Genomic DNA, 72,089 nt, shown 5'->3' with positions numbered 1-72,089 from the left:
GAGATAAAGGGGAAAAGTAGAAACATCCACAGGGACTGAACTAAAAATGGGATAAAGGAGAAAGGAGAGAGTTTAAATTCCATTAAGACTCTATAAAGAGGGAGTGCAGAGTCTGAAACTCTGCAGTTCGGTAGCTGGTGGTGCTCTGGTGAGAAAGGTGAATCCTCAGGAGCAGAGTGAAGTCTGGGGGTCTTTGGGACACACTGGAAGAGGTTATTCCCCTGTTAGGAGAGGCAGTGTGGCACCCTCACAAGCAAAGATGCCAGTGGACCCCAGAGAACAACCACATTTACTGGTGCTGGAACAAGGTCATTAAGGGTGAAGCCTGGTGCCAGATGAGTGTTGTGATTTCCCATAATCCCTGAAATGCTGCTGCTACACGATTGCCTGAACTTTTTCTGAGGTAGGCTGGTATTCAGCCACAGTCTCTGGGCATCAGCAGCAGCATGGTCCCAGAAACATTCCTGGGTGTGGTCGTCACCTGGCCATTGCTCAGTGACACACTCCCACAGAAGGTCTGAGTGGATAAAAGCCCTGGTCCCTCAAAAGTGAGGGGTTGAAAAACACAACTGCATTTGAGACAAATCTCAGGAGGGAAGTGTCATTTGGCAACCTGATGGCTTGGTCATGGACAGTGTGAAAGTGGGGAGAGGACAGAAGCCAGAAACAAAAGATGGGTGCTCGATTACTGGTACAGGAGAGCACGGAGTTCAAATACCACAGACTGGGTGGCTGGGTGACACCATTTTAACCCCTCCCACGCATGCACATACACACCTACAAGTGCCACAACAATCCACCCCAGTAAGCTAAGCAGTGTCATCTAGTGGAGAACAGAGCCATTACACTAAGCCCACCCAACTGGGCCAACCTCGCTCTTCAGGAACACGAGTCTCTCCACCTGCTTAGTACACGGACTACAAAATACTTCAGGGTTGGACTTCTAGGGGAAAACAACGTAATTTCAATCGTATTTCAGTCTGTTCGCTGTCCATCTACTCAATTTTCTTTTATTTTTTAGTTTTAATTTCTTTTCTTGCTCTTGAATACAGAAAGAGAAAAAATGTATTTTTATTTTCAATTTTTATTAAAAATATTTTTCTTTAATTTTTCTACTATATTTTACTTTTTTGTAGATTTTTCAAATTCTATTTCACTTCCATGTCATTTTATTCTATTTCATTGTATACATTTCTTTCAAATTTTCAAACATTTTCCTTTTCCCCCCTTTTTTCTCTAATCTGTCAAACTCCTTTCAACACCCAGACCACAACACACCTAGGATATAGCATCATTTATTTGATTTTGTTTGTGTGTGTGTGTTAATTTCTTAATTTTTTTTTTACTTTATTAATTCTTTTTCTTCCTTCAAAATAATAAAACAAAGGAATTCACTCTAAAAGAAAGAGCAGGAAGAAACAACAGCCAGGGACTTAATCAACATATACAAGCAAGATATCTGAAACAGATTTAGAATCACAAAATAAGAATACTAGCTGGGGCCAAAAATAGTTTAGAATCCCTTTCTGTAGAGATAAAAGAAGTTAAATCTAGTCAGGATGAAATAAAAATTGCTATAACTGAGCTGCAATCTCGAATGGATGCCATGGCAGAAGGATGGATGAGGCAGAGCAGTGAATTAGCGTTACAGAGGACAAACTTATGGAGAATAATGAAGCAGAAAAAAAAAGAGGGAGACTAAGGCAAAAGAGGATGATTTAAGAATTAGAGAAATCAGTGAATTACTAAAAAGGAACAACATCAGAATCATAGGGGGCCCAGAAGAGGAAGAGAAAGAAAAAGAGGTAGAAGGGTTATGTGAGCAAATCATAGCAAAAAACTCGCCTGAGCTGGGGAAAGACAGACATCAAAATCCAGGAAGCAGAGAGGACTCCCATTAGATGCAACAAAAACCGACCATAAACAAGGCATATCAGAGTCATATTCACAAAATATTCAGGCAAGGGGAGAATCATGAAAGGAGCAAGGGGAAAAAAAAAGTCCCTAACCTACAAGAGAAGACAGGTCAGGTTTGCAGCAGACCTATCCACAGAAACTTGGCAGGCCAGAAATGAGTGCCAAGATATATTCAATGTGCTGAATCAGAAAAATATTCAGCCAAGAATTCTGTATCTAGCAAGGCTGTCATTCAAAGTAGAAGGAGAGATTAAGTTTCCCAGATAAACAAAAATTAAAGAAGTTCCTGACCACTAAATGAGCCCTGCAAAAATGCTGACAGGAGAAAAGTTGAAAAGAAAAAAAAAAGAAAAGACCAAAAGCAAAAAAGACTAGAAAGGACCAGAGAACACCATCAGAAACTCCAGCTCTACAAGAAACATAATGTCAATAAATTCATATCTTTCAGTACTCACTCTAAATGTCAATGGACTTAATGTTCCATTCAAATGACATAGGGTAACAGAATAGACAAGAAAACAAGATCCATCTATATGCTATTTGCAAGAGACCTCTTTAGACCTAAAGACACCTTCAGATTGAAAATAAGGGGATAGAGAACCATCTATCATGCAATTGGTCGACAAAAGAAAGCGGAAGTTGCCATACTTATATCAAACAATCTAGACTTCAACATAAAGACTGTAACAAGAGATGAATAAGGGCATTATATCATAATCAAGGGGTCTATCCACCAAGAAGACCTAACAATTGTAAACATTTATGCGCCAAATGTGGAAGTACCCAAATATATAAATCAATTAATCACAAAACATAAGGAAACCCATTGATAATAATACCATAATAATAGGGGATTTCAACACCCCACTTACAACAATGGACAGATCATCTAAACATAAAATCAACAAGGAAACAATGGCTTTGAATGACACACCAGACCGGATGTACTTAACATATATATTCAGAACATGTCATCCAAAAGCAGTAGAATATACATTCTTCTCCAATACACATGGAACATTCTCCAGAATAGATCACATTCTGGGACAGAAATCATCCCTCACCAAGTACAAAAAGATCGAGATCATACCATGCATATTTTCAGACCACAATGCTATGGAACTCAAAATCAACCACAAGAAAAAGTTTGGAGGGGCGCCTGGATTGCTCAGTTGGTTAGGGGACTGACTACAGATCAGGTCATGATCTCACAGTTTGTGAGTTTGAGCCCCGTGTTGGGCTCTGTGCTGACAGCTCAGAGCCTGGAGCCTGCTTCAGATTCTGGGTCTTCTCCTCTCTCAACCCCTCCCATGCTCATTTTCTGTGTCTCTCTGTCTCTCAATAATAAACATTAAAAAAATTTTTTTAGGGGCTCCTGGGTGGCTTGGTCGGTTAAGCGTCCGACTTCGGCTCAGGTCACGATCTCATGATCCGTGAGTTTGAGCCCCGCGTCGGGCTCAGTGCTGACAGCTCAGAGCCTGAAGTCTGTTTCAGATTCTGTGTCTCCCTTTCTCTCTGCCCCTCCCCTGTTCATGCTCTGTCTCTCTCTGTCTCAAGAATAAATAAACGTTAAAAATTTTTTTTAATTTTTTTTAAAGTAAAAGTTTGGAAAGGTAACAAATACTTGTAGACTAAAGAACATCCTACTAAAGAATGAATGGGCTAACCAAGAAGTTAAAGAGGAAATTAAAAAGGACATGGAAATGAAATGATGACACCACAGCCCAAAACCTCTAGGATGCAGCAAAGGCGGTCATAAGAGGAAAGGATATAGCAATACAGGCCTTCCTTTTTTTTATTACTCTTTTTAACATTTATTATTACTAAAAGAAAGAGAGACACAGAGCATGAGCAGGGGAGGGGTAGACAGAGGGGGAGATACAGAATCTGAAGCAGGCTCCAGGCTCTGAGCCATCCGCACAGAGCCCAATGCGGGTCTCAAACTCACAAACTGTGAGATCATGACCTGAGCCAAAGTCAGTCGCCCAACCAACTGAGCCACCCAGGCCCCACACACTCCAGGCATTCCTGAAGAAGAAACATAGGTCTCAGATACAAAACCTAACCTTACGCCTTAAAGAGCTGGAAAAATAACAGCAAATGAAACCCAAAACCAGCAGAAGACAGGAAATAATAAAGATTAGAGCAGAAATCAATGCTATCGAAATCAAAATGAAATAAAAAAAAAAGCAGAAGAGATCAATGAAACCAGAACCTGGTTCTTTGAAGGAATTAACAAAATTGATAAACCACTAGTCAGTTTGATCAAAAAGAAAAAGGAAAGGACCCAAATAAATAAAATCAAGAATGAAAGAGGAGAGATCACAACCAACACAGCAGAAATACAAATAATAAGAGGATATTATGAGCAATTATATGCCAATAAAATGAGCAATCTGGAAGAAATGGACAAATTCCGAGAAACATATAAACTATCAAAACTGAAACAGGATGAAATAAAAAACTGAACAGACCCATAACTAGCAAATAAATCGAATTAGTAATCAAAAATCTCCCAAACAACAGGAGTCCAGGGCTGGATCGCTTTCCAAAGTAATTCTAACAAACATTTATGGAAGAGTTAACACCTATTCTCTTGAAGCTGTTTCAAAAAATAGAAATGGAAGGAAAACTTCCAAACTCTTTCTATGAAGCCAGCATTACCTTGATTCCAAAACCACACAGAGACCGCACAAAAAAGGAGAACTATAGACCATTTTCCCTGAGGAAAATGGATGCAAAAATCCTCAACAAGATATTAGCCAACCGGCTCCAACGATATATTAAAAAATTATTCACCATGACTGAGTGGGATTTATACCAGGGAGGCAGGGCTGTTTCAATATCTGCAAAACAATCAATGTGATTCATCACGTCAATAAAACAAAGGACAAGAACCACATGATCCTCTCAACGTTTTTTGTTTTTTTGTTTTTTTTTTTTTATTTTTGGGACAGAGAGAGACAGAGCATGAAAGGGGGAGGGGCAGAGAGAGAGGGAGACACAGAATCGGAAACAGGCTCCAGGCTCTGAGCCATCCGCCCAGAGCCCGACGCGGGGCTCGAACTCACAGACCGCGAGATCGTGACCTGGCTGAAGTCGGACGCTTAACCGACTGCGCCACCCAGGCGCCCCCCACATGATCCTCTCAATAGATGCAGAGAAAGCATTTGACAAAATACAGCATCCTTTCTTGATAAAAACACTCAAGAAAGTAGGGATAGAAGGAGCATACCTTGAGATCATGAAAGCCATATATGAAAGACCCGATGCCAATATCATCCTCAATGGGGAAAAACTGAGAGCTTTACCCCTAAGGTCAGGAACAAGACAGGGATGTCTACTCTCACCACTGTTATTCAACATAGTATTGGAAGTCTTAGCCTCTGCAATCAGACAATACAAAGAAATAAAAGGCATCCAAATTGGCCAGGTCAAACTTTCACTCTTCCCAGATGACATGATACTCTATATGGAAAACCCGAAAGATTCCACCAAAAAACTGCTAGATCTGATCCATGAATTCAGCAAAGTGGCAGGATATAAAATCAATGCACAGAAGTCAGTTGCATTCCTATTCATCAGCAATGAAGCAACAGAAAGAGAAATCAAGAAATCGATCCCATTTACAATAGCTTCAAAACCCATAAAATACCTAGGAATAAATCTAACCAAAAAGGTGAAAAAGCTATACACTGAAAAGTATAGAAAGCTTACAAAAGAAATTGAAGAAGACACAAAAATTGGAAAAATATTCCATGCTCCAAGATAGGAAGAAGAAATATTGTTAAAATGTAAGTACTACCCAAATAAGTCTACATATTCAATGCAATACCTATCAAAATAACACCAGCATTCTTTTCAGAGCTAGAACAAACAATCCTAAAATTTGTATGGAACCAGAAAAGACCCCAAATAGCCAAAGCCATCTTGAAAAAGAAACCAAAGCAGGAAGTATCGCAATCCCAGACCTCAAGCTGTATTACAAAGGTGTAATCATCAAGACAGTATGGTACTGGGACAAAAACAGACACTGAGATCAATGGAACAGAATAGAGAACCCAGAAATGGACCCACATACGTGTGGCCAACTAATCTTTGACAAAGCAGGAAAGAATATCCAATGGAATAAAGACTGTCTCTTCAGAACGTGGTGCTGAGAAAAGCGGAAAGTGAAATGCAGAAAAATGAACCTGGACCACTTTCTTACACCATACACAAAAATAAACTCAAAATGGATGAAAGACTTAAATGTAAGACAGGAAGCCAACAAAATCCTCAAGGAGAAAACAGGCAAATACCTCTTTGACCATGGCCGCAGCAACTTCTCACTCAACACATCTCCAGAGGCAAGGGAAATGAAAGCAAAAATGAATATTGGGACCTCATCAAAATTAAAAGCTTCTGCAGTGAAGGAAATAATCAGCAAAACTAAAAGGCAACTGGTGGAATGGGAGAAGATATTTGCCAATGATGTATCAGATAAAGGGTTAGTATCCAAAATCTATCAAGGACTTATCAAACTCAACACCCAAAACAAACAAATTTCCAGTGAAGAAATGGGAAAAAGACATGAATAGACACTTCCCCAAAGAAGACATCCAGATAGGCAACCGACACATGAAAACATGCTCAACATCACTCATCATCAGGGAAATACAAATCAAAACCACAATGAGATACCACCTCACACCTGTAACAATGGCTAATATTAAAAATAGGCAACAACAGATGTTGGTGAGGATGTGGAAAGAGAGTATCTCTTTTGCACTGACGGTGGGAATGTAAACTGGTGTAGCCACTCTGGGAAATATTATGGAGATTCTTCAGAAAATTAAAAACAGAACTACTCTATGACCCATCAATTGTACTACTAGGTATTTATCCAAGGGATACAGGTGTCCTGTTTCAAAGAGACACATGCACCCTAATGTTTACAGCAACACTATCTACAATAGCCAAAGTATGGAAAGAGCCCAAATGTCCATCAAAGAATGAATGCATAAAGAAGATATGGTGTGTGTGTGTGTGTGTGTGTGTGTGTGTGTGTGTGCGTGTGTGTGTGTGTGTATGATTACTCAGTAATAGAAAAGAATGAAACCTTGCCATTTGCAACTACATGGATGGAGCTGGAAGGTATTATGCTAAGCGAAATTAGTCAGAGAAAGACAAATATCATAGGACTTCACTCATATGAGGACTTTAACATACAAAACAGATGAACATAAGCGAAGCGAAGCAAAAAATAACATAAAAACAGGGGGGATGGGACAAAACATAAGAGACTCTTAAATATGGAGAACAAACAGAGGGTTACTGGAGGGGTTGTGGGAGGGGGGACAGGCTAAATGGGTAAGGGATATTACGGAATCTAATACTGAAATCACTGTTGCACTATATGCTAACTTGGATGTAAATTAAAAAAAAAAATTATTTGGATTTGAGAGTGCACTAGCAGGGGAGGGGCAGAGAGAAGGGGGCCAGAGAGATGGGGCCAGAGGACTCAAAGCAGCTTGTGCACTGACAGGAGTGAGCCCGATGTGGGGCTCAAACTCACAAACCATGAAATCATGACCTGAGCCGAAGTCGATCGCTCAACCAACTGAGACACCCAGGCATGCACATAAGTGACTCTTTCAATAGAGCAAACTGAGGGTTGCTGGAGGGATAATGGGTGTGGGCATGGGCAAAATGGGTGATGGGCATTAAGGAGGGCACTTGTTGGGATGAGCACTAATGAGGGATGAGTCACTAAGTTCTACTCCTGAGGCCATTACTACACTAGATGTTTGGAATTAAATATTTAAAAAATTAAAAGTACAAAAAATGAGCCAATAGAGAAGTGTACAGTAGTGATAAGCAAGCAGTTCAAAGAGCAAATGCAAGTGTCCAACCATCACATGAAAAGGCATTCAACCTACTTAGCTATCAGAAAACACAAATTTAAATGAAATAACATTTCTACCTATTAAATTGCTAAACCCTGAAATACAGTAGTCTCGTGCATGGCTGGTCGTCAATTGCTAGAACCACACTGGAGATCATGTCAGCAGTAATGTTGTGTGCCCACCTAGGATGGAGTCATTCTATTTTTCAGGGTCTCCCCTGGAAGGACATTTGCCTGCATCAGCCAGAAAGCCTGAAACACACTGTTCATCGCATCATGTATAAAAGTGAGTTAGAGGACAACCCAAATGTCCAGGGCTGGGTGAATGGCTGGATAAACCTTGGTGTATCTGTACCATTATCCACAGCACAGCAGTTGCAAAGAAGGAAATTAAGCATACTGGTATACTGGTATACCTTAGATATAAGTGTTGAAAGAAATTTAACAATACATTCAGGATGGTACTGTTGACAACAGGATCCTGTGGATTTTTGCCCACACAAAGATGTCTGGAAAGCCACACACTTAACCAGGAAAAGAGAAAGGAAACATGGGAGGTCTGGATGGTGGCTAGTGGTCAGAGAGGACTTTGGTTCCAAGAGAACTTTAGAACATCCAGGTTGTAAAGAATGTAGTTGTCAAAAAGGATTCAAAACTCACACTTGCTCAGGAGGTTTAAGATCTTGACAGGGATCTTCAGAAATATATGCTGTTCTACTAGGAATTTATCCAAAGGATACAGGAGTGCTGATTCACAGGGACACAGGTACCCCAATGTTTATAGCAGTGCTGTCAACAACAGCCACAATTATGGAAAAAGCCCAAATGTCCATCAACTGATGAAGTGGATAAAGAAGATATGTTTTATACATACAATGGAATACTACTCGACAAAAATGAAATCTTGCCATTTGCAACAATGTGGATGGACCTGGAAGGTATTATGCTAAGTGAAATAAGTAGTCAGAGAAAGACAGAGATCACATGTTTTTACTCCTACGTGGAATTTGAGAAACCTAACAGAAGACCATGCGGGAAGGAAAGGGCAAAAAGTTTCCAACAGAGGGGGAGGCAAACCAAAAGACACTCTTAAGTACAGAGAACAAACTGGGCTTTATGGGAGGAGTGGGGGAGAGGAGAAAGTGGGCCATGAGCATTGAGGATGGCACTTGTTGGGATGAACACGGGGTGTTGTATGTAAGCACTGAATCATGGGAATCTACTCCTGAAGCCAAGAGCACACTGTATACACTGTTAGCTAACTTGACAATAAATTATATTTAAAAAAAAAAAAGTATCTGCTTGTGCCCTAGAAGAATGGGCAAGGGATGGGAGCAGGGAAGTGGACTTGGAGATGTGGGAGGTTGGGTCTGTTTAAGTCCAGTAAAGCAAGGTCAGGAGTAAAACATGCTTCTTTTTCAAGGTCATGATCTAAGAAAGTGTCATTTCTTCTTGTCCCCAGTGACACAGCAGGTGTCTGGTTACAAAAATCAGAATCCCATATTCAAGTCCCACTTCTAAACAGGTGATCTCTGGGTGAGCCATTTATATCGCCGAGTCTATCATTACTATATACATTAGGAAGGTCATTCCCCACCACCCTGTCTCCTTTATGGTCACTTTGAGTCAGACACAACATGAGCAGAAGTTCCCTGAAAGCTATAAAGAACAACACAGAGAACAGTTGACTCCCTCCCAAACACACACCAGGATAATGTATATACCCACTGAGTAATTAAAGACATAGTTAAAATAGTTTTCTCCCTAAAATTTCCCAGGAGTTCAATACCTCACACCATTTTCTAAAAGAAAGCACAGATGAAATAATCAAGCACTAAACATGAAACAATAAAAAGATACAAATCCAAACAGTATCTTCTTTACATCAAGTAATAGAGGCAAAATAAGGCCAACAACAAACCTCAAAAGCAACAGACAGCATATTTAGTACAGAAAGGACTTCCACACACCAATGTGAGAAACAAATTCTCTAACAGAAAAAGAGTTGCCAGAATTCTAAGCCAATAAAGTCCAAAAATATAGAAAGTGAAAAATCAAGAAAAGAACAAATTAGATACTTTTTTTAACCTACCAAAGTCAAAATACCAGTAATACTTAATACTGCCCCAAAATCAAGCAAGACGGATGCCTACAGTAATGCCATCCCCGGAGACACCTGCCATCCAGATATGGGATTTAACACTTTCCAGGAACCATGTTAAAAGCAAAAATAACCAAGTAAAATTTTAATATCTTTAACCCAATATACCAAAAGTGTTATTTTAACTCACTATGAAATTAAGATTTTTATGTCCCCACCTCCTTTTTTTTTTCTTTTTGAAAAAGTACTCCTTCTTTGAAATTTAGTACTTCAGACTTACAGCATCTCTCAATCCAGATGCTAAACTTTTGATGGAAAGGTTTTGTGTTTCCTATGATTTTCTGTAGAAAAAGATTCACATACCCATTTTGTCCCAAATATATTTAAGTCTTCCAGTAACTAGATTGAGTGTCAGGTTTTAAAATTAATTCTAGATTAATCAAAATTCAAACTATTCCTCAGTCCCACTAGCCACATTTCAAGTGCCTGAAAACGAGGCATGCTGGTGGGTACCTTACTAGAGGACATCGCTCTGTAGAAAATCTGTCCAACTAGCTTCCTGTCCTGGCAGTAGGAAAAGGCGGCTCTTCATTCAGCCTCCTGAAATGCTACACAGGGAATCCGATCACCATAAATAATGCAAGACTTCCCCCTCCTGCCCTCCCACAGAGGTACCTTCCACTCCGTGAACAGATCCATCCCATCGTCCTTTTCTGTTCCTGCAGGGACAGTTTTCCAGGGGTCCCCCAGTCCAGTCCTTAGTTGGTGGGCACATCTTCAGTTCTCATGCTATAAACAGGAAATAATGATGGCAATAGGAAGGATAAGAATACAAACTGATAGGTTCCATCTACTGAGCGGTCCATGGTACAAAATCCTTTCTATTCATCATCAATCCGCACCCCTCCAGTTTACAGACAGGAAACTGACCCAGGAAAGCAACATGTACAGGTCATGCTGGAAAAACCTCAGTACTAGTGGAGCCACCTGCTGTTGCAACCAGAGCTAATGGTTCCCAAACCCTTCCCAGGCTGTTCCCTGTTCAGCATTCAAGCTCTCTCCCCCAGTCACCAACAGGGGCTCCCAGCTCTCCATGCAGGATCAGGGACACCGGGATGCCCTCTGGGGCACTACTTTTTTCCAGAATAGCATTAGGCCCAAATAAAGAAGAAAACCACCACGTGAGAACCTACTAGGTGTTAGGCACAGTGAAGCCCTCTGCACAGACAATGCTCACAGCAACCTCTGAACTAGGGATGGTCATTTCTACCATTTTACAGAGAAGAGACTTGTCCAAGGGCAAGAAGCAAGCAGGAGGGCCAGGATTTCAGTGTGGTACATGTGTCCCATGTTCTCCCCAGGTGACTGGTGCTGTGTGCATGCAAGACTACCGGGGGGGGGGGGGGCACGGAGTTCCCTATACCTCAGTCCACACCTCTGACATGATCACATACTGATCTCAGTGGTGTGCGGTCACAGGCGAGTAAGACCTATACTTTGTCAAATGAAAGCATTCACATTAGTTTTCAGTGTATTCTACAAGCAATGAGCCATTTTGAAGGCCAGCATGTCGGGGGTGGGTTATTGGGCACCCACTGTGCACCAGCTGTCTGCAAAGCATTCACATGGATTTCACATCTGAGTCTCTTAACAGGTCTGCAGACTGGGTAACACCACCCACAGCCCACAGAAAACTAAGGTACAAAAGGTGAAGAGACCCATCTGAGATGACAAAGTAAATGGCAGTCAGGGTACAGAACCACCGCCCAAAGTGGGAGGGGCTTTCTCCAGGCAAACATCATTTTCCAGCCACCTATGGGTCTAGCACTGACGACGCACACAGGACCCAGAAAAGAATAGGGCAAACATGATGCATGGTCCCAGGGGGTTCAGGCCACCAGGTGGGGACTGTTTCAATGTCTTTTATGGATGCCAGATTTCCATGATCACCTCCCTCCCCCATGATTTACCCAGCCCCTCCAGATTCAGGTGGCTGGGGCATACACAGTTGTTTCAGCCTATAAGCCCTCGGTGGCAGTGAGGGGGTCCTCTCTAGGCAGAAGCACTCAGGAGTTGGGCACAACACAAACTCTCCTTGGAAGTCAGGTACTGACTGGTGGAACCATCCTGGATCACAAGCCACCAGATGGAGGACAAGCGAGCCTCCCCATGTGGTGTGAGGGCTAGGCTTTTTTATGCCAACCACAGAGATGAGAGGGAGTTGCTGCAACAAAGCCAAACACATGCTGATGAACATGGTGAGATAGGATCAAGAACTACACAAAGTTGCATCATAATTTACATGAGAAACAAGAGCAGTGAGATTTTAATAGACTGATTTGGTCTTGCCAGAGAAGGCAAGGGTCGGTAATGGAAAGATGGAGTGGAGATCAGACAGACGAGGATGATGGCAGGTCCTGTTTGTTAATGTGCCAGGCATGCTTTACGATCATCTGAGCAAAAGCCAGGCTCACAAAGCCTGAAGTTTGGGGAGTGGGAGACTGGGAGGTTGGCCCTGGGTGTGTGGTTCATCAGGCACCGGTCACAGTCCACTTTCATGGATTTCACACAATGGAACAAGGGGAGCTAGTGGAGATGGGACCTTAAGGAAGGCCTCTCCAGAGAGGTAACAGCAGAGGGTGGAGGGTCAGCCAGAGAAGAACGTTCCAGGGGATACCTTGTGGCTTTGTGACCCAACAAGGGGCAAACAGGAGTGATTGGGGGTGAAAATAAAGTCAGATGCAGGCTCAGGATGCTACTGTAAGTCTCTGAAGAGTCCTGAGCAAATGCTCTGATAGGCTCTCTGGTGGGAGGGCTGCTTAGCCAAAGGCAATAGGACCCCCCACCGTGGGACATCTGACAATGGCCAGAAATGCTACCAGCTTCTATGAGGCTAGGGCTGCTGCCCCAGGTCCTGTGATGCACAGGACAGCCCCATAGCAGAGGACAACACAGCCCCAAGCATGGTCAGGGCTTGCTAGAGACTGGAGTGCAGAAACAAAGCAGAAGGAGCCCAGTTAGGCTGCTGAGTAATTCAGACAAAGTGGTGGCTTGGACAGGGTGGCAAGAATTGAATTTCTGATGCTCTTAGAAGGAATGGCCAACAGGATTTCTTCAGGAGAATTCCTGAAGTGGAATGAGAGAGGGAGAAGTCAAAGACAACATCAAGGCTTGTCATCAGAGCCATGAAAGAGGCATTTATATGGAAAACATGTTAGTTGAGCACCTAGTAGGTGCCAGAGAAACAGGCATTAAAAAACCCCTTCCCTCATTGACACTTACCATTGAGCGGGAAGGAAGCTGGCAGCTAAGCCAATACACAGTAATTTCCAGTAGCATTAATCCCTCTTACCACGATCTGATAGACTTTACCAAGCATACTTGGGGAGTTTCTCTGAGGAGCTACCATCTGAATACCCATCAGCCAGGATATCTGGGGTAAAGACAGGCCAGGAAGGGGGTACAGTGGGTGCAAATGCCCAGAGACACAAGCGTGCACATGTTTGCAGTGCTACAGGAAGAACAACGTGTCTGGACCAAGGGAGTGGGAAGAAGCAGGCACTGGACAGGTAGGAAGAGGTGCAGAATCCACAGGTCCTCCAGCTACGTCAGATTTCATTTTCAGCACAACTGGCTGTCATTTGAAAATTTAGCCAGAACCGCATTAACTCGCTACTTCAAGGAGCTCAAGCAGTGAGTGAAGATCGCTGGAAGGCTAAGGGAACCTCCAGGAGATGGTAGACAGGGCAAAGCGGCCGCGCTAAGCAAAGGCAAGATGTTTCCACTAAGAATAAAGTGCAAGGAAAGTGGTTCCTGATCCCATAAGATTTATCTGGAGACGAGGGTCATGTGTGGAGCTGTGATGAAGCAGAATACGACTACAGTAGCCTCCCATTATCCGTGGGGATATGTCCAGAGTCCCCAGGTGGGTGCCTGAAACCACAGATAGTACAAAGACTATAGACACCATGTTTGTTCCTATACATGCATATGTAAAGTTTGATTGATAAATTAGAGATAACAATCTCTATTAATAACTAATGGATTTAATAACAATTTAATTTGATAATTTAATACTATGTTTTTTCCTATACAAGCATACCTATGCTAAAGTTGGATTTATAAATTAAGCATGGTGAGAAATGAACAATAATCATTTCTAATAATAACTAACAATCTAACGATAAGAGTAGCTAACAATCAAATAGGACAATTAAAACAAGATACGGTGATACAAGTTCTGGGAATGTGATCTCCTTCTCAGAACTTCTTGTATCAGACTCACTTTCCGCTTGTCAGGATGTGAGATGATAAAATGCCCACAGCAGGATCTGACGGGAGGTGAGCATTGTGACATAATGAGGCTCCTACTGACCTCCTGAGGGTTCATCAGGAGGGTCACTGGTTTCCTAAGGAAGAGGAGCCACAGGGACGTGCACAGGAGGCCTGCTGCCTCATCTCCAAACCACTGTCCAGCAGGGAATCAACACCCTGACAGAGTTCCCTTCCCACCCAGTCTTCCTCGCACTTGCCAACACCAACAAGGAAAAGGGATTCTGATTAAGATAGCGTCTATAGTGAACATGCTTCTGGTGTCCTGAGCAGGTGGAGAATGGAGTCAGAAGGGGGAAAGAGTAGCCAGATGGACAGCTTCCCTGCCCCTCCAACACTAACAAGAACACAGGAAGGGTGCAAAGTATCAACAGAAAAAGGTGGGGGCCGGCCAGGATCACCCAGGTTCTGAGCCCAGGGGCTCCAGGTCAAGGCCGCAAGACTGGCCTCACTCCCAGCACGTTGGGCACTCTCCTGAGGGACAGCACACTGAGTATTAAGCTCGACTTCTGCTTCCATGTCCCAGAAATGTTCTCTTCCTTCTTTGTCATGTTGGTTCCTTTCCAACTTTTCCACAAAAAAAAAAAAAAAAAAAAAAAAATGACCCTAGAAGAACAGTGACTGTATACTTGTAGGCAGGGAAAATCATCTGAAGCCCTCCTCCGCCTTCTGTCTTAAAATGTAGGAAAGTTTGTTCACTTCTTACTAGATCTGTATTGCTTTTATCTAAGAGCCTTTCCCAAACTTTAGATGAAATGAATGCCTCCAGAAGGTGTGCAGGTGTAACTGTTAGCACCACCTACCCCTCAGGGTATCTATTATCTCCTTTGAGAAGTCTGAGATCAGTGAGCTCCTCATTCGACACCCTTGCCACTTTAAATAACACACAGAGACCCCAAACTGATGTTTCAGTCCCAATAGGAAAATCTAGGATAGAAGTACATGACACCACACATCCACGATGGATGCATACTTAAGTAGTTACGTGAATAAAATTACAAGTGACAGAGGTTATCACTGGAGAGGGAAGGCAAAGGGGTGAAAGGGGTGGAAGGTCTTCAGCTACACCTGTATATGCATGCAGGAGGGGCAATTTGAAATTAATATGGCAAAATAGCAGTTAAACCTAGAAGCTGAGTTACACAAGTGGCATTATTTCACAAAATCAGCAAAAGCTACCAATATAAAGGCTCCTGGACCACATCATCCCTGCCCCAGGATGGCTTGCTGTTAAAACTTTCATCAGCCTAACAATGAGTTTTGCAGAGTGGAGTTCGGACTCTGAATCTAGCCTATATGGTTTGAAATATTGAGTCCACTATTCAATGGATGCATTATTTTTAACAAGTTGTTCAATACCACAGTACCCTTCTTGCCCCAGCAGTAAAATGGGGATGATACTATAACCTACCCTATAACATTATGAGGATTGAATAGCTTGATACTTGTGAGGTGCTTGCAAAGGAAGATAGCTATTCTAATAGAGATACTCTAAGACAAAGAAGCCACTTGATCTTAATTGGACGTATGTCCAAAGACTTTGCTAATTCACAAACACTATGATAGCATATTTATTTGCCCCATAAAATGAAACTAGCTCCCTTTATATTCCCTTTGATTGAATACTAGCAGATGGAATTTGTTTCAGGCATATTTTTGAGCAAGGATGTATATACCCATGTATTCATGTATAAACCTATTTTGTTATCAAGTTCAGATGACAATAGTTCAGCCAGTGAGGGCCTACTGAGTTACCCAAATATTATGGGTTTCTGAGTTTGATACTGAGTTGTAAGGATAGTTTAAAATTTAATTGAAAAAAAATATATATCTGATTCCTGAGCTCTAAACTGCAATGGGTATATGAATATGCAGACATACATATGTCGATCCATTTTTCAAATCAACCTGTCAGTTCCTATGCAGGGAATAAGCTTCTATTCATAGAAACCAATGACGCTGTCCCAAGCAGTATATGGTGTAATGCAAATAATGATTTTGGACTCAGCAAAACACGGCTGTGAAGCAACAGCACTGTGGTCCAGCCCAGCCCAGGATTTAACAATCGCCAGGACCAAACACTGGGCTTCAGTGGCAGGGAATGGAGTAATCTGTGTAAGCAGCAGCTGAATCCCTTACACCACCTGCATAAGGGGATTGCCCCTTTCTCACATAAAGTCTCAGAAAATACATCTCCGATGTCCCCTACACCAGCATATGCTACAAAACAAGAGGTGGAGGAAATGGGAAACCAGGGAGTCTAACAGAGGGAGAGGCAAGGGATGCCTTGGGGGGACAGTAAGAGGAGATTCCAGGAACACCAGCTGGGCACCAGCTACAGAAGGCACAAGTCCTGGCCGGACAAAACAGACTGCTCCAGACACGGTGTCTTCCAGAAAATGGATGAAGTGGACAGCACAGATATGTGTGAACATGCATCTCATAGAGTTTTGGGCAGCATTAGCAAGAAGTGCCTACAAACCTATGCAAACAAAGTCAATTGTCAAGGAAAGAAAACTGCTGTCTAGGTCAAGAATAGCCATCGCTCCGCGGGCACAGCTTTACATCTTAATAATGTAAAAGTTCTGAACCAGTCAACAATGTAAGAACTGAATCACAATGTGATTATGCTAGGAAGAGGAGGCAGGAAGGGAATATATAATGGACTGGAAACAGAACAAGCTTTTGAAACTAGAAATTAAAAGAATGCCCATGATTGCAAAATCAAGTAAAACAGAAGCATGTTATTCGAAAATATGGTAATGGATAACAAAAAGAGCTTGCTCTGGGGGATAGGAAATGCAAGAATGAGGTCAAGGGGTGGTATTTCTCACTCAGAAAAATGAGCCTATAGATCCTTTAGACTCTGTAAACCATGTGTAACTTTGAGAAACAGAAAAACAAAACATGAAATCTAGCGCAGTGCCTGGCTCATAAAAATTCACTGACTTTATTTGCTTTATTATCATGACAAGACAGATGACAGGTTTTCATATCACTATTACATTCATGCTAAGGGACAACAAGGTTTCCTATTTTATATGTTACTTGATCATTTAAAAACACATTATTTACTCTGCTTGGAGTATTTTGGCATGCTTCATAAAATAAAAAATTACAAAACACTCCAATTGTGTTGTTTACTAAGAAAAGTACCTAATTTTATGCAATTTACAATTATTAATTTTAGTAACAAAAATAATAAAATCCTTTCACTTCTTGATATCCCACAATAATAAGACTTTAACTCCCCAAGATATGCACTACAGCTGTGTAACAGATTGTGTCATCGATGTGATGGTCTTGGCATCTTATATATTATGTTACCACTTTAAGTGCTAATTTAGTGAAGGAAAACAGGCAAAGACGATTAACAAGTGGTTCAGAAGAAGGAATAAAAACAGCCAATAACAACACCGATGTATCAATCTCATCTGCAATAAAAGAGATACAAATTTAAAAACAACACATCATTTTTCACTTATATTCGCAAAGATTAAATTAAAAAAAAAAGGGAAGAATATGTACAGTTGACCAGGAAGAACATAGGTAGAGGGCGTACGGATGGTCGCACATGTAACACTAGCTGGAAGTGGAAACCGCATGGCCTTTTCTTCTCAAAGCTCTAGAACTGTTTAATCTTTGTGAACCACTTCTAGAAATGCTCTTAAGGATGAGAATAAGCATGTTTCTCAACATGTGGCCATGAGGACACTCACTGCATCAGTGTTCATAGTAAACAGTGCACACGGTCACAATGTCCAGCATGGGAAGGGGTGCACATGATGCGGACCTGTGATGGCAGGTGGCCGGGCGCCCTCGATGCCATGTCCCTACCCTCGTCAGGCTGCCTACCATGGGTCTACTCCTCACAGAGGCTGTTAATGTCAGGGGTCTGATCTGAGTCAACAGAAGCTGTGGGAAACATTGTGGGGTCTGTTGGGAAGTTCTCTTCACGGATGACAACGAGACATTTCCTGCCTTTTAGACCCAATCCTATGAAGATGTGAGGCTCACGTTATGGTAGCAGCTCTTTAGATGAGGGAGAGGAGCCACAGGCAGAACCGATAACCTGAGGCTGAGGTGCCAAGTCAGATGACAAATTCCCCGGTGTTATTTGGACATTGTTACGTCTGGTCAGGAATTCAGCACCAGTTAAGCCACGGATGCAGACTAATGAACAGGAGATGTAGAGTTAAGCCAATAAAAAAATTACAGGGGTGGAGCCAAGATGGCGGAACAGCATGGAAGTTTTTTGTGTGTCTCCCGTCCATGAAATATAGCCAGGCCAACACTAAACCATCCTACACACCCAGAAAACCGACTGGAGGATTAACACAACAATCTGCACAACCTGAACCACAGAATTCAGCAGGTACGTGGCACGGAGAAGTGAACTTGGGGAGCGAGAAGGTGCAGGAAGGGAGGTGCTTTTGCAAGTAGAGAGAGGACAGAGACTGGGGGAGGGGGGAGAATACAGGAAAAGCACCCCTCCCCAAAAGCAGCTGGAGAGAAAGTCGAAAGTTGGAAACAGCTGCAGGGACTAACCTAAAAAGGGAGAAAGGAGAGAGTTTAAATTCCATTAAGACTGCAAACAAGGAGAACGCAGTCTGCAACTCTGCAGTTCGATACCTGCTGGTGGTCTGGTGGGAAGGGTGAATCCCCAGGAACAGAGTGGGGTCCGGAAGGATCTTGAGCCACACGGTGAAAGCGGTTCCACTGCTGGAAGGACATTTGGTAGAGACTGTTGAAGCCACCTGGTCCCAGCAGACCCCAGAAAACAGCCACATTCGCTGGTGCTGGAACAAGGTCGTTACAGGTGAAGCCTGGTTTCAGATGTGTGATGTGATGTGATCTTCCATAATCCCTGAAATGCTGTTGCTATATTATCTTCCGAACTTTTTCTGTGGCGGGCTGGCACCTGGCCGTAGTCTCAGGGCACCGGCAGCAGCACGGTCCAGCAAGCGTTCCTGGGTGGCAGCCATATTCGGCCATAGCTTATTCGGCCATTGTTCAGTGAGGCTGTTCCACAGAGGGGCGGAACAGGTCCACGCCGCAGTCTTCAGAAGTAGGGGGCCAGGGAAAATAGCCGCATCTGAGACAAAACTCGGGAGAGAGGTACTGCCTGGGGCCTGGTCATGGAGAGTGAAAAAGCGGGGAGTGGACGAAAGCTGAAGACAGAGGACAGGTGCACGATTGCTGATCCGGGAGGACAGGGTAGCTGGGGGGGCTTATTTTCACCGCTCCTGCGCATGCGCATATGTACCTACAACCACTGCAACAATCCACCCCAGTAGGCTAGCAGCGCCATCTAGTGGAGAGCAGAGCTGTTACACTGAGCTCTGCCCAACTGGGCCAACTTTGCTCTTCAAGAACACAAGTCTCACTGCCGGCTTAGTTTATGGACTATAAAGCGCTATGTCGGCTGACTTCTATGGGAAAACAAAGTAAGTTCAGTCCTACTTCAATCTGTTAGCAGGTCCATCTATTCAGTTTTCTTTCTTTTTTTTTTTCTCTTTTACATTTCTTTTTCTGGAATACAGATAGAGAAAAAATTCATTTTTACTTTCAATTTTTATTAAAAGTATTTTTCTTTATTTTTTATTACTATATTATTCACTTTTGTGTAAATTTTTTCAAATTCTATTTTACTTCCATCATTTTATTTTGGTCTACTTGAGTGTATTCACGTTTTCAAATTTTCATACGATTTCCTTTTTTTCTTCTTTTCTCTTTTTCTTTTTTTCTCTTTGTTGTTTCTTTTCTTTTGCTTTAATGCAGAAAGAGAAAATTGATTTTTACCTTCAATTTCCATTAAAAATATTTTTCTTTAAATTTTTTACTATATTTCTCGCTTTTATATAATTTTTTTCAAATTCTATTTTACTTCCATATTATTTTAATCTAATACAGTGTATTTAGTTTTTCAAATTTTCAAATGATTTCCTTTTCTCATTTTTTCTTTTTTCTTTTTTCTCTTTTTCATTTCTTTTCTTTTTCTTGAATATAGAAAAAGAAAAAATTCATTTTTATTTTTAATTTTTAATAAAAATATTTTTCTTTAGCTTTTTCTACTATATTCTTTACTTCTGTGTATATTTTTTCAAATTCTAGTTTACATCCATCATCTCATTTTAGTCTACTTCAGTGTATTCATTTTTTCAAATTCTCAAATAATTTACTTTTTTTTTTCTTTTTCCACCACTTTTTTTCTCTTATCTGTCAAATCACCTTCAACACACACACCAAAACACACCTAGGATCTAGCATCATTTATTAAATTTGTGTGTGTGTGTGTGTTTAATTTTTTAATCTTAATATTTTTTTAATTTTAATTTTTTTTAATTTCAATTTTTCTACCTCGTTACTTCCTTTTCTCCCTAATGATGATGAATGAAGGAATTCACCCCCAAAAAAAAGAACACAAAGAAATGACAGCCAGGGATTTAACCAACACACATACAAGCAAGATGTCTGAACCAGAATTTAGAATCACGATAATACAAATACTAGCTAGAGTCAAAAATAGATCAGAATCCCTTTCTGCAGAGATAAAAGAAGTAAAAAATAGCAAGAATGAAATTAAAAATGCTATAACTGAGCTGCAATCACAGATGGATGCAGCGGCAGCAAGGATGGATGAGGCAGAACAGAGAATCAGTGATATAGAGGGCAAACTTATAGAGAATAATGAAGCAGAATAAAAGAGGGAGATTAAGGCAAAAAAGCATCATTTAAGAATTAGAGAAATCAGTGACTCATTAAAAAGGACAAACATCAGAATCATCAGGGTCCCAGAAGAGGAAGAGAGAGAGATAGGGGTAAAAGGGTTCTGTGAGCAAATCATAGCAGAAAACTTTCCTAACCTGGGGAAAGACACAGACATCAAAATCAAGGAAGCACAGAGGACCCCCATTAAATTCAACAAAAACTGACCATCAACAAGGCATATCATAGTCAAATTCACAAAATATTCAGACAAGGAGAGAATCATGAAAGCAGCAAGAGAAAAAAAGTCCCTAACCTACAAGAGAAGACAGATCAGGTTTGCAGCAAACCTATCCACAGAAACTTGGCAGGCCAGAAAGGAGTGGTGGGATATATTCAGTGTGCTGAATCATAAAAATATGCAGCCAAGAATTCTTTATCCAGCAAGGATGTCATTCAAAATAGAAGGAGAGATAAAAAGTTTCCCAAACAAAAATTAAAGGAGTTTGTGACCAGTAAGCCATCCCTGCAAGAAATTTTAAGGGGGACTCTGTGAGGGGAGAGAAGATTAAAAAATATATATAGATAGAGAAATACATACATACATACATACATACATACATACATTCTAAAAGCAACAAAGATTAGAAAAGACCAGAGAACACCCCCAGAAACTCCAACTCTACAAGCATCATAATGGCAATAAATTCGTATCTTTCAGTACTCACTCTAAACATCATTGGACTCAATACTCCAATCAAAAGACATAGGGTAACAAAATGGGTAAGAAAACAAGATCCGTCTATATGCTGTTTACAAGAGACCCACTTTAGACCTAAAGACACCTTCCGATTGAAAATAAGGGGATGGAGAACCACCTATCATGCTAAGGTCAACAAAAGAAAGCTGGAGTAGCCATACTTATATCAGACAATCTAGACTTTAAAATAAAGACTGTATCAAGAGATGCAGAAGGGCATTATATCATAATCAAGGGGTCTATCCACCAAGAAGACCTAACAATTGTAAACATTCATGTTCCAAATGTGATAGCACCCAAATATATAAATCAGTTAATCATAAACATAAACTCATCGATAGTAATACCATCATAGTAGGAGACTTCAACACCCCACTCACAACAATGGACAGATCATGTAATCAAATACTCAACAAGAAAACAATGGCTTTGAATGACACACTGGACCAGATGGACTCAACAGATATATCAGAACAATTCATCCTAAAGCAGCAGAATATACATTCTTCTCCAGTGCACATGGAACGTTCTCCAGAATAGACCATATACTGGGACACAAATCAGCCCTAAGTAAGTACAAAAAGATCAAGATCATACCATGCATATTTTCAGACTACAACGCTATGAAACTCAAAATCAACCACAAGAAAAAATTTGGAAAGGTAACAAATACTAGGAGACTGAAAAACATCCTACTAAAGAATGAATGGAAGTCAATGAAAATGATAACACCACAACCCAAAACATCTGGGATGCAGCAAAGGCAGTCATAAGAGGAAAGTATATAGCAATCCAGGCCTTCCTAAACAAAGAATAAAGATCTCACATACACAGCCTAACTTTACACCTTAAGGAGCTGGAAAAAGAACAGCAAATAAAACCCAAAACCAGAAGAAGGCAGGAAATAATAAAGATTAGAGCAGAAATTAATGCCATTGAAACCAAAACAAAAAACAAACAAAACAAAACAAAACAAAAAAAACAGAACAGATCAATGAAACCAGAAGCTGGTTCTTTGAAGGAACTAACAAAATTGATAGACCACTAGCCAGTCTGATCAAAAAGAAAAAGGAAAGGACCCAAATAAATAAAATCAAGAATGAAAGAGGAGAGATCACAACCAACACAGCAGAAATAAAAACAATAATAAGAGAATATTGTAAGCAATTATATGCCAATAAAATGGGCAATCTGGAAGAAATGGACAAATTCCTAGAAATATATATACTACCAAAACTGAAACAGGAAGAAATAGAAAATTTGAACAGACCCATAATCATAAGGAAATTGAATTAGTAATCAAAAATCTGCCAAAAACCAAGAGTCCAGGGCCAGATGGCTTTCCAGGGGAGTTCTACCAAACATTTATGGAAGAGTTAACACCCATTCTCTTGAAGCTGTTCCAAAAAATAGAAATGGAAGGAAACTTCCACACTCTTTCTATGAAGCCAGCATTACTTTGATTCCAAAACCACCCAGAGACCCCAAGAAAAAGGAGAACTATAGACCAATTTCCCTGATGAACATGGATGCAAAAATCCTCAACAAGATATTAGCCAACCAGCTCCAACAATACATTAAAAAATTATTCACCACGACCAAGTGGGATTTATACCTGGGATGCAGGGCTGGTTCAATATCCGCAAAATAATTAACGTGATTCATCACATCAATAAAAGAAAGGACAAGAACCATATGATCCTCTCAATAGATGCAGAGAAAGCATTTGACAAAATACAGCATCCTTTCTTGATAAAAACCCTCAAGAAAGTAGGGATAGAAGGAGCACACCTGGAGATCATAAAAGCCATAAATGAATGACCCAACATTAATATCATCCCCAATGTGGAAAAACTGAGAGCTTTCCCCCTAAGGTCAGGAATAAGACAGGGATGTCCATCCACACCCACCACTGTTATTCAACATAATACTGGAAGTCTTAGCCTCTGCAATCAGATAATACAAAGAAATAAAAGGCATCCAAATCAGCCAGGAGGTCAAACTTTTACTTCTCTCAGATGACATGATATTCTATATGGAAAACCCTAAAGATTCCACCAAAAAACTGCTAGAATTGATTCATGAATTCAGCAAAGTTGCAGGATATAAAATCAATGCACAGAAATCAGTTGCATTAGGCGGCCCCCCTGCCCCCACATCGCCGATGAAGGGGGCATGTGGTATACTCCCATGTCGCCAATGAAGGGGTGCAGGACAATGATGAGGGGTATAGGCGACTCACCCCAAGTCGCTGATGAAAGGGGTCAGGTGGTTCCCACCACGTAGCTGATGAAGGTACTGCCAAGCTTCCTGAGAGATGGTTGAGTTTTCAGTGTGATCTGACCCTCTGTTTTCAAGTGGTTAACTTGACAATGCTTTACTTCAAATGACCCTGAGAACTAGGAACTTCTTGCAAGTGTTTTTCACATGGGAAAATGGAAGCATTTTTTTCCTCAAAGTTTCCTTCTCCCAGGTGAAGAGATGTTGGCTAATTTTACAAAAAAATCAGTAGCACAGCTGGGCTTGAAATACAGAGGTCTTGACTCAATGTTTTATACATAATTTGCCACTATTCTCTCTCTCTCTCTTTCTCTCTCTCTCTCTCTCTCTCTCTCTGGGGCGATATATGTAATAACTTTAGTCAGAGGCTGGAAAAGTGAATATTTTGTCTGCATATTTAGCAAGATTGATGATTACTGCAATCACATATCTTTCAGAAGCAGTTAAGCTGTTTGTCAGAAGTGACTTATTGTTTTGACTAGTTTTATTAATAACACCAATCATCTCACTTGATCCATTGGTGTCTACAGGCTTAGCCGTAAAGATAGGGTATCTCACGTTATGATTTTGGTCATGTTAAATGATGGAATTTGGCATATCATGTACTACTATGTGAAATAATTTTGTGGAGAACATGGAGGTCCCTGTGGTGTGATTTAGATGAGAAGTGGTTTCTGCCCCCAGTTTGTCTCTCACTGATAAGCCTATTTACCACAATTCCACTATTACTGGTCAGACCATATTTTATAATGTAGGGAAGCTCCTTTTTTATCATCCTCTACCTTAGGACCAGGGATCGAGTTTTTGAGGAAATGGAGGTATGACTCCTTCTGAGCACCACCTGAGATAAGAGCACTAAAGGTATTTAAAATTTTGATGAGAAAAGGAAGTAGATTATGCAATGATGATTACTGGAGACCTGTTTAGGAAGTTTACATGATGTTGGTAGCGATTGAGCCTATCAGAATGCAGCTGAAGATATTAGATGCCCAGGGTGTAAGGAAGGGGTGAGCCAGAGGAGGACAAAGAGTTGAGAGAGGAGTGGAAACATGTGTCCAAGGCAAGACTTTATTCCTGATTTTGCCTATGTCTTTCTTTGTCTATACAGGTTTGGTGTCAAGATTTTTAAATGTGTCCTCAAGAAGTCGACAATTTGAATCCATGTGATTCTTTAATTGTGTGTTGACGTTAAAAAAAATTCTTACTGGAAACACTTTCTAAGGGGAGAGATGCTCTGTTTGCAAAAGAGGACTTGTAACATCTCTAACTTTGGTTCTTTTTCAGTCAAATGGTGACAATAACACCAGCCTGACTATTTCCTTGGAGGCCCCTGTGACTGGTGGAAGATCCGCTGGCACGGCACGCGTTACGAAACGTGAACTGTAAAGTGTACAACCAGATCCAAAGTCTTAAGTGTAATGTGCAGTGTAGGTTGGAGGCTTTGCGCCTGGACTCTGGAGCAGATTACCTACTCTTCAGTACGGGTTTTGCCTCTTTTTACCTGTGTGACATAGGCAGCTTCAATTTTGTGTGTCTCAGTTCTCTTATCTGTAAAATAATAACACCCATGTCTATGTCATGCTGTTGATGTGACGAACAAGGGAGTTAGTGTGCAGGGAGCTTACAGCAGTGCCTCTCATAGAGGGAGTGTCATACTAGCTGTTATGTTGTATGTATGTGTCCCAGCATTGCTGACATAAGTGCCCGGGACTGAGTTGTATGGAAATTTTAAACATCCTTTATTTATGCCTCAAGCAATATAGCGCTTTGTTTATGTAAGAAATTCACTTTAATTATCAGCCATTAGTGACAGTTAATAAATGGAACTGTGTTGAACTTGGCAGTTACGTATGAACACCTCCCAGAAGCTTACTTCTCTTGATATTTGAATAAAGAATGTGTTCTCATTAATGTGGACTTACTCAGTTAAGATAAGGTTTATAGAGTGTTATTGGTCTTGATCATCATGTTTATACCTTAAACTACAGGTATGCAACCCATGACTGCACATTAGAAGCAACTGGATCTCCCAGACCATTTGAGTTGGAAAATTTGGAGGTGGAACTCAGGCATTGGTATTTTTAGAGTTCCCCAAGGTGATTTTATTTATTTATTTTTTTTAACGTTTATTTATTTTTGAGACAGAGAGAGACAGAGCATGAACGGGGGAGGGTCAGAGAGAGGGAGACACAGAATCTGAAACAGGCTCCAGGCTCCGAGCTGTCAGCACAGAGCCCGACGCGGGGCTCGAACTCACGGACCGCGAGATCATGACCTGAGCCGAAGTCGGCCGCTTAACCGACTGAGCCACCCATGCGCCCCCCCCCCAAGGTGATTTTAATGTACAGACAGAATAGAAAACCACTGGCCTAGAGAGTTAGTAATTAAGTGTATATCTCTATCATTTAATTGCTGACATTGATATGTAATTTCCTCATATTTAAGTAAATAAAATGACATGGCTATTTACAGACATTTCTTTAAAGGGCGGCCTAGGGTTTCCATTAATTCTGTAGCCTATGGGTGTGTGCCATAAAGCAGAAATGAGAAGCTTGTTTTAAAATTATCAAGGTCACCTGGGTGGCTCAGGTGGTTAAGTGTCCTACTTCGGCTCAGGTCGTGGTCTCACGATTTGTGAGTTTGAGCCCCCTGTCAGACTCGGTGCTGACAGCTCAGAGCCTAGAACCAGCTTCCTATTCTGTCTATGCCTCTCTCTGCCCCTGCCCCACTCATGCTCTGTCTCTGTCTCTGTCTCTCTCTCTCAAAAATAAATAAACATTAAAAAACTAAAATTAGCTATGAAGTTTTGTTTGTTTTTGGAAGGATGAAGTGCTGTCAATATTAGCAAACAATATATAAATCCCAGAATGTTAAAGATGAGAGGGACCCTCAAGGCATCTCGTAGAAAGAGGGGTACACTTTGAAGCCAGTCCTGGCTTTTAGTGGCTTATTCACTTCCTACCTTTGTGATCTTGGGTTCTTTACTGAACCAATCTGAGCCTCAACTTCTTGATCTGTTAAATCAAGGTGAGCATGTGCTTTATATGATGACGAGTGTGTTTCATGGGCACACACACGCATGTCTTGCTTCCCTGCCTCCTACCTTGATCCCATCTGGTGCAGATGTCCATGGCAGCGACTGTGTTGCAGCCTCTGCAGGGCCAGCTTCTGGGAAATGCTTCCTCCCACTCCTCGGGGACCACTTCTCTGGCTCTGTTGGGACTGTTTCATGGCTGAATGTTTGGATCCCATGACCTTAAGTGAGCATAACATTTAGTGTGCAAGGGTCAGTACTGCTGGCGAAGCAGAGTGAAGCTTTTCATGAGACAGGAGATGAAGGAGATCTTGTGGCTATGTGATGGCAGCCATTGAGTACCTTCTGTCTGCCCCAGATGATCTGTGTGCAGGACCCAGATGGCTGCCTTGTGTCTCCAGCTCTATGTTCTTAGCCATTGCCTCTTGGGGTTGAACAGGAACAATGAGAGGCTACTATCTCTATCTTAGCTTGGGGTAAGCAGAGAAGAATCATAGACCTCTTTGATTGTTGTTGTTGTTGTTGTTTTTTTTATGATAGGAATACTGGATTTCATCTTTTTCCCCACCCTTGTCTCTCAGATCCTTCAGCATTTGGCTATAAAATGATTAGGCCAACTGGTTCTCCTGTTGCCCATTCTTTGTGTCCTAGGAAGGAGATTCATGGTTTCTTATTCTTTGTAAATCTTAAGGCCTCAGGTCTTGATCTCAACTATGGGGCTTCAGTGTCCTTCCCACTTGTAAGCCTGCTTTCTAGGACTATCCTCAATCTTAATTTTCAGAATTCTGCTTCTATAACCATCTCTGGACTGATATGAAGTTTTCATTGGAAATGAAACTGCCATTTTTCTGTTGTTTACTTTGTCTACTGGAATCAGCACCCTCTTATGATTAACAGTAGTAGGAGCTGTATTGAATTTTTAGATGGTAAGGATCTCAAAACATCACACTTGTGGGCTGGGTGGTGTGACAAATCTTGTGCCCCTCCACTAGATTATGAGACTATTGAGGATAGAAGCCATGTTTTACAGCCGAGTATCATTGTAACTATCATTTATTATGTATCTACTGTGCACTGAAGACTTTGCTTTATTTCAATTAATCTCCATAAAAATAATGTACACATGAGGAATCTTAGAGAGCTTAAGTAAACTGCCCAAGGTCATGTGGCTTTTGAGTGGATTTTTTAACTCACTTTGATATTAAACCCTTTGTTCTAAAATTGTCTAAATTCCTTCTGAAAGGAAGGAGCAGATACAGGTAAGAAGAATGGGATCTTGGCCTGTAGAAAGTTGGATGACCTCTTGAGTCAGGGACAGGTATGGAGGTATATTCTTAGAGGAGGAGAGAAGGTCTGCATATCTTCAAAGCCCCTGTTTTTCCCATTAATATACTGACCGGCATTGCTGACATACGTGGACTAAGAATGGACCCTATGACTCTCAAGGCAGAAGTCACCCCCGTGGACGGCTTTGGCCCACACGTGGCTTTTTTATTCAGGTCAAGAGAGACCCCGAGATTACGTGAAGACATCTCTCACCGATAAGAGCCATTGGGTGAGCAATCAGGCAAACTCTGAAGAGGACTCTGTGAATCCATGGTGATGAGATGTTCTGTGCTGAAGTCATCCTTTACTTGCTGACGATGAGAAGATAGTCTCCAATCACCCTCTGTGCTTGCAGTTTAGACCATGAGAATGTGCCCACCAGCTCTGGCAAGCGACAGGAAGTATATAAATGCTTTCTGGCATTGGAGCTCTGTTGGATATTCCCAGAGAACGTTTCCCTTTTAATGTAGTTGGAAACTATAAATTTAACTCCTGCTGGGGGGGAAAAAAAGTAATGGTTTCACAAAAGAAAAAAGTCAGCTCTTTAAAAGGCTTAACTCCTCAGGGCGCCTGGGTGGCTTGGTCGGTTAAGCGTCTGACTTCGGCTCAGGTCACCATCTCACGGTCGGTGGGTTTGAGCCCCGCGTTGGGCTCTGTGCTGACAGTTCAGAGCCTGGAGCCTGTTTCAGATTCTGTGTCTCCCTCTCTCTGTGACCCTCCCCCGTTCATCCTCTGTCTCTCTCTGTCTCAAAAATAAATAAACGTTAAAAAAAATTAAAAAAAAAAAAAAAGGCTTAACCCCTCTCACAAACATGTGCTTTTTAATGACTGGGAAAATCCTGGTGCAGGGAAAAAAATGTCCTTTTATACAAATGAGGTCATTCTGGTCTTAACTGGCCCTATGCACTCTAGTTCCTGCGTTCTGTTCCACGTTTTGTGACCAGAGGTTATTGGAAGGGTAATCCCTGTGTGCATAGTCACTGCTTTTAGGGCATGTTGCCAAAGAGAAAGTTATCTTAGCTCACAAGCTTCCCAGCCAGTGCAAGAGGCCCAGCTCCCAGGGGTACCCGGCCAGTGACTGATAATGACTTGGTTTAGCTTGGCCGTGGGTTGAGTTTTTAAAGCACACTTTTCTTGTGCACTGGGATTTTTGTGTCTGCTGCTTCTTTAGATTTCTCAACAGCTCCATTGCTTCTCGATTCAGGAGTGATTTTTCTTGCTTGGGCACATTCTATCTACTGTGCTTTGATTCTGTGCTGAAGAGAAGAAACATCCATGCCAGCATGAGGCCTCCTGTTCATCTTCTTCACCCGGTGTAAATGAAAAACAGCTGTTGAAGGCATTTGCCCTGTACCCATTTCCTTGCACACTTGGAGGCTGATTCCTCCAAAAATTAATTTCTGATTTGGTTCTTACCCCAATTTCTTAATAAATTCTATGTTCAGGGATCTTCGTGGCTACCTGGGTCAGAAACCTGAAGCCCAGGCTTTGTTGCCTAAATAAGTCTAAGAAAAATTTGTTGACCTGGGAGTAAGAAACTATCTTCAGCTCTCCCGGAGAGGCAAGGATTATACAATTCGGCTGGGAACTAGTTATGTATTTGCCGCAGACCCCATTTTGTTGCCCAGAGTACCTGTGGCCCCTCTTGGAGGCCTCAGCATCCTTGCTTGAAAACTCTCAAGTCCTTGAGGAGGTGAGGCTTGATCTGGGCATGGCCCTTGTTTCTTGAGTCCACCTCCCCTCCACTGCCCTCAAGGCCTCGGTTTGTTGTAGACAACCACAATAAATGTTGAGTATTGTAATGAACCTAAGGGCTGGTGCAAAAGAATTGGAAAAAATATGGCTAGGAAATGCTATCACCTTTGAAATGCTGGGAAATTCGGGGTAATTGCTGAGTACCTCATATTACTTCCTGTGGAGAAAATACATGGCAAAATGCATAATGGGTTAATATTACAAAGTGAAAACTCGTAGAAGATAAATCAGAAGCCCCATATCTGCCTCTGATGCTCAGAAGGGGAAAGGCACTGATTTGCTGATAATATATTTTTATTTTTCTTCTTCTTCTCCAGCCTCAGACGATACAGCAGACTCTCCAGAGGACATTGCAGTATTATGAGCACCAAGTTATTGGGTAAGTAAAATAGATTTTGGTCATTATTTGGGGAAAATTAAAGATAATTACTCAAACACAGCTGTTGGGCATGCACTTTCCTGCCACCCAAGTCACTCTTCTTTACAGTGGCGGTGGGGCCACTCCTTGGGACCCCTGGACTGACGTCCTTTGGTTTATTTTTGTTTAATCCTTTTAAATGAAATTCCCTTTTGGTATTGTCTTTCCTTTTTAACTTTTCTTCTTCTTGTGTTCTTTCCATCTTCTCCTCCACTGAATCTCCTAATTGTGCCTTCGTAATACAGTCAGGTTGAATGGTACCAACCTGAGAGGCTTTAAATGGGATTTTAGAATCCTTTAGGAAAGTCGACTCCGAGTCATTATAAGCCTAATAGAGTTCAGGGAGAGGTATTGGTTTAGAGTTCCACATTCCACATTGTTCTTTAATCTTTCTTTCCTTGACATCATTTGGATACGGGGTAATATAAGAAGACAAAATCAAGGAACAGGAACTCAAGGCCTCACCAACGCATAGAAGTTTAAAGTTACTTTAATCTGTTTTATAAGGGAGGATGACGATGGTAACAGCTAATTGAAGATTAGATGCTATGAATAAATGAGATAATTTCAGTGGGAGTATTCTGTAAATAGAAAGCTCCAGATAAGTGTACGGTTTACTTACAACTGCCTATGGCAGAAAGCAGTTGGAAATGCAGAAGGCTAAATTCACCTTCTGATGCAGTCTAGCTTAAAACGGAGGAGTTAAACTCATTGACATGAAAGACAGTGCATATTTATAATTCACATAGTTAATGTTGTCTCTGAGCTGCCATCATTTATTTGTATAAGATTGTGAGCACTTTTGAGGAGCTAACATTCAAATCCTAGTACCTTTTGAAAGGTCATCAAGCATCATTTAACATTTGGGGCCAATAGTCATTGCCCTGGGGATCGAGACTATATTTGTGGCTAGTAGGATGCACTGTGATTATTTTTTTAAACCAAAACAGAAGAAAAGAAGATTTAGTGGAAACATAATCTCGGTACCTAGTACAATGCCATATGTTTTAAGTGCTGGATAATTATGTTAATTGTCATTTCAGCGGGAATTGCTTTGAAACCTTGTCACATGAGTACTCAAAAGTGTGGTACTAGGAGAAACATATTATTTAAACTCGTGAGATGGCTTTTAGTTTGAGGCCATTAGTGACTTTAAATGGTTTACCCTAATGGAGGCAAATGATGTCAAATTAATCTCTCCCCACATATTCTAAAATAAAACTTAATCACTCTCATTGGATTTGCTGCTTCCAAAGTATGGTATTTGGATCAAATTAGTCAATATACTTGGCACAGTTCCTTGTATGTGGTGAGCACTACAACCTGTTTGCTCTTGTGTTTAGTGTCATTATTATTTTTTGAATTGTATTCAAAAAAAATTTTTTTTAATTTTTGAGAGAGAGAGAGAGAGAGAGAGAGAGAGAGAGAGAGTGAGCAGGGGAGGGGCAGACAGAGAGGGAGACATAGAACCCAAAGCAGGCTCCAGACTCTGAGCAGTCAGCACAGAGCCTGATGCAGCCTCAAACCCATGAACCGTGAGATGATGACCTGAGCCAAAGTCAGTCACCTAACCGACCAAGCCACCCAGGAGCCCCCTGTTTTTAATATTTTAAAGAAAATACCAGTAACCAAAGACAAATCATTTTGTGGAATTGCAAATGCCCTCTTTTGAAATGAAATGGTAACTGATGAAAGGCTCATTTGTGAACTGAACTTACGTCTTCAGGGCACATTGGAGAGGGAATCTTGTAACTGTGATCAGAGTGGTTACCTAGACTATGTTACCATAATCAGGAGAAAATTCTTTTTTCCATTAGTAAGAGGGAGTTCTCTTATCTCAACCACTGCCTCACCTCTCTTGTTCCCTCTGTCCATGTAGACATAGCCTGTGTTTATTCTTGGTTTCCAAATAGTCTTTGGTAGTTCTGTTTCTTAGAGACAGTGTAAGGAAAACCATGCATGTGTCTCTGATAAAGAGGCATCCTGATGTCCAGTTGTCTCCAAAGAGACCCGTTAACACATTTTCACCTGAGTGGGGGCTGCCTTCTGAGGACTTGGAAGTACCAGTGCCCGCTGCCTTTATTCGTGGGCACGCGAAAAGAGAGGAGATGTTGGTGGCAGTATTGTGACATTGGCCTTTCTTGACTTTGTCTTCCCTCTTCTCTTGGCCCCAGTGTCCCCACCCATCTCTCTTTCTTCCTATTTCTCTTTAATAGTGAAAAAGGAGAGCATCTATTATGACTAACATTTGAATTCACTATTCACACCTGTCTGTTGTACTTCTTTCAAAGACACAATTAAAGGCTTTTTATCTCTAACTGAAAAGGAGTGTGTTTCTTCTAGTTAAAGGGATTTCAGGCAATTGGTAAAAATTGCTGAGTATTAGTTTACATGTTTCCGGCAGAGGGTGAGGTTGGGAGAGCGATGGTTTTCCAAATCTCTGAAATAGGGCTTTGCCCAAGGTTTTTCTTGAAGTAATTCAGCTTTAAGGAGCCTTGAGTTGGGAGGATGAATCCGGATGAATGGTAAGCCCGGGACGAATAATAAGCTAGCCCTCCTGGGGTTTCTTTTTTTCAAAATTGTAATTGCAGTGCAGTTAACATACAGTGTTATGTTAGCTTCAGGTGTAGAATATGGTTATTCTTCACTTCCATACATCACCCTGTGCTCATCACAAGTGCACCCTTCACCTGTTTCATTCATCCCCCACCCCCCTCCCCTTGGGGGACCACCAGTGTGTCAGTGTATTCTCTGTAGTCAAGAGTCTATTTCTTGGTTTGTCTCTTTTGTTTTTCCTTTTGCTCATTTGTTTAGTTTCTTAAATCCCACATATGAGTGACATGATACAGTATCTGTCTTTCTCTGACTGATTTCACTTAGCATAACTTTCTAGCTCCATCCATGTCCAGAGGGTCCCAGCCCTTCTGTTGTGAATTTCTTAAGTCCCCTCTAACCACTGGCCTCCCAGCCTCCCTTTCTTGTCCTTTAAAACTGCCCTTGGATGGAACTGGAGAGTGTGATGCTAAGTGAAATAAGCCATACAGAGAAAGACAGATACCATATGGTTTCACTCTTATGTGGATCCTGAGAAACTTAACAGAAACCCATGGGGGAGGGGAAGGAAAAAAAAAAAAAAAGAGGTTAGAGTGGGAGAGAGCCAAAGCATAAGAGACTCTTAAAAACTGAGAACAAACTGAGGGTTGATGGGGCGTGGGAGGGAGGGGTGGGTGGGGGATGGGTATTGAGGAGGGCACCTTTTGGGATGAGCACTGGGTGTTGTATGGAAACCAATTTGACAATAAATTTCATATATTGGAAAAAAAAAAAAGAGTATCATAGCTAACCAAATACTGTTTTATGGATAGAAGCGCTAAGCAGGCCTTCTCAAATAGGAGAGAACTTGAGCAGTACATCACCAACTAACTTCTGTTAAGGAAAAAAACAAACTACATGTTGAAATTTAATTGTTGAAATAATTCAACAAATCATGTAATGAGTTCTTACAGAGAACTCAGAGTGGCAGAAACCTTTATCCAGAAGATTATTAGTGACTCTGCTTAAATCTAGAACTTCTGTAAGAAAACGTGTGCAACAAGTGATAGCCATAAATCACGTACGTTCTGTTTCCAAAAATAAGGAAGTTATCAGAGCAGAAGTGAGAACTTGGAGATTTCCAAGTCTTTTAATCTGTGGATCAGGTAATGTCTAAAATTAAAATACATAACTGAAAAGTAATAATTGGAACCAGCAACAACAAACTTGTGAGCACAAGAACAGGTTAAAATGAAAATAATATAGTATTAAGGTATAAATTATTTGTACTGTATTTTCTAAAGTTTTTGCAATAAGCTTGTGAGACTTTCACGATTGGAATAAAAACAAAAAAGATTTAAAAAAAAATTAAAAAAAATAAAACTGCCCTTGGACCTGCTTTATTTATCAGAACTTCAGGACTGCCTGCTGGTCCTTAATGAATTCTTACAAGTAGTTCACAGAAACTCTCTGAGGCTTTTTTAGTCTCCGAGATGGAGACATGAATGCAGGGAGCAGCTGTTGAAAGGCTCACACAGATGGAGGACGGAAGGGAGGAGCTCGCGAGCCTCTGTCGGGGAGACAGCCTCTCTGTGCCCCAGGAACTTTATCTTTAAACATTTGTTCTAGTCCTCAGCTTGTTCATTCTCTGGTTCACGCAGTTATTCAGAGACCGTTCAGGCTGCAGAAAGGAGGGCTCAAGTTATTCATGCCATGTGGAAAAGCCTCTGCATCCCCACTGTTGCCGTGGCGGCTTCTGGCCTGGACACTTACTCTTGTGCCTCAACGTTGTGTCCACCACAGAAAGGTGACTAATCAGATTAGATTATGTCCCTTTCTCATTTCAGCCCAATGGTTCTCACTTGTTAACGTGCATCAGAATCACCTGCGGGCTTGTTAAAACACAGAGAGGTGGACCTCACCTGCAGGACTCTGACCCCGTGTGTCCCATGCACTCTCGGAGCATTTCTAATGAGTTTCCAGATAATTCTGCTTACGCTGCTGGGCCAGCTATTAAACTGTGAAATCCTTGCTTTACACCATTTAATGGCTTCGTGTGATAGAGTAAAATCTGAACTTTGCCTGTGATCTGGGCTCTGCTTACCTCTCTGACTCCATCTTCTTCCACTCCCCCTTGTCACTCCCCGCCCTCCCTGCCAGGCGTCTGTGGGCTTCTCAACTCCTACTTAGCCTCAGGACCTTTGCACATACCATCCCACTTTCCTGAAATGGCCTGTCCCCAGATGGGTGCGTGGATTACTTTTTTTTTTTCTTTTTTAATGTTTAGGTCTCTTTTTAAACATCGTTATCTTCAGAAAAACACGCCATGGCCACCCAATCTAGAGAAGCCCTCCATCCCCCCCTTACATCTCCAACCCATATATTTTGTATTCTATTCCTCTCTGGTATTCCTTTTCATAGAATTTATAATAGCCGATGTTATCTTGTTTATTTATCTAAATTACTTTCTTTTCTATTAATCCCATGCCTCTATAATTTCTTGGTACATAGGAGGGACTAACATGTTTTTGGGGGGTCATTGGGAAGTGTGAATAAATGAAAAAGTTGCTCTCTGGAGGTATATACATAGAAGTATGTGTCTAGTGGATAAAAGAGTAGATTATGCTTGGAAGGGGGCTTAAAATGAGGGGTAGAAATAATCTCCAGGGTTGATTACAGTTGTAGTTTCCAAGAGCCTTTCCTGCATAGCATAAATTTTACTGATTTATTTTCTTAGTTTCTCCTTTATGCTTAATGTTCTACCACTGTGTGTCAGTCTTACTTTGTCGTAAGTTTCTTATTTTTAAATTTTTTTATATAAACTCTGCACAAGCACACTCACCTGTCCATACAGCACAGTCTTCTTCCCTCAATATGAGGAAAAGGGGCACTGAGTGTACATCTTTGTGTTAGTCTTTCTGTAACTCCAGCTTCTAGGGGCTGGACTCACTTCTTGGACAGTGTGGTGGAAGGAACAATCAGAGCCAGAGGGGGTAAGTAGGGGATAGGCCGGCATCACTGTCAGAATTGAAAGGCACCCCAGATTGAGGAAAGTCTGCTTTATGATGACTTTCTCCCTCTGATGTCATTGTTGCCATTATGTTGTGTCCCTCCTGGTCTCTGAGCAGAGGGATGAGAAAATGCTTTAGGAGGAGACCTACCACATACCAGGTTTACTAGATTTAAAGTCTGATTCTGCCTTTGAATGCTTTAGGGCACATTATGTAACAAAAACGGGCCTCAGTTTTCTCATTTTTAAAGTGGTAATAACATACTGATGTCCAGAGTGCCACCCCCAGCCTCTCTCCTCACGTTTGTGCTTCATGACTCCCCCTGGTCTGTAACTTCACCAAAGTGGATTACCATGACAGTGCTGACAAGGCAGAGATTTCTTTTTTTTTATTTTTTTAAATTTACACTCAAATTAGTTAGCATATAGTGCAACAATGATTTCAGGAGTAGATTCCTTAGTGCCCCTTACCCATTTAGCCCATCCCCCCTCCCACAACCCCTCCAGTAACCCTGTTTTTCCTCCATATTTATGAGTCTCTTCTGTTTTGTCCCCTTCCCTGGTTTTATATTATTTTTGTTTCCCTTTCCTTATATTCATCTGTTTTGTCTCTTAAAGTCTTCATATGAGTGAAACCGTATGATTTTTGTCTTTCTCTGACTAATTTCACTTAGCATAATACCCTCCAGTTCCATCCACTTAGTTGAAAATGGCAAGATTTATGCTTTTTGATTTCTGAGTACTACTCCATTGTGTATATATACCACATCTTCTTTATCCATTCACCCATCAATGGACATTTGGGCTCTTTCCATACTTTGGCTATTGTTAATAGTGCTGCTATAAACATGGGGGGTGCATATGTCCTTTCGAAACAGCACACCTCTATCCTGTGGATAAATGCCTAGTAGTGCAACTGCTGGGTCATAGGGTAGTTCTATTTTTAGTTTTTTGAGGAACCTCCATACTGTCTTCCAGAGTGGCTGCACCAGCTTCCATTCCCATCAACAATGCAAAAGAGATCCCATTTCTCCACATCCTCGCCAACATGTTTTTGCCTGAGTTGTTAGTGTTAGCCATTCTGACAGGTGTGAGGTGGTATCTGAGTGTGGTTTTGATTTGTATTTCCCTGATGATGAGTGATGTTGAGCGTTTTTTCATGTGTCAATTGGCTATCTGGATGTTTTCTTTGGAGAAGTGTCCATTCATGTCTTTTGCCCATTTGTTCTCTGGAATATTTGTTTTTTTGGCTGTTGAGTTTGATAAGTTCTTTATAGATTTTGGATACTAACCCTTTATCTGATATGTCATTTGCAAATATCATCTCCCATTCTGTCGGTTGCCTTTTAGTTTTGCTGATTGTTTCCTTCGCTGTGTTGTAGACTTTTATTTTGATGAGGTCCCAGTAGTTCATTTTTGCATTTGTTTCCCTTGCCTCCAGAGATGTGTTGAGTAAGAAGTTGCATGGGCAAGATCAGAGAGGATTTTGCTTGCTTTCTCCTCGAGGATTTTGATGGCTTCCTGTCTTACATTTAGGTCTTTCATCCATTTTGAGTTTATTTTTGTGTATGTTGTAAGAAAGTGATCAGGTTCATTCTTCTGCATGTTGCTATCCACTTTTCCCAGCACCACTTGCTGAAGAGACTATCTTTATTCCATTGGATATTCTTTCCTGCTTTGTCAAAGATTAGTTGGCCATACGTTTTTGGTTCAATTTGGGTTCACTATTCTGTTCCATTGATCTGAGTGTCTGTTCTTATGCCAGTACCATACTATCTTGGTGATTACAGCTTTGCAGTATAGCTTGATGTCTGGGATTGTGATGCCTCCTGCTTTGGTTTTGTTTTTTAAGATTGCTTTGGCTCTTCCGGGTCTTTTCTGGTTCCATACAAATTTTAGGATTATTTGTTCTAGCTCTATGAAGAATGCTGGTGTTACTTTGATAGGGATTGCATTGAATATGTAGATTGTTTTGGATAGTACCAACATTTTTTTTCTGTGATAAACTATTTTTCTACCTCAGTTGCTTAAAGGGGGAGAAAAATAAAACATCATTAGGGAGAAGCACAGATAAACTATTTACAGAGATGAAGAAAATTCACAATGGCTGTAACGTCTGCAAGGCAAGAATACTAGGACAAGTTCACCAAAGCAAAGCAATTCATAGCAAAACAAAATACAGGGTGGGGGAGGGGGAGTCATACAGATATGCTTAAAAAAAATAGCACTCATGAAAAAGCCTGCAGGAAAATCAAAGGAGGCTAACCAATTATTACATCAAGCATCTTTAATGAGATGAGCAAAACTACACAGGTTGGTTCTCAAGGACAGTGACATTCAAACAGATGGATCTGCTCACATAAAAAAATATCCAGTGGAAACATGTGGGTCATTTCTCACAAACTATGCGCATAAACAAAGGGACGACTCTTGAAGGTCCTGCTGTGCTGTACTTCAATCTAAGAGAGTGGGGGTATTTTATTTCAAGTGCAGAAATGGAGGGGATCAGAATCATGGGAAAAGCAAGCCCTTCCGGGGAGGTGACCATCAGGGGTGCCAATCAGATCAGAAGAGACCCTCTGTTCTGTCCCCTCCTATGTCAGTGGGCCAAGGGGCCGTGATGCCAACAGGGAATTTAAGGCCAGGGTGGGCAGGGAGGTGAGAATGGGGGTTCTGGGGAAGGAGGGGCCCGGCATGGATCTGTGCCCACAGTGCCCGAGACACAGCAGTGCCCAGGTGACTCCGCTGTCCCTTCTCAAAGACAGATGTACATAAGTTATTGGCAATAGCCACGGATGGACTGGCCCCCAAAGACAAAAACAACCAGATAATGCTGGTTTTTGAGATACAGTTTTTCTTCCAGATTCAGTTCAATTAGTATTTACAGGAATAGGGTGTGTGTGTGTGTGTGTGTGTGTGTGTGTGTGTGTGTGTGTGTGTTCACTTTTGGTAATGTCCACTACAGGACATAGGTGCTCCAAGTCACATATCCTCAACCCCCGTGAGCCATCAGCACTAAAAGCCCACCCCATGGAATACCCCAAGAAGCTTATTTGGTCAATATTCAAAGTAATTTTATGCCTGTTTCCTGGACTCCCCTGAGGAGGCTCTACAAAGTTTGTAAGAAGTTTCCCTCTGGTCCTGTTACATTCCAGGTGAGGGTGGGAGGTTGGGGTAAGTAGGAAGAATGTTCACGCTGGGTACAAGAAGCAAAATGCCAGGAGACTGCACAAGAAAAAAAAATTTCTTTTTAAACTGACTGAAGCAATGAGGACATGAGTCTTTTCTGAGAATTAAAAAAGAGTAAAAAAACATTGGTTCAAATGGGCAGCTAGGACACTCTCAGCAGGCATGGACAGTGGCGGGGCTGGCCCCGACCGGGACTGTGTCCTCTGTCTAGTAATGGTAGCAAACCCCACTTTGTTATGCCTCTCTTAAGATCTAGTTGATAAAAATTATGTGAAATTTATGTGAATCTTGTGAAATCGGCAAATAGTCTGGGAACTGATAGTCATAGCTAGGAGCAAATACAGGGTAGCCACAGCCATAGATAGTCACAAAGTTGGGGTAGCCTAGCATTCCCATGCCAAGCATGAATGCGTCCATGGTGTAAGGCAGTCCCTGGGCCTGGCCTCTTGTCCCCGGTGGGAACATAACTTCCCTAGGCTGAGCTTTCTTACTTTCCACCATTTTATTATTGATTTCATGGAAATGAATCCCACAGACTTTTTCCACATCTTCATTCTCAAACGTAACAAAGCCAAACCCTCTGAGCCTTTTGGTCATCTTATCAAACATCAGCATTGCATCCTCCATCTTGCCAAACTGCTCAAAGTACTGTTTTACGTCCTCCACCACCATGTTCGCAGATAATCCGCCTACGAATATCTTCTTTGTTCTTGTGACCATCTTGGGTTGTGCCCCACGAGGAAATGCAACTTTGGGGTCGATCATCTTGGAATCGAACTCATGGTGGGGCTGACTTAATACTTCATCTACACTTGCTGGGTCTGCGAACGTGACGAAACCGGACTCGGGAGCATTTCCTAGTGGGATCTCTAATGACCATACGTTCTCTAATTTCTCCAAATTTGCTAAAATAGTCTCTAAGGCTATCTGGTGACGTCTGCCAGCTCAGTCAATCGATAAACATGTCACCGGGGTCGTGCTGGGAGTTGTGGGCACTGCCGGAGGTGCCTTGGCTCCCATTTGCCTCCATAGTTGAGCCCCCCCCCCCCCCCCCCCACCCCCCACCCCCAAAAAACCGAGCCCCACAGGGATCGGAGCAGAGCCGCAGCTGGCTACCAGCGCGAGATCTCCCGCTCCCTCCTCCCCCTCCTCCTCCTCCTCCCTTCTTTGGGCTCCTCCCAATCTCTCAGCCAGTGGCGGAGCACAGGAAGCCACACACGTGGGCTCCACTGAGCTCAGCCTGGCTGCTCCACATACCCCCCCCCCATCCCCACCTCTCCCCCTCCTCCTCCTCACCCCCATCTGGGTAGTATCAACACTTTAACAATATTTGTTCTTCCTATCCAGGAGCATGGAATATTTTTCCATTTTTTTGTGTGTCTTCTTCAATTTCTTTCATAAGCTTTATACAGTTTTCAGTGTATAGATTTTTCACCTCTTTGGTTAGATTTATTCCTAGATATTTTATGCTTTTTGGTGCAACTGTAAATGGGATCAATTCCTTGATTTCTCTTTCTGTGCCTTCATTGTTGGTGAATAGGACTGCAACCGATTTCTGTGCATTGCTTTTATATCCTGAAACTTTGCTGAATTCATGAACCAATTCTCGCAGTTTTTTGGTGGAATCTTTTGGGTTTTCCATATAGAGTATCATGTCATCTGCGAAGAGTGAAAGTTTGTCCTCCTCCTGGCCGATTTGGATGCCTTTTATTTCTTTGTGTTGTCTGATTGCAGAGGCTAAGACTTCCAATACTATGTTGAATAACAGTGGCGAGAGTGGACATCCCTGTCTTGTTCCTGATCTTAGGGGGAAAGCTCTCAGTTTTTCCCCATCGAGGATGATATTAGCGTTGGGTCGTTCATATAAGGCTTTTATGATCTCCAGGTGTGCTCCTTCTAACCCTACTTTCTTGAGGGTTTTTAATCAAGAAAGGATGCTGTATTTTGACAAATACAAAATTTCTTTCTCTGCATCTATTGAGAGGATCATATGGTTTTTGTCCTTTCTTTTATTGATGTGATGAATCACGTTAATTATTTTGCGGATATTGAACCAGCCCTGCATCCCAGATATAAATCCCACTTGGGTGTGGTGAATAATTTTTTTAATGTATTGTTGGATCCGGTTGGCTACTAATCTTGTTGGGAATTTTTGCATCCATGTTCATCAGGGAAATTGGTCTATAGTTTTCCTTTTTTGTGGCATCCCTGTCTGGTTTTGGAATCAAAGTAATGTTGGCTTCATAGAAAGAGTTTGGAAGTTTTCCTTCCATTTCTAGTTTTTGGAACAGTTTCAAGAGAATAGGTGGTAAGTCTTCCTTAAATGTTGGGTAGAATGCCCCTGGAAAGCTATCTGGCCCTGGACTCTTGGTTTTTGGCAGATTTTTGATTACTAACTCAATTTCCTTACTGGTTATGGGTCTGTTCAAATTTTCTATTTCTTCCTGTTTCAGTTTTGATAGTGTATATGTTTCTAGGAATTTGTCCATTTCTTCCAGATTACCCATTTTATTGGCATATAATTGCTCATAATATTCTCATATTATTGTTTTTATTTCTGTTGTGTTGGTTGTGATTTTGCCTCTTTCATTCGTGATTTTATTTGGGTCCTTTCCTTTTTCTTCTTGATCAAACTGGCTATTGGTTTATCAATTTTGTTAATTCTTTCAAAGAACCACCTTATGGTTTCATTGATCTGTTCTACTGGTTTTTTTTTTTTTTTTTTTTTTTTTTTTGGTTTTGAGAGCATTAATTTCTGCTCTAATCTTTATTATTTCCTGTCTTCTGCTGGTTTTGGGTTTAATTTGCTGTTCTTTTTCCAAGTCTTTAAGGTGTATGGTTAGGTTATGTATGTGAGATCTTTCTTCCTTCTTTAGGAAGGCGTGGATTGCTATATACTTTCCTCTTAAGACTGCCTTTGCTGCATCCCAGAAGTTTTGAGTTGTGGTGTTATCATTTTCATTGACTTCTGTACACTTTTTAATTTCCTCTTTAACTGCTTGGTTAGCCCATTCATTCCTTAGTAGGATGTTCTTCAGTCTCCAAGTATTTGTTACCTTTCCAAATTTTTTCTTGTGGTTGATTTCGAGCTTCATAGCGTTGTGATCTGAAAATATGCATGGTATGATCTCAATCTTTCTGTACTTACTTAGGGCTGATTTGTGTCTCGGTATATGGTCTATTCTGGAGAACGTTCCATGTGCACTGGAGAAGAATGTATATTCTGCTGCTTTAGGATGAATTGTTCTGATATATCTGTTAAGTCCATCTGGTCCAGTGTGTCATTCAAAGCCATTGTTTTCTTGTTGATTTTTTGATTAGATGATCTGTCCATTGCTGTGAGTGGGGTGTTGAAGTCTCCTACTATGATGGTATTACTATTGATGAGTTTCTTTATGTTTGTGATTAATTGATTTATATATTTGGGTGCTATCACATTTGGAACATGAATGTTTACAATTGTTAGGTCTTCTTGGTGGATAGACCCCTTGATTATGATATAATGCCCTTCTGCATCTCTTGATACAGTCTTTATTTTAAAGTCTAGATTGTCTGATATAAGTATGGCTACTCCAGATTTCTTTTGTTGACCATTAGCATGATAGATGGTTCTCCATCCCCTTATTTTCAATCGGAAGGTGTCTTTAGGTCTAAAGTGGGTCTCTTGTGAACAGCATATAGATGGATCTTGTTTTCTTATCCATTCTGTTACCCTATGTCTTTTGATTGGAGCATTGAGTCCATTGATGTTTAGGGTGAGCACTGAAAGATATGAATTTATTGCCATTATGACGCTTGTAAAGTTGGAGTTTCTGGTGGTATTCTCTGGTCTTTTCTAATCTTTATTGCTTTTAATATATATATATATATATATATATATATATATATATATATATACATATATATATATAATTTTTTTTAATCTTCTCTCCCCTCACAGAGTCCCCCTTAAAATTTCTTTTAGGACTGGTTTACTGGCCACAAAATCCTTTAATTTTTGTTTGGGAAACTTTTTATCTCTCCTTCTATTTTGAATGACATCCTTGCTGGATAAAGAATTCTTGACTGCATATTTTTTCTGATTCAGCACACTGAATATATTCTGCCCCTCCTTTCTGGCCTGCCAAGTTTCTGTGGATAGTTCTGCTGCAAACCTGATCTGTCTTTCCTTGTAGGTTAGGGACTGTTTTTCCCTTGCTGCTTTCATGATTCTCTCCTTGTCTGAGTATTTTGTGAATTTGACTATGATATGCCTTGTCGATGGTCAGTTTTTGTTGAATCTAATGTGGTCCTCTGTGATTCCTGGATTTTGATATCTGTGTCTTTCCCCAGGTTAGCAAAGTTTTCTGCTATGATTTGCTCACAGAACCCTTCTACCCCTATCTCTCTCTCTTCGTCTCTTCGTCTTCTGGGACCCCAATGATTCTGATGTTCCTTTTTAATGACTCACTGATTTCTCTAATTCTTAAATCATGCTTTTTTGACTTATTCTCCCTCTTTTTTTCTGCTTCATTATTCTCTATAAGTTTGCCCTCTATATCATTGATTCTCTGTTCTGCCTCATTCATCCTTACCGCCACGGCATCCATCCGTGATTTCAGCCCAGTTTTAGCATTTTTAATATCATTCTTGCTATTTTTTACTTCTTTTATCTCTGCAGAAAGGGATTCTAATCTATTTTTTACTCCAGCTAGTATTCTTATTATCGTGATTCTAAATTCTGGCTCAGACATCTTGCTTGTATGTGTGTTGGTCAAATCCCTGGCTGTCGTTTCTTCGTGTTATTTCTTTTGGGGAAATTCCTTCATTTTGTTATTTTGAAGGGAGAAAAGGAATTAATGAGGTAGAAACATTAAAAGTTTAAAAATAAATTAAAAAATATTAAAATTAAAAAAATTTAACACACACACACACACAAATTGAATAAATGATGCAAGATCCTAGGTGTGTTTTGGTCTGTGTGTTGAAAGTGGTTTGACAGATTAGATTTAAAAAAGGGGTGGAAAAAGAAAAAAAAAGGAAATTTTTTGAGAATTTGAAAAAATGAATACACTGAAGTGGACTAAAATAAGATGATGGAGGTACACTAGAATTTGAAAAAATATACACAGAAGTAAAGAATATAGTAGAAAAAAACTAAAGAAAAATATTTTTATTAAAAATTAAAAATAAATGTAAAATTTTTCATTTTCTGTTTAAGAAAAAAGAAGAGAAAATAAAAAGAGGAAAAAGATAAAGAAAAAAAGGAAAAAAGAAATCATGAAAATTTGAAAAAATACACTGTATTAGACTAAAATAAAATTATGGAAATAAAATAGAATTAGAAAAAAATTTACATAAAAGCAAAAAATATAGTAATGAAAATTAAATAAGAATATTTTAATAGAAATTGAAAATAAAAATGAAGTATTCCTCTTTGTCCATTCAAGAAAAAGAAAAGAATTGAAAAAGAGAAAAAAAGAAAAAGAAAGAAAAAAAAGGAAATTGTTTAAAATTTTTAAAAGGTGAATACACTGAATTAAACTAAAATAAAATTATGGAAGTAAAGTAGAATTTGAAAAAATTTACACAAAAGTAAAAAATATAATAAAAATTAAAGATACTTTTAATAAAAATTGAAAGTAAAAATGAATTATTTCTCTTTCTCTATTCAAGAAAAAGTAAAGGATTGTAAAAGAGAAAAAGGAAAAAGAAATAAAATTGAATAGATGAACCTGCTAACAGATTGAAGTAGGACTGAAATTGCTTCATTTTCTCCTAAAAGTCAGTCTATGTAAGTCTTTATAGTCCATAAATTAAGCTAGCGGTGAGACTTGTTTCTTGAAGAGCAAGGTTGGCCCAGTTGGACAGGGCTCAGTGTAATGGCTCAGTTCTCTGCTAGATGGTGTTGCTAGCCTACTGAGGTGGATTGTTGTGGAGCTTGTAGGTGGGCATGCGCAGAAGCAGTGAAAATGGTGCTACCCAGCTACCCAGTCTGTTCTCCAGGATCAGCAGTTGTGCACGCATCCTCTGTCTTCAGCTTTTGCCCACTCCCTGCTTTTTCACTCTCTGTACCAGACCCCAGGCAGTACCTCTCTCCCAAGTTTTGTCTCAGATGTGGCTGTTTTCTCTGGCCTCTTATTTCTGAAGGACTGCATCTTTGACCCATTCCAGCCCTCTGTGGGAGGGTCTCACTGAGCAATGGCCGAATGAATAGTGGCCAAATATCGGCAACACCCAGAAACGCCCGCTGAACCCTATTGTTGCCTGTGCCCCAAGACTGCGGCCAGCTGCCACCTGGCCCCAGAAAATGTTTGGGAGATAGTGTAGCAGCAGTGTTTCAGGGATGACGGAAAATCACAACACACATCTGGCATCAGGCTTTACCCTTAATGACCTTGCCCCAGCACCAGCGAATGTGGCCACCTTCTGGGGTCTGTTGGGACCAGGTGGCTTCAACAGTCTCTACCAAATGTTCTTCCAGCAGTGGAACCGCTTTTCCCCAAGTGGCCCAAGAACCTCCTGGACCCCACTCTGTTCCTGGGGATTCGCCCTTCCCACCAGAGCACTGCCAGGTATCGAGGTGCAGAGCTGCAGCCTTTGTGCTCCCCTTGTTTACAGTCTTAATGGAATTTAAACACTCTCCTTTCTCCTTTCTCCCTGTTTAGTTTAGTCCCTGCGACTGTTTCCAATTTTCCACTTTCTCTCCAGCTAATTTTGGGGAGGGGTACTTTTCCTGTATTCTCCCCCTTCCCCAGTTTCCATCCTCTCTCTGTCCACAAAAGTGGTTTCCTACCTTTCAGGGCTTCTCGCTCCCCAAGTTCAGCTCTCCGCACCACATACCTGCTGAATTCTGTGGTTCAGGTTGTGCAGATTGTTGTGTTAATCCTCCAATCAGTTTTCTAGTTGTGTAGGATGGTTTAGTGTTGGTCTGGCTGTATTTCATGGACAGGAGACACACAAAAAACTTCCATGCTGTTCCGCCATCTTGGCTCTTCCCCTGAATATAGATTTTCTAACTATAAAGAGACATGGTTCTTTTTACCAGGTCACATTTTTTTGTTTCTAAAAATACCAATTTTAGCACATCTCCTGTTTAAAAGAACCATCTCTGTTTCTTTCTTAGTAAAGAAAAGATAAGGAAAGGAAAGAAGACAACTTGGTGTGTGTGTGTGTGTGTGTTTGTGTGTGCATGTATTGCCATAAACTACTGTATGTGTGTATATGTATATATATATATATATACACATATATGCATACTGTATTATATACATATAGTACCCTCATATACATACATACATGTATACATACATACATATATACACATATATATGTACACATATTTACATACTGTATTATATACATATAGTACCCTCTTATGCATATACACACACACACACATATACATACATACATACATACATACATACATACATACATACATAACTTTGGCCAACTCCTTGAACTAAAAGACATTTTACAAATTACTTTGGCTAATGATGATTCTGGCTATAAATGTATTTTCTTATGAAGATAGAAAACAAATAAGGGTCTAGAGAACAAGGGTTTTGAACTGATAAAAATGGGAGTAACCTAACTTGTCCTTCTATTACAGCACATTTCATGGTGTGCTTCTGAATCGTCTCCAGGTCTTTCTCTCCACCTTGACTGTGGGTATCTAGTGGTTAGGTGCTATATTAGTCCTTTGTAACCACACCAATAAGGCAGGGGGCCTGGAAGGGTAGGTATTGTTTGAAAGAAGTATTGTTTGAAAGACAAAGGCTGAGGAACTGTTCCAGAGGAAGGAAAGCTAAAGATACAAGACAAATGCAGTGAATAATCCTGTATTGGATCCTGTGCTAGGAAGGAGCCATGAAGAACATTACTGGGCCAATAAACGGAATTGGAATATGGAGTGTGGATTAGATAATATTGTACCAAAGTTAAATTTCCTCATCTTCAAAACTGTACTGTGGTTTTGTAAGGGAACATCCTTGTTCGTAGGAAATATGCACTGATGTATTTAGGGAAGGACCTTTACCACTTAATTCTCAAATTGTGTGTGTGTGTGTGTGTGTGTGTGTGTGTGTGTGTGACAGAGAGAGAGAGAATGAGAATAAAACAGAAGGGATAAATTTCTAACAAATTGATGAATCTTTATAAAAGAAAATGGGAGTTTTTGGTACTATTGGTACTATTTGGTACTATTTCTACTATTCCTACTTTGGTACTATTTGCTACTATCCTCTAAGTTTGAAATTATATCAAAATCAAATAGTTCTAAAAGCTATTGAATAAAATGATAATTAAGATAGGTAAGCCCAAAAGGACTTTGTATTTCTACTTGGTGGTAGCCCCAATTAAGAAAAAAATCCAAACCTAAACTAAAACACATGAATAAGAGCTTGTAGTCTATTTTTATATTTAAGTGTGTTTTTCCCCCAACGTCACTCATGAAAGCACCAAATTTTATACATGTAATGAGTGTCCAGAGTAGAGCCCATCTATGAGGTGTATTTCCTCCAGTTCTGTGGTCTTGCTTATTAATCTGTTGCAGTGCTAAGGACCTTGAAGATGAAATTAGAATAGTGTCTGAACATAATCCCACTCCATTTATCTAATACTGCAGGGAACTGGTCTCAGAGCAGGTGATTCATGCCTCTAGTGATAGGAAGGGTGCCTGGGTGGCTCAGTTGGTTAAGTGACCAACTTCAGGTCAGGTCATGATGTTATAGTTCGGTTCATAGGTTCAAGCCCCACATTGGGCTCTGTGCTGACAGCTCAGAGCCTGGAGCCTGCTTCAGATACTGTGTCTCCCTCTCTCTCTGCCCCTTGCCCACTCGTGCTCTGTCTCGGTCTCAAAAATAAACATTGAAAAAACATAACAAATAAATACCCACGGTAAATGACTTTTCACAGTCTGTCATCAGTGATTAGATACTATTGCAATGTGCTATTAAAGTGTTTCTGTGTTTAGGTGCTTTCTGCCTCTGTCTACAGCAGCATGTACAGTTAGTTAAACAGAATCTTCACCTTAAGCAGGACATCATGCTAAGTAGCTGTTTAGTGTTTCAACTGAGCTAATAGTTTAGAGTGAACTATTTAAAGGTGATTAAAACCCCTGTGACAATTACCACACATAGTTAAAATGACCATGGCTCACTTGTTGCAATTCATAGTGGGTCAGAGCATCTGGCACATGCTTGATACTCATTTTCTTTCTTGTTGGACAGATGGAATACTTTTCAAGAACTATATCCATTTTTTAAAGTTTATTTTATTTTAGATACAGAGACAGAAACAGAGTATGAGTGGGGGAGGGGGAGAGAGAGGGAGACACAGAATCCAAAGCAGACTGACAAAGTTGTGCTGACAGCTCAGAGCCTGGCACGGGGCTCAAACTCACGAACTGTGAGACCATGACCTGAGCTGAAGTCAGATGCTTAATCGACTGAGCCACCCAGGTACCCTAAGAACCATATCCATTTTAAATGCATCTCTGTGTAATTCTTTAAAGCCCTAATTGTTGTATAGAAATAATGGGATTTAAGTGAATTATACTCAAATTTCAAACTTGTATAGGATCAGAAGCCAACATACAAGGCAGATAAATGTCATTTCATGTCTCCCTACGTATTCTTAACCACCACCCTCCAATCTGACGTCCACACATGCATTTTCATGCTGTGACATACTTGACAATCTTGATCCTTAGGGGGCACAATTTTTAATAAAATGGTCGGCTGAATCTAGTTACTGATGGGAGGCAGAAATTTAAGTAACAGCGGTATTCACAAACCGGTATGGCTGCTTCCACTTTAGTATGCAAGAAAAATAGGGATTTGGGGGATAGAGTATATCTTACCACAAACAGGCTTGCCTGCTCTTGGTTTCATTCTTGTCTTATTTATCTATGTATTTGGATCATTCTCATAAGTTAAACAGGGATGTTAGTAAGTTTCACTGTTGGCTCAGTTCTCCTGGCAACAGAATTGTAGTTTATTGGCTCACTGTTTTAAAAGAAGATCCCCCACTTTGCAAGGTTTGCACTTGCAACAAGGTGGCCATGGTCACAAAGCTTAAAAAAAAAAAAAAAAAAAAAAAAAAAAAAAAACAGTGTATCTCTTTGCCTTCTAGGGCACCAGGCCAACCATTTCATTGTCACTGGGATAGAAAAAGCAAACTCTGTTGACCATTGACATCCTTCTGGAAGCTAGAAAGGAAATAGCAATCAATATTCTGGCAAGTCCTGGGAATGGACTGAGGAGAGAAAAGCCATGGGGTTTTTTTGGTTTGTTTGTTTTTTTGTTTTTGTTTTTGTTTTTTCTTTCATTTATGACTTTCTCTACACCACACTAAATAAGTGCTTTGGAAAGAATGGTTTTTTTTTTTTTTAATTTACACCCAAATTAGTTAGCATATAGTGAAACAGTGATTTCAAGAGTAGATTCCTTAATGCCCCTTACCCATTTAGCCCATCCCCCCTCCCACAACCCCTCCAGTAAGCCTCAGTTTGTTCTACATATTTACGAGTCTCTTCTGTTTTGTCCCCTTCCCTGGTTTTATATTATGTTTGTTTCCTTTCCCTTGTGTTCATCTGTTTTGTCTCTTAAAGTCCTCATATGAGTGAAATCATATGATTTTTGTCTTTCTCTGACTGAGTAATTTCACATAGCATAATATGGTCCAGTTCCATCCATGTAGTTGCAAATGGCAAGATTTCAAGCTTTTTGATTGCCGAGTAATACTCCATCGTATATATATATACCACATCTTCTTTATCCATTGATCCATCAATGGACATTTGGGCTCTTTCCATACTTTGGCTATTGTGGATAGTGCTGCTATAAACATGGGGGTGCATGTGTCCCTTCAAAACAGCACACCTGTATCCCATAGATAAATGCCTAGTAGTGCAATTACTGGGTCGTAGGGTAGTTCTATTTTTAGTTTTTTGAGGAACCTCCATACTGTTTTCCAGAGTGGCTGCACAAGCTTGAATTCCCAGGCATCTTTTGTTGACTGAAAGTTCAAGATCTTACAGCTCTGTAATATCTTCTTCCTGTCAAGTACTAGATTTGGTTGACCTTTGGATAATGCTTTTTTGTTTGCTTTCAAATATTAACAAAGATTTCTCATAGAACCTTTAGTTTTCTTTAGGAGTTAAGGAGTAATAGGGCAGGGATAAACGTTTATAGGAAAATGAAGAGCTCTGAATACAGACATTTTTGTTTTATATCTCCTTTGGGTCAAGTGGCCCCTAAACTGACCTATTAAGCTATCTATAGGAAGAAATTAAGCCTTTGGTCTGTTTTCTTCCTTTTGTACCTTCTATGTCCCATTGTTTTTCTTCTATCCCCTCAAAAACAGGTAGTGTCCCCTTCTTTGTCCTCCTATGCTCTCTTGTGATAACCCCAGGGAGGGTCTGAGTGATAGGACATGAGTTGGATAGTAGGGCATGCTCACAAGGTACTGATGAGGTCAGACTAATTTGAGAAACGATTCTTGTTGGGACATTTTAAGAGACAAGAACAGGAGATGATTCTTAGGTTATGTCTCCAGGATCTGCCAGCGCATCTCAGAGGTAGATTGTGCTCAGCTTACTGTCTTCATTCCTCATCTGCCCCGAATTTAAAGATGGGGGTTTTCACTAAAATCCAGTCTTTGGCATTCTTTTGCATGAATTTGTTGTATGTGTCCTATTGTGATAATGACAAACTTGGCTTACTGGGTTTTGGTTGACAAAGTGCTTTTATTAGCAATTATTTTATTCCTCCTTAAATTCTCTTCGTTGGTCCCTCTGCTAAGTTGTGCATAAAAGAGGATCTAACACGTACCCATGTGGGCTCTCCCTGTTACCACCACCATCACTTTTGCTTTGGAATGGGAATAATTTAAGAACTTAAAGCCACAGACTTATTAGTATCCAGTCCATATTTTCTGCATTATCTACATTTCTATATTAATGAGCCCCCTCATGTTTCAGTTAAAATTTAAAGCAACCTAAATATTCATTTATTCATTCACACATCTACTGAACAAATATTTATTGTACACTGGGTACCTTGTGTAGGCTCTGATTTACTCAGCCAAGTATAATGGAATGCTATATAAGTTCATTATAGAGCATTCTGTTATCTTTTTCTCTTTGGGCTTCTGAAGCATTCTGTTTGGAGCCTTGGGTCAAAGACACTATAATGTAGAACATAATCTGCCCCGATTCCTTAGTGTATCTTCCTATTAAACTTAGGTGTGCCATATTACAACTTATAAGGCTTTAGTATCAGTAATCTGAAACCTTTCCATCCTCTTGGTAATGGCCCACACCTTAGATTATTGTGAAGAAATAATTCAAAACAAGAAGAAGAAACTTTATTTTTTTTTTTTTTAATTTTTTAACGTTTATTTATTTTTGAGACAGAGAGACAGAGCATGAACGGGGGAGGGTCAGAGAGAGAGGGAGACACAGAATCCGAAACAGGCTCCAGGCTCTGAGCGGTCAGCACAGAGCCTGACGCGGGGCTTGAACTCACGGACCGCGAGATCACGACCTGAGCCGAAGTCGGACGCTTAACCGACTGAGCCACCCAGGCGCCCCAAGAAGAAGAAACTTTAAATAATGGCTCGATGGCGTTTATTGAATGCTCTTTATAATGACAAAATATTGGCAACAACCAACCGTCTTACTGTGAGGAAATGGTCAATTAAAATATGATCTGCTTCCGAGGACATTAAGCAGCTGTTGCAATGAGAACAGTGTGGCAAGATGACACTGTGGCATGGGAGAATGTTTATGATGTTGTGATAGCCTGATTTCCCCAGGAAACAGACTCAGATGAAGATTTGTGCTCAGGAACCCTTAGTTAGGACCGATGACACACCAGGCAAACCCCTGTAGATATCAAGTCCTGAGAATAACGCTTTGTGGCTCGCAGCTCCACCCTCCATTCATCCCTTTTTCTGGAAGTTAGGTAGCATGTGTTTACAGCTTTATAGTTTCACCAGACTACTTCCTTGTGAGGATGTGAAGAAAGGAGAGGGGCCAGGGTTCATGTGCTGTCACAGGAAAGGACTCTGCTCAGCTTTTCACAGTTGCCCTCCATGGAGACCAGGAAGACTCATCTTTGCATTACAGCTCATGTCTTTGGATACAGGTTGCCCTGGGGAAGGGACGCTGGGTCAGTCAGCCTTATTTAGCTCAAGGCAGTTTCTAGAGCAAGACTCTGCTGAGCACCGACAGCTACAAATACCCCCGCCTCTGCTAGAGAGAAACAATTACACAAAAAGAAAAATAGGCAAAAACCAAGTGTTTTTGTGTCCACTGTGAATCCAGCTTTGTAAAATATGTGTATGGGTATGCACAAAAACTGAAAGGGGACAGAGAAAAAAATGAACACAGCTATGTCACAAAAGCAAAAGAAATAATAAGGGCATAACCCTTTCCCCAAAGAAACCGTGAATCCAAAGAGATTATTGGTTCCTTTACAATAACAGAGGAGCTCAAATGTAGACGGTATCCCCTCCTGATTTAAAAAGCTGGCCATTTTTGTTAATTCTTGTGTGTCTGAGGCTTGCCCTTGTGTTCTATTTGTGGAATATGTCCAGATGTGGTGTGACAAATGTAGCTCAGAGTTCCTGTCAGGTTCCCGTGGAAATGGTAACACACATGAACAGTCTCTGTTCATCTGTTCATACAGTGGCCTTACCCATGTTGGAGAAGACATAGAGGATATTCATTCAGTCCATGCGTGTGCCATCGGTACTGTTTTTCCATAGTCCTCACTTGCTTCCCTACCTGGCCTAGCATCTTCCATATGTATGATCTAAAGGGAATGGAGTATGAAAAGTGTGGATGGGGTCAGGGCAAATAAATAGGACACTGAAAAACAGTTTGAAGTCTATACTCTAGTGAGGATGAGTAAATACAGACATCTATTTTCCCACGTTAGAGCACATATACACACAGGGCTGAAACCTGGAGTCAAAGCATCTCACGTCAGCTCCTCTTATCTGAAATAGACCTCTTTTATCTCTGCCGCTTTCTTGTTGCCTTCCTCCTGGTAACTTACAGTGTCCTTCGAAATCACACCTGTTCTGTATCTTTTTTCTCGTGTACTCTTGCCTTTCACATCCATTTAAGATCATTCTTTTGAGCTGCCTTTAATGGATTTTGAATTAGTTCTTTGAAAACAAGATGAGAAGACAAAGGAGAGCCTGTGAGCTATTTTCAGGCACTTTAACAGATTTTTGTGGGGAAAACAGAGGGTATAATAGACCCAGTGAGCCAAAGTGATAGGAATAGATTGTTTCTCTGTGGAAGAAGGAAGGAACTATGTGATCACTAGAAATATTATCGGGAGAGCATGCTTCAGGAGTTCCTCATCATGGGTGGTGTAGAAGTAGATGAAGGATGACTATTTATGAGGAATACTATATTTTTTTAGTATGTACTATATTTATTTATTTTGAGACAGAGCACAAGCTGGGGAGGAACAGAGAGAGGGAGAGAGAGAATCCCAAGCAGGCTCCACACTGTCAGCGCAGAGCCTGATGCAGGGCTCAAACCCATGAACCATGAGATCATGACTTGAGCTGAAATCAATAGTTGGATGCTCAATTGACTGAGCTACCCAGGCACCCTGAGGACTACTGTGTTTTGATGGAGGTTAGATGGGTTAGTGCAGTTCCAGGGCATCTAATGACTTCATGTCACTGATCTTGTGTGAAACAGTGTAGCTACAAATTATTTTGTAAATAAACCTGTACATAGTTCCATGCTGTTGTCCTCCAGAAGTACAAAAGTACTAGGATTGCTTCTTCATGCATCCTGTAAAAGCTGCCATATGCTACTGTAATAGCCACATCATGGACGTATGATGTGATAATTTCTGTCACACTTAAAGTCTGATATTTGGCTAAGGAAACTCATAGGTTTAGCCTTTGGCTAACTTTTACCTATATCATTTGGAAAGTGGTAAAAAATTTTCAGATTCTCCTCAATTTTATTTCTTTACTGTAACACAACTTTCATTCCAAAACCTAATCGTTTCTGTACAAATTGGTCAGACACGTAGCTCCCAAGACTGGGTTGCAGCAGTTCAGGAGGGTGACTCACACAGCTGAACAATTGTAGAGGCGTAGCAATCAAAGAGGCATTAGCAGTGATTAATGTCTCCGAGTAAGCCCTCTGAGGATCTGTCCTTGTGGAAATGAAACTCTCCTGCCATCGCTACAGTGGCCTCCAATTTGAGCAGGGACAGTCATCATCAACGGAAGCCAGAGTCCATGCATATTTGCACTGTGATTCCCTCTCCAACCTTCTTAGCCACCAGGTGAAAGATTGGGAGAAGTACAGGCATGAGAAATGATGAGAGAAGCTCTCTGTGGGAAGATGCCAAAGCCTGTGAGCCATTGCCCTATTTATGCAATGCAAAAATGCAGGTTTTTGGGTATAGAGCTGAGGTAGGTGCTTGGCCAGCTCCTCTTTGTAATGAGCTTGTGTGTGTGTGTGTGTGTGTGTGTGTGTGAGAGAGAGAGAGAGAGAGAGAGAGAGAGAGAGAGAGAGAGAGAGAGAACATTAGAGTGTGTGTGTGCATGCCCTTATCAAATCTGGCTGGAACTTGTTTACATCTGAAGATTCAGGATTTTCTACAATTTAGGGGAAGTTCTTTTGGTTTATATTTCTTCCTCCATTGTTTTTTTTCTTCTCATTCTAGATCACACTGTTTTTAGAGGTTGTACTTTTCATTAATTGTCCTACTAAATCTGTTTTAGAGTCAACAGAGGAATCCAGACAAATATATATAATACAAGGGAATATCTGGTATTTTACAAGAATGGCACACAGATAGGCTTTGCTGTTTGAAAGGAAAGAGAAACAACTGATAATATTGGAGTGTAATTTTATGATGCTCTTTTTTTAAAACTTAGATTAATCTCTTAATTTACATATTAAAAATTTCCAATCATACAACATTCGACACCCAGTCTCTATTTCATCATTTCCATAGGATGCTCTGCTTTTTAGATGTGGTTTCTTGGTGAAAAATGTATCGCAGACTGTAAATGTGGCCCAGATTATAAGAAGAATCTGGCTTCACCTCCATTATGCCATATTTCTATCAAAATTTATATCCTATGCATATTTTAAAGTATATCTTAGCATATTCTCCAATTTAAAAACTTTAAACTTAACCATCACAAATGTCCCTGAAGCACTTAATATGCTTTTGATAATACCTACTCCTTTGGGTATTCAGTAATTAATCTTAAATATATTAGAGAGTTCCCTGTTGTTAGCAAATTCTTTGTTAGCTCAAAGATGTTAAAACCCTATTTAAAAAAAAAAATCTGAATGTATACTCTGTTTTCTTTAACTATATCATAAAATTTGAAACAATTAATTTTGGTTCACTTATATTTAAAAGTAAATATATGACATAGTTGTGTTCCTTTTGGAGAGGGGCAGAGATGCCACAAATGCAGTAAAAGGAGAATGATTTGCTTCTAAAATAGTAGAAACTCATTGTTTAACTCTTCACAGATTAAGGCCAAGATTGATAAGGATCTTTCTTTTCACTATTATACCTATACTGTTACTTACTTAACTCCAGAATATCCTGAAACTACAGAGGTTTTATATCACCCCAACAGAGATTCAAATGAAACTGCATTGATAGATCAGATTGAAAACAGTTTTCTTTAAAATTACAATTCAGGCAATGGCATTTCTTTTTTTTCTCATGAATATAATTTATTGTCAACTTGGCTTCCATACAGCACCAGTGTTCCTCCCAACAAGTGCCCTCCTCAATGCCCGTCACCCATTTCCCCCTCTCCCCTGCGCCCCATCCACCCTTAGTTTGTTCTCTGTATTTAATAGTCTCTTGTGGTTTGACTCCCTCCCTCTCTGTTTGTATCCATTTTTCCCCCTTCCCTTCCCCCACGGTCTTCTGTTCAATTTCTCAAGATCCACATATGAGTGAAAACCTATGATATCTGTCATTCTCTGACTGATTTATTTCCCTCAGCATAATACCTTCCACTCCCAGTGGCATTTCTTTTGAGCCTTTCTCCTTTGTTATTATTTAGACATATGCATATAGTATTTACCGGTAAGTCTCCCTGGGAGGCTGAGACCAACTTCAGTCATTTCTTTATAGATTGGCAAGACACTAGAATAATATTTTTATTAAAGTGTCATCTGGCTTTCAAACTAGCTCACAAAAACCTTAGGGTCTTCCTGATAAAAGTATTGTTTCTGGACAAATACTATATGCTGTCACTTCTATGTGGAATCTAAAAAATGCCAAATTCACAGAATGGCGATTCCCAGGGTCTGGGAGGTGGGGGATTGGGGAGATGTTAGTCAAAGGGTACAAACTTCCAGTTAGAAGATGAATATGTTCTTGGGATCTATTGCACAGCTTTGTGAGCATTGTTAACAATTATGTATTATATGCTTGGGTGTTGTTCAGAGAGTAGATTTTAAATGTTCTCACTACCAAAAAGAAAAAAAATTATATATATATATATATATATATATATATACACAAAATTATGTGGCATATTGAAAGTGTTAGCTAACACTATGAGAGTAATTGTTTTGCAATATATAAATGCATCAAAAGAACACTTTGTACACCTTAAAGTTATACAATATTATATATCATTTATAGCGGAGGAAGGAAAGCTGAAAAAATGGTTTCTCTAAGAGGATGATTATCTCCTTAAAATATTGGAATGTCTTTACAATATGGACTTGAGATATAGTTGTGCTTGAGTTACATTACTGAAATGTGAATTTGATGGAGCCTAAATAATTAAAAGATAATTATGGGGCATCTGCAGCTCACAGAAGTGAGTAGCTGGTAGGTATTCACCTCCTCAGTTGATATTTGGTCCACATAAGGATACACTTGCTGCTTTGGTGTTTTCCTGTGTTAGTGGAGACCCGTGCCCTTCCTGGGTGACAAGGATGGTCTCTGGATCTAAAAAACACTAATTGTACTCTTTTATTGATACATCTTCCCCTAGAGGATCCAGGACCCCAAATGTACAATGCTATGTATTTGGTGCTACCTCTCTCTAATTACTTGGTTCTCAATGAAGGTAATATTTCCTTTTCCAAGTATAGTGGTCAGATTTGTTACAGTTTTATAAAGGAAGTAATTTTAGCTCTCCAATAATATTAATTCAGCTGAAAACTTTTTGTTTCTTTACTTGTCACACACTCCTTAATCCCTTACACCCAGTAGTCTGCCCCACTCCTCCATTAAAATTGCTGTCAAAGGTCCCCAAAGTGCTGACCAATCCATTTTACAGTTTTCTGTCTTTCTTTTACTTGACTTCACTGTGACATTTGATAGCTGTTGACTGCTCCTTATAACTGCTTTCTGTTGACTTCAGTGATCCATTAATTCATTGACCATCCAGCTAATACGTATTAAGCATCTCCTAAATGACAGGCAGAATGCTAGGCATTGATTAAATAACAGTGGGCAAGACTGTGCATTTCTTCCCTCGCACAGATGTTTTCCTCTGTTTATTTCACAAGATGTGGTATCAGACAGACTTCACCTTGAGACCTACGTTTGCTACGTATAGTTGTGGAACTTGGGCAAATGTCTTAACATTTTTCACCTGTAAAACGAAGACAATTAAAAATATCTACTTGATAAAAATTTTTTAAAGTGTAAAGTCATCTATGAAAATATTTGGCACATTGTTTAACATTATTCTCACTGGGACCTCTCTAGTTCAGTCAATGTAGGCTTTTAAAGACATTATAGCATCTCTGGCTGGTGTCTTTGACTCTGGTCTTGGTGCTCAAAAGTCCAGCCTTTGTGTTGCCCATCAGTTAACAGCTCACCCCCTCATTCCTATTCCCCAGATGCTATCCACTTACAGTTTGCCCATCCCTGACCATGCTGGGCTCTCCCACTTCTCTGGTTCATCTGTATTCCATTACTGTCCATCTGTCAGTGTGACTGTGCCTTCCTTGTTGGGTTTTTGAACACCCACTTTTATTCAAGTTCTTCAGACACTATCACAGGCATGGGGCTCAAACCCATGCCTCTGTTAGGCTCTAACGGAGGCAAACAGGAAAACCTGTAGAGGAGAGAGTCATACATTGTTTTCTCCATTGTCCATAAGTATTCCCATTTGCCTCTGTCACAGCCTAATCACACTGTGACTTAATTATCTGTAGAGGCTCATATCAGAAAAGAATGTGTCTAGGTGTCTAGGTACCCTTAAATGTGGCACAACTTTGGTTTTAAAGGTACTTTTTAAAAATTTATTTAATATTTTATTTTTTATATGTTTATTTTTGAGAGGGGGAGAGAGAGAGGGAGAGAGAGGATCTGAAGCAGGCTCCATGTTGAGAGCAGAGAGCCCCAATGTGGGCCTCAAAGTCACAAACCAGGAGATGGTGACCCGAGCTGAAGCTGGATACTTAACTGATGGAGCCACCCAGGTGTCCTGGCACAAGTGTAGCTTTAAAAGCTTGATTATATTTACCAAACAAATATTTAGATGAAAGCTTAGTTTTATTTTTTAAACTTTTATTTATTATTTTTAATGCTTTCATTCATTTGAGAGAGGCAGAATGTGAGTGGGGGAGGGGCAGAGAAAGGGAGACACAGAATCCCAAGCAGCCTCCAGGTTCTGAGCTGTCAGCACAGAACACGATTCAAGGCTTAAACTCACATACTGTGAGATCATGACCTGAGCTAAAGTTGAACGCTTAAACAACTGACCAACCAGGTGCCGCAGCTTAGACTTTTTAAAGTTTTTATCTATTTTGAGAGAGAGAGAGAGAGAGAGAGAGAGAGAGAGAGAGAGAGAGAGAGAACATGAGTGGGGAAGGGGCAGAGAGACAGAAGGAGAGAGATACCCAAGCACACTCTGTGCTGGCAGCCCGATATGGGGCTCGAACCTAGGAACTGTGAGATCATGACCTGAGCCAAAATCAAGATTTGGATGCTTAAGTGGCTGAGCCACCCAGGCACCCTGAAAGCTTAGTTTCTATGAATGAAATCTTTGTGTCCATGTTCCAGTCATTACACTAGTGATGGGTGTGCAGACATAAATGAGCTCATGTCTTTGTCCTTAAGAGGTGCACGATGTGAAGTCAGATGGATAGCAAATGAAGGACAAAGATTCATGTCATCAATGGATAGGTTATTACATTTTGAGATAAAAGATGTCACATTTAGGCTACTCATTTTTCTAAAGAAGTGAATTAACAGTAACTTAATTTTTTTTAAGTTTTATTCATTTTTGAGAGAGAGACAGAGAGAGAGACAGAGCGTGAGAAGGGGAAGGGCAGAGAGAGAGGGAGATACAGAATCTGAAGCAGGCTCCAGGCTCTGAGCTGTCTGCATAGAACCCGATGTGGGGCTCGAACTCACAAACCATGAGATCATGACCTGAGCTGAAGTTGGACACTTAACCAATTGAGCCACCCAGGTGCCCCAACAATAATTTAAAATTTTAACTTGTTAATGAAAGCAGATTTATTTTAAGTTTTGCCTCTAGAGGAACATATTCTTATAGACCCAAAGGTCAAACTGTCATAGCATCTTCTGACATGAACACATGAGCATGGTCTATATGTTTCATGTGATTTGCTGTAAGTAGGGGATTTGCATCCTCATAAGTGGGATATTGGAAGTGAGAACTGTACCACTTGTCTCAGCTGAACTACTTTCTCTGTGCTTTCTGAATTTTGAGATGAGGTTTAAAATGAAACTATTTGTAAAAGTTACAGTGATCTTTCCCAAAGTTTACATGTTTACAACTTGAAGAACTTTCTTGTCTTTTATGATACTGTACAGTTTAATAATTGTGAGAACAAAAATTTTTTTAAATGTTTATTTTGAGAGAGAGATTGAGATTGAGTGGGGGAGGGTCATAGAGAGAATGAGAAAAAGAGAGAATCCCAAGCAGGCTCTGTAATGTCAGCACAGAGCCTGGTCCTGGGCTGGAACCCAAAAACCATGAGATGATGACCTGAGCCAGAATCAGGAGTCAGACACTTAACTGGCTGTGCTACCCAGGCACCCCCCAAAGATCTTTATTAGTTAACTGAGTACTGTGATTTTATAGAATTACCATGTATAGTATTTGGGCGTAATATTCAAAATATTCTAGCTTTTCTTTATTGGTATAAGTCACTCTAGCACCCTGGCAGACCTCGGTGTCTTTGCTTGAGAATTAACAACTCTTCTTTACCCTTAAGTACAGAAGTGCTTTGTAAGACAGCAGGGATTCCTAGTGGATAGAATGCTGTACTCAAAGAGTAGTTTTTATTTTGTGCTCCTGGTGAGTTGTTTTCTGGATTATTTTTTGGGATTCTGGCAATGAAAATAGAACATAAACTTATTTATTATGTTTAATCTCTGTTCTTAATAACTCTGAGGGTGTTTTCAATGTTATAAAACAAAAAGCAAGTTAGAAGAAATTCTTTTTTTCTTTTTTTTGCATAAAGACTCTCTGTCCTTTTAAGATAAAACTCTTCAAAGTATAGAAGCAATTCGTGGGATGTTTTAGTGACCCATGGAATTTTGTAGTTCAGGGAGTATAATCAGCTTATAGGAATTTTTATTTATTTTGAATTTAGTTTTAATTAGAATTTTGTAATTGAAAAATTTAATAACAACCAAGAACACTGTCTTTGAAGGGATATACATTTAATTTGTATTAGGACTTTTTGGTTATGTATCGATGCTGATATAAGGATTTGGTCTAGGAATACAGTTTAGGGAAGGAGTCTTCAGACAGTCAGTAATCAAACCAACAGGGTATATTTTTAGAAGCCGAGAGAAGGGAGATTTAGGAGAATGAGATGATCAGTACAGTCAAATTAAAACAAAAACAACAAACCAGGTTAACTAAGGTAGGGATGAAACAGTATGTATTGCTTTAAGCAATTGCAAAAGTAGTTTCAGTGGAGCCATTGGGACAGGAGCCAAATTGCAGTGAGTGTCGTCCACCTTTTTTTTTCCACACTGGAGAACTGGACAGATAAATGCTATTATCATCAGTTGAGCTGGTCTTACTGTTCGTGATTGCAGCCTACGTTGAAGGGCAATCTTGTACCATGACCATGTAAGATGTGCGCTCATGTTTTTATCTTGATAGGTGACTTTGTCAGCTTGACTTGAATGTCAAACCTGTGAAAGTAAAATTAATATGAAATTCTTCTTAATAAAAGGACTCTTTTTCTCTTAGGTTTTCTACTTTTTTTTTTCATTTCACATTGATTTTAAGAACTTTTTTTGTCCAACTGACTTCTTCACTTGGCTATCAAAAAATTTATACTCTCTAGTGCTGTCTCAAAAAATATTTGATGTCTTTTGGCTGTGTTTTTCAAATAGTAGTGTTGACTCTGCTTTGTTCCCTGATTTCTGCATGGGGAGAATGCTTAGGGAATAATAAAGGTAGGAATACATAGCAAACCGAGCCCTAGACAGCCCAGATGGCTCTGCCCTTGGACAGGACACTAGCAGAGTGGCCTTCTGTTTCTTTCCCAGTCAGGCCTTATCTTCAGGACCTCCTTATGAGATGGAGTAGACGGGGCAAGAAAATACGAATATATGAACTTACATGTGTTGATTTCAGCCAAAGTCAAAGGAGAAGCAACAGACTGACTCTGTATAGAAGTTTCCTTTAGTGTACACACTCAGCTCATACACAGGTGTTGTATCCTTCCTGTATGGACCGTAAATTCCCTCCATATTTTCCCTCAGATCGTCCTTAATGGTGGCTCTAACTAGATCACGTGTGACTGGTTCTAGTTTCTACATAATGTGTTGTGTGTATGTGTGTGTGTATGTACTTACTTTTTATTATACCTCCATTACTGTAAGATAGAGTTCCTTTTGCCATGTCAAGTGGGAGTGAATGTAGACCAGGAAGACAAAGACTTTTAACCCTTTCTGGTGAGATTCCAGACTCTTGGTTACTCTCAGTTTTGTGGGTCAAAGAATGCAAATCAGTCCACCATTCTGCCATTTTAGTTTCTTGTTTTGTCCCTCTCTCCCGGGATTCTAACTTCATTCCTCCTGTTGACACTAGATAATCCGATACCTTTCTCTGCTCAAGTACCATAAATTCCCTCTCTGGTTGACATTTCCCACTTAACAGAAGAATTTTGATAAGTCAGATAGTAATAGTGGATGGGCCCGATAGAGAAACAACTTTATAGCTGCTTCTGGAAAGTTTCTTTACCTATGAGGGAAACCATTAAGAAAAAGATCTTGTTTGTGCTAATTGTAGCAAATGGAGTAGGGTATTGAAAAGAAAATTGGGCAGCTAAATTAGCAGCATTTAGAAAGTTTGTGCTACAGGGGGCTGAGGTAAGGTGGGAGGCATGAACAGGCAGAGCACAGAGGATTTCTAGAGCAGCAAAACTACTCTGTGTGATGCTGTAATGGTGGACACGTATCCTTACACATTTGTCCAAGCCCAAGGGCATACAACACCAAGAGTGAACCCTACTGTAAACTACCAACTCTGAGTGATGGTGTTGTGTCATTGTCATTCATTGATTGTAACAGATGTACCACTGTAGTTCATGACTGATTGTGTGTGTGTGTGTGTTTGTGTGTGTGTGTGTGTGTGTGTGTGTGTGTGTGTGTGTGTGTGTGAAGGGGGAGGTTGTGTATTTGTGGGAAGAGTGTTCTATGGAAAATATCTGTACTTTGTGCTCACTTTTGCTGTGAGTCTCAAACTTCTCTAAAAAATAAAGTCTACTTAAAAACAAAAACAAAAACAAAAAAACATAAAGTTAAAGGAAGCTTATGCTCATCAACATCTTAGAAGCCCCCAGAAGGTGAACTGAAATTTTCTTTCTCTAATTCAAAATGAATTAATCTCTCTGAGAATTTCTGGGCCCGAGGGAAATATCTCTCTAGCTTCACTCACTAGTTATCTCATTTGATGAGCATTTTTTAAAAAGCTATAAATTCAATTATTTTATTGCATTTGACTAACATTTGCTTCCCATTTACCTCTAGGTTTGAAGTTTGAGGAAGTTCAAGAAAGATTTGGTGAGGAGTTCTTTAATATATTCTTTGATGAGAATGAGAGAGTCCTTTGAGCCATGGGTGGCACATTGCAGGACTTTTGTAATGGCTTTGATGCTTTGTTGGAACACATCAGAACTTCCTTTGGGAAACAGGCCACGCTGGTGTCCCCATCGTTCCTGTGCAAGGAGCTCCTGGAGGGCACCCTTCTGCTTCACTACTTCCGTCCTCACCACGTTGTGGGCTTTGCAATGCTGGGCATGATCAAGGCTGCAGGAAAGAAGATCTACCAGCTTGATGTGGCCATGGAGCAGGTGGCCAATGAGAAACTGTGCTCCGATAGAACCCAGGCAATTGTAGCTGTCTTACCTTCCTCATCAAAGAATGTGACAATACTAACACCAGGAAGAACCTTCCCCGGGGAGCCTCCCAAGTCCCTGCGGACCTCAGAATCAGCATCAGTACCTTCTGCAGGGCCTTCCTTTTCCAATTTGATGTTTGACATCCACATGTCCGACCTACAGCTGGGGGAAGGCCTGCGGAAATAGCTGTGGTGCAACAGCCACAAAATGCTCAGGTTTGAGGACTGCTTCGAGATCGTTTCTCCAAAGGTCAGTGCCGCCTTTGAGAGGGTCCTGTTGCGACTGTCCACCCCGTTTGTGATCAGGACCAAGCCTGAGGCTTCCGGCACTGAAAATAAAGACAAGGTGAGTGGCCATGGGCTCGAGATGGGTGATGGGGACTGGAAGAGTGCATAATTATTTCTGTAAATTACATGCGGCGGTAGTTGTAATTATTGAGGCTACAGAACTTAAAGGGCCGTTTAGAAAATTACTGGTCCCTGAATGTATGGAAAAAGATTTGGCCTTATTCCCAGCCATTTTGCATAGGGTCTGCCTCTTCCATTAGTTTATTTCAGCATATAAAAGGAAGACACTTACTAATACCAGCCACAGTAATTACAAAAATGATAGGACTCACCAAGAACCTGATCCTGTAAAGCCATGAATATTTCCACCAATTGAAGGCAAACAGGAGAGAAATGGAAAGGCGGATTCCAACAGTATGGGGCCTGCTCACCTTCTCCTTAAATAACTATGGGTGGAAAGCTAGCTCCACTTTGAGTATGCTCTGTTCTAAATGTCATAATCTAGGAACGTCTTGGTTGCATCCTATTTTTGTCTCAGTGTGCAGAATAATGGATTTTCTAAGAGTTGGAAATTAAGTGGCTATCTCACGAGTGCTTTTCTTAATAGATTGTAGCATTGACACAGGGACTCATTCCTTTAGAACAGGCTCACTGCTTGGAGAACAGTGTCAACACTAGGAATTATCAATTTCTTTGAATCCCTGTTTGGAAAATCTTGGTTATTAACAAATGAAAAGATGGGTAAAGCTTTTTTTTTTTTAGGGGAAGTCAACATTTAAGTAGAAATGTGAAGAAAAATTAGTCATTATTATTTTAAATACAAAAATAAATGATATAAATGATACTCTTCTGCAGTAGACCTTTGTGTGTATCAACTTCCAGTAGAGCTTTTTGGTATTTTGTGACCAGAAAAGTATGGGGCTCCTGGGTGGCTCAGTTGGTTAAGCATCCAACTTTGGCTCAGGTCATGATCTCCCAGTTCAAGCCCCGTGTGGGGCTCTGTGTTGACAGCTCAGATCCTATAGCCTGCTTCAGATTCTGTGTCCCCCTCACTCTCTGCCCCTTCCCCTCTCATGCTTTGTCTCTGTCTCTCAAAAATAAATGTTAAAAAAAAACTTTTTTAAAGTAAAGTGAAGTTCTTCTAGGTGATTCAGCTTGTTCACAAGCATTTTAGGGAAAGCTGTTGACTTTTGGAAATGAACAGGCTGCTGTGGGCTAAAGGAAAGATGAGTTACAGAGATGATTAAAAACTCAGTGAATTAGGGGCGCCTGGGTCACTCAGTCAATTAAGCATCTGACTTCAGCTCAGGTCATGATCTCGTGGTTCATGAGTTCAAGCCCTGCGTTGGGCTCTGTGCTGACAGCTCAGAGCCTGGAGTCTGCTTCAGATTCTATGTCTCCCTCCCTCTCTGCCACTCCCCCACTCGCACTCTGTCTCTCTGTCTCTCAAAAATAAATAAACATTAAAAAAATTTAAAAAAAAAACCTTAGTGAATGAGTACTCATGTATTTGTATTGTGGTGTGCCTGCCATGAGAAATAAATAAGGGACTAGCCCCCTGAAAGCAGAGCCAAAGACTTTTTTGAGGATCTTCTGCAGCATTCGTTTTAGAACTGCTTTTTATAATTTTGAAATTCAATGGAAACATTTTAAACAAAATACTTGAGAGATAGGGAACAATACCCATTTATTCAGGATGACTGGATCCCGTGATTTAGAAAACTGATCCAGTGTTGTTTTCAACATTTAGATTCAGCAATTCGAAAGCATCTAAGTATAAACCTGAAAAATCCAACTTGGCATGCTTGGATATTTTAGTCTGAATGAATTGTTATTATTTCTGTTTGATTACACATGGTGTTTTAATAATATTTCTTACATATATATTATATGTATTTATATTGTTCAATGATTGCTACCCTTTCTTGAAGCTCTTTGCAAAAGAGGGAAGTTGTTTAGTGTATGTTTTTGTCCATATTTTTAGTTGGCTTAAAATTGGAATTATTCTGTCCTTTTAATTTAGAGAATATTAAAACTGTCAGTTCTGTTTTACAGAAGTGAAGTGTTTGGCTAGAAGGGTGTGAGCAGTATTGGCCTTTAAAATTGAAGTTAATATTTTTTAAAATGTGCCTGAAGTGGAATATGTTATTACCAATGTTAATTGCTTTATATATTTTGTAGATTTTAGAAAAATTAATTCAATTTATAGTTATTGCTTCAGATTTCCCCCCTCTATTTCATCTGGCTTGTATTTCTGTTTAATTTGCATACCAGTGTGAGGAATAGACATAATGAAATGATGATTCACATGTCAAGGCCCCCTGCCAGTTCCGATAATAGGAAAATGTGCTTATGAATGAAATGCCATTATAACTTAAACATGGCAGTGACAGCTTAAAAATAAAGCAATAGGCAGGATTTTTACTTAGAATAGGACACCAATCCTCTCATCCTTGGGCTTATATTTCTGCTTATTCACCTGGGTTTGCCAGAAGGGGACATTTGGGAAGTTCTTCTGGCCCCATTTGGAACTGTGGTCAGTAACTTTATGGCATGGAGTCTTAACCAGGTGAATAACATTTTTGAGTTACTATGTTTCCATATCCCAAATTTGTATTTTCTTAACACATGGAAAGAAGAAAACCAAGGTTAAAAATTAGGATTCTCTTGATAAATTTGACCTGTTACTCACTATTTTCCCCATAATAAGTGTTCTTTCTTGTTGATGAATAATTCCATGTTGCTGAAGTTTCTAATTTTTTATGGGGCTTTGATAAGAAAGTGCTATTTTCATTCTTATTTATTTTTTTTAATTTTTTAATGTTTTATTTATTCTTGAGAGAGAGACAGAGCATGAGCCGGGGAGGGGTAGAGTGAGAAAGGGACACAGAATGCAAAGCCGGCCCCAGGCTCTGAGCTGTCAGCACAGAGCCTGACGTGGGGCTTGAACTCACAAGCCATGAGATCATGACCTGAGCCAAAGTCAGACACTCAACAGACTGAGCCACCCAGGCACCTCAAGAAAGTGCTGTTTTTATTTTTTTTAAACCATTTTTTTATACTTTTTTTTAACATTTATTTATTTTTTGAGACAGAGACAGAGCATGAACGGGGGAGGGGCAGAGAGAGAGGGAGACACAGAATCGGAAGCAGGCTCCAGGCTCTGAGCCATCAGCCCAGAGCCTGACGCGGGGCTCGAACTCACAGACCACGAGATGGTGACCTGAGCTGAAGTCTGACGCTCAACCGACTGAGCCACCCAGGCGCCCCAGAAAGTGCTGTTTTTAAATAATTTAGGATATTCCTTGGTCCAAAGGTGAAGGCTTTCGTGATAATTTCACTGTTTTGGCTGTGCACTTAATGCCTGCCATCCAAAAAAAAAAAAAAAAAGTCAAATACCCAAGAAGTGAAAACCAAGAGCTAATTGTGTAACTGAATGACAGTAAATCATTTGCAGAATGAACTGTAATACTTCTGCTAAACAGAATCTTTGTCATTGTCTGCTGTCAGCCATTGCTTACCCATATGATTAGAGGCAGAATGTGTTTGTGTGCAGTTTGGTGAAATACTAATGGATCAGAAAGCCATCATCCTAGTTCCAGAGAACTTGCATCGTGATTGTGCAGTAATGAGTTATGGAGACCAGAAGGGAGAATGTCACCGAGAGGCATCATATGCAGTCATCAGTGGCAGGCTTCAATTCAGCAGACTTTAGAGGTCAGGAGGGACTCTTCCAGGTGGATTGACCCAGCTTTGAGTCCCTCTATTTGGCTCCCTCTGCATCTTCTAAGTGATCACCTATGCCTTACATAGTTTCCTCTCTCTCTTTTCTTCTCTGCCCATGTGGCATTTCTGTGTTTTTATCTTTCCTTAAAGCTCACCTTCTTTTCATCACGTTTCTTTATCAGATGTCAGGTGTCAGATATCAGATATCAGATATCAGATGTCAGATATCATTAAATATGAATGAATTAGTTCATTATTTAAAAAAAGAACAGATTCAGCACTGGGAATTAATGATGAATTATGAATCTCTTTTAATTTGTGCATGCATCTTTAGGTCATTCAAATCTAACTATTTGGAGAATTTGGAAGTTTTTCACATCAGTCTTTGGAGGCATTGTGGTGATTTTTAGAGGAAATTTCTTGTAGTACAATGTGCAGCTTGGGGCATTACATCTAGTCCTGTGAATCTAATGTATTGACATAGATTCCAAAGCTTCTTTGTATGAAAGGGGCCATGTGTGTAAAGAGGGCTGTTAGAAACTGGACGAATGGCCCATGGCTTCCTTCTCCACATTATAAGGTAATAGTGTGTGGGAAAGTGGAGGTAGCCTGGGCGAGAGGCGTCTCAGACCCGTGATTTTAGTAAATCCCTGTAATCTGAGCCTCAGGTTAATTCATCTGGACATTAAGAAACTCAGATGAATAATTAGTATTTATACTCCTTATTAAGTCATCTTTAACATGTGTAAATTTATAGGAAGTCAGTGGGTCATGAAAGTTGCTATCATCCCTTTGATTCAATGAATTCAGGCAATTTCAAAGAGAAGCAGAGGGGAATCTGACTTTTCAACCATGAAGAGTCATCCTCTTATCAGGACCGACTTAAAGCAATTCTCTGACAGCTTAGGCTGCCTACCTCAAACACTTTTTTGTTTGGATTAAATGACAATCCATGTAAAATTTTTCTATCTTCAGCTTCAGTGTAAGCCATGATTATTATTTTTGCTCTTCACACTTGTAACCTCCTTCCTATCTGTTCTCCTCCTCACTTATGGCCTTAGAAAAGAAGGTACTGGACATCAGTAGGTTTAATAATTTTAAAGAAATATGAAACCTGCTGGTATAACATCTCCCTAAAATATGACTTGGGGATCTGCTTTTTTCTTTATAAACTGTTCTTGTTTTAAAATCGTGAGTCTCCTTTTCAGAGTCACTGAAGTTTGGAATCAAGTTTTTACTACCTGGGTCTACTAATACCTTTTATGTACACACGTTATAGTGCTCTACTGTGCCAGTGGCTTCCAAGATAAAACCAATTGGTTAGCTTAGGCACAACCTGAAATAGCAGTGGATTTGAGAAACAATAAATAACATGAGTTCTTTTGACATTTTTTTCCTAGTAGCAACGCTTCAAAGAACTTTAATAATATTGTGGAAGGAGTCCAGGTTTTGAAATACATCATCCCTACAACAGAGAAATGGCATTTTCACTTGTGTTCCCAGAGTTGGAACTGAGGAAAAGCATGAACAGTAACGCATTTCTTTTTCAATCCCTAGAAATATCCTCACATTTGTCTTATTAATTAGAAGTCACAAAACAAATTCTGAGAAATAATTTTAAAAGAATACAGAATTAACTTCTGATTTTCTGTGATCAGATCAGCTTCCAGCCTTCTTTATCTTTCCTAGACATGTGCCCATTTTCTTCTGACACAATGATTGAAAAGTTGAAAATATATTTATTAATCTTACCATGCTGTAATGACATTGTTGAAAGACAAATTTCACCTACCAAGAATACATCACTTGACTTCATTTCAGGTTAGTGTGAGAAAATGTGAGGGTTTTTTTTCTCTCTTCAGACTGACACATTCTGTTAGAGAATTTCAAATATTGGACGATAATTTTAATGATGGAAAAAATGACATTAGGTCTTTCTCTATAAATTAGCATTATACAACATTGATGTAACTATGTCTTTGAGTCACAACTATCTGGAGTTTGCTTTGCTCTTGTAGTTATAAATGAGATCTTCAATTTTTGTGGGTTTTTTGTTTGTTTGTTTGTTTGTTTGTTTGTTTGTCTTTTCTCTGGAACTGCTTCCTGCCCATAAACTGCCTTTTAAAGTAGGTTGGACAAATTTGGATTCTGACGCTGGTATTGCTGAGGCTCATTCTGGTTCTTTCAATCTTTAAATGCCTGTAATGTTAAAATGCCTGCATAGTGCCATGCTACTGTATAGTTACTGTATTCTGTAAAGAGGACAAGGTATTTGTTACATGGTGAAGTATATATTCACTATAGTGACCTCCATGCCTCAAGTGCCCATTTTACTGTTGGATAGGTGAATAAAGTATGCCAAAGATGGCTGATGGGGCTCAAACAAACTCTGGTCTCTGGCTTAGAGACCCCTCCTCTGTGTTCTTCTTCCTTTGTTTGCTGCATGCGCAAAAATCCCCACAGATATGGAAGCTGACAGCTATAAATTACCCTCCCCACTTGCATTTGGGGCTCAGATCTTTGGAAAAACAGTCTCCTCTGAGCCCACCAGTGTTAAATAAATCTCCGATTGACCAAGATTTTTGAGTGCTGCCTGGTTTTTCTGCCAGTGTTCCAGCCTGGTTCCGTAATATATTTGGTTCCCTGACTGGGAAACCCAACCACACTGGCCCATTGTTGCCACTGGTTTGGAAGAATGGTGAGGCAGTGACGGAGCAAGGGATCACAAGGGAGAAGACGTGTCCTGCCTGAATTTCGGCAGTTTCCTACTCAGTCACCTCAGGCCGGCCCTGCTCCATTGTTCCCACCAGACTCAAAGAGACCTGGAAGGTGAGGACCTGGACCCGATGTCAGAACTGGTAAGGCCAGGACCTCAAAATAGTCAGGCCTACCCAAAATGGTGGAAGGGGGACCTAATCAATCCCCAGAAGCCTTAATAGTCTCACAGGTAGAAAATTTTGCAGGAGGGAATGTAATAGACTCTGGTGTGTGTGTGCATGTGAATGTACAGCTCAGCCAGGCTTGCCAGTCAAGTTTGAGTTTGTGGCTTCACAGGCAGGCACTCTTAAGGTCCCCAAAAGTCTACGGAGTCTGAATGGGCTCTCCTGTGTCATGGTGAGCATATAAGGTCTAGGGCAGTATCGGATCAGACTCTGATTGCAAGTCACAAAGCTGAGTCCACAACAGCCAAACCTCACCTAAAGTTTCCCTCAGAAACGCTACCAGTGGAGTATCTGGTCCTCTCATCCAAGGGGATACCCTCCCTTTGTCTGTCGTTGTGACACTGAACATGAGAAAGAAATTAATAATGGGATCAAAACAGAGTAAACCTATGATTTTAGATGTCATGCTCAAATATTTTAAAAAGGGATTTTCAGGTGATTATGGGGTGAAAATGACACCCAGGAAGTTAAGGACCTTTTGTGAACTAGAATGGCCCATATTCAATGTAGGATGGCCCCCAAAAGGGGCATTAGATGCTCAAATAGTGGAGCGGGTTTGGCTAATAGTCACTGGGAACCCAGGCCACCCTGATAAATTTCCATACATCAACTCCTGGCTTGAAATTGCCCAAAATCCCCTGCCTTGGGTGTGATTCATCCTTAGCAAACAGAGCCAGGCAAAGGTTTTTGCCACTTCATCTGGAGGCTCACACAGGAAGCCAAAGAAACAATGCACTGCTCCTCTAATATTTAAAGGAGACATGGAGGAAGCTATTGTCTTTCTGCCTCCTTATGACTGTTCAAGCTCCCTCCCCACTGCCCCTGAGATTGAAACTCCTCCCCCATCTGTCTCTCTGCTGCCACCACAGCCACTGCTGCAGCAGTTGCCACCGCCCATCTCCCCGCCCCTCTCAGACCCAGAGAACCCTCCCCCACCGGGGCCAGCAGACAGACTGCGCCCCAGACCCAGATCTAACGCTCTCCAAATGCCTGTAAGGGAGATGAGAGAGCCTGAAAGACATAATGAGGATGGAACAGTCCAGCCCAGTCGTTCCATGATGTATTATCAACCTTTCTCTACAACCGACCTCCTCAATTGAAAACATAACACTCCACCATACTCTGAAAAGCCACAAGCAATAGTCAACTTGATGGAGTCCCTCTTCCAGACCCACCAACCAACTTGGGAAGATTGTCAACAGTTACTCCATACTCTGTTTAATACAGAAGAAAGAAGAAGAATGAGAGAAACACAACAGTACCTAGAAGATCGCGCACCTCTGGGGATTAATGACCCTGCTGTCTGGGCTCAAGCTGCTGCACCTGAAGAATGCCTAACATGGGATTTCACCACAGAAGAAGGACAAGCCCACATCTGATGATACCAGGAAGCCCTCTTTCAGGGAATCTGAGCTGGAGCCAAAAAGCCCATGAACATGAGTAAAATATCATCAGTCACCTAGCACCCTGGGGAGTCTCCTGGAGACTACTAGGAAAGATTATGTGAAGCAT

The 72,089-nt window shown here is 40.5% G+C and overlaps 1 protein-coding gene, 1 long non-coding RNA gene, 1 other non-coding gene and 1 pseudogene across 6 annotated transcripts in view; 1 reads left to right on the top strand and 3 right to left on the bottom strand.

The window, feature by feature from the left end:
* Positions 1-10,688, bottom strand: part of LOC122231142 — a 103,714-nt gene extending 93,026 nt beyond the window's left edge. For all 3 annotated transcript variants that reach the window (XR_006208298.1, XR_006208296.1, XR_006208297.1), the window contains exon 1: positions 10,581-10,688. This is a non-coding gene — a long non-coding RNA (uncharacterized LOC122231142). The remainder of the gene's footprint in view (positions 1-10,580) is intronic.
* A 19,729-nt stretch (positions 10,689-30,417) lies between these two features.
* LOC122231355 (guanylate cyclase soluble subunit alpha-2-like) lies at positions 30,418-63,967 on the top strand. Of its 2 annotated transcripts, none has more exons than XM_042959176.1 (2): positions 30,418-30,479; positions 63,252-63,967. In XM_042959176.1, exon 2 carries the CDS (start codon positions 63,338-63,340, stop codon positions 63,806-63,808), a length of 471 nt encoding a protein of 156 aa, XP_042815110.1. In that variant the 5' UTR covers positions 30,418-30,479; positions 63,252-63,337; the 3' UTR covers positions 63,809-63,967. The 2 variants fall into 2 exon arrangements, with proteins under 2 accessions (XP_042815110.1, XP_042815111.1); XM_042959177.1 differs by lacking the exon at positions 30,418-30,479 and adding an exon at positions 58,957-58,995.
* On the bottom strand, positions 39,502-40,279 carry LOC102971599 (annotated as a pseudogene).
* Positions 55,119-55,235, bottom strand: LOC122231630. The gene has a single exon (XR_006208886.1).
* Positions 63,968-72,089: the final 8,122 nt, after the last annotated feature.

The sequence above is a fragment of the Panthera tigris genome, chromosome D1, assembly GCF_018350195.1.
Source record: "Panthera tigris isolate Pti1 chromosome D1, P.tigris_Pti1_mat1.1, whole genome shotgun sequence".
Taxonomy (NCBI): Eukaryota; Metazoa; Chordata; class Mammalia; order Carnivora; family Felidae; genus Panthera; species Panthera tigris.
This window is presented reverse-complemented; position numbering and strand designations above follow the sequence as displayed.

What these genes read in the sequence shown, in the direction of transcription:
- LOC122231355 (XM_042959176.1), top strand. Translation starts at nt 63,338, where the DNA reads ATGGGTGGCACATTGCAGGACTTTTGTAATGGCTTTGATGCTTTGTTG.